General features: G+C 38.5%; 1 protein-coding gene across 3 annotated transcripts; it reads right to left on the minus strand.

Moving 5' to 3' along the window:
• Positions 1-8636: 8636 nt before the first annotated feature.
• Positions 8637-49524, minus strand: EMC2 (ER membrane protein complex subunit 2). Of its 3 annotated transcripts, none has more exons than XM_055799151.1 (11): positions 49391-49524; positions 43356-43469; positions 39974-40038; positions 35591-35676; positions 32724-32781; positions 21693-21778; positions 21460-21519; positions 18958-19039; positions 17756-17866; positions 15234-15338; positions 8637-9233 (listed from the first exon to the last, which is right to left on the minus strand). In XM_055799151.1, the coding sequence occupies exons 1-11, from the start codon at positions 49428-49430 to the stop codon at positions 9147-9149; spliced, it is 894 nt and encodes a 297-aa protein (XP_055655126.1). In that variant the 5' UTR covers positions 49431-49524; the 3' UTR covers positions 8637-9146. The 3 variants fall into 3 exon arrangements, with proteins under 3 accessions (XP_055655126.1, XP_027633405.1, XP_055655127.1); XM_027777604.2 differs by lacking the exon at positions 49391-49524 and adding an exon at positions 48765-48816; XM_055799152.1 differs by lacking the exon at positions 15234-15338.
• Between the last annotated feature and the right edge of the window lie 22565 nt (positions 49525-72089).

Genomic DNA, 72089 nt, shown 5'->3' on the forward strand with positions numbered 1-72089 from the left:
TCATGAATTTCTTGGGCAACCATCAGTGGATAAAGCTGGGAATCGGGCTCTGCAGAGACAGCAATGATTTCAGAAGTTTCTTCACCTGGTTTATCTGCACTTGAGAAGCCTGGGCTGAATTTGGTCCCTGTAAGTAGCTGAGTCCTTACTGCCCTCTCTCCAGTTTTCACTAGGGGCTCTCTCCTTCACTTGCTCTTTGAGACAACCAGCTGTGCATGAGCATCCACTCACCAGCCACACTCCCTCCTGCCTCCGCCTGACTCTACTCTGCATAAAGCAGTGATGCTTCCCCTCATACCTCCTCCCAAGAACAGCCACAACTCTAGAGGTGTCTCTTCCTTCAGAGAGAAAAAGAAGATGGCCAGGATGAGCAGCTCAATGCTGCTTTTACAGCGAGTTAGAAAGGAGAATGGGGAAAGCTATACGGAACAGAGCTGCTCAAACCCACACGTGAGCACTGATCTTTCCCTTGCTAGATTCTGTTGGAACAGCGAGCAGTGCACAGAGAAGGCAGGCATGCTGCTCAGACAGCCCACCTTCGCCTTCTCAGACACAGGCAACGCTCCGTAAAACCTCCTGTTCTGTCCTGCTGCCTGCATTGCCTGCTGTCCTGAGCTGCCTCAAAGCACAGAGAAACCATCCACATCTGTACAGGACAAAGTGCATTAGCAAGCAAAGAAAGGGAGCAAGCACCAAAAGCAGATTTGTGTTTTCCTTTCCCTGTAAAGTTCCAGATTTGTTAGCTGAAAAAGATCCAACTTGATTATTTTTAATGCCTCTGAGCCACTGTATATTAAATAAATTGTGAAGTCCATGTCCTGGTTGTGAAAGATTGAAATTAACGGTGCAGTCATTAGGACCCATAAAAGCCAGATGCTTTCCGCAGAAATGCATTTGTTTCACTGCAGCTTTCTCAGGGCTGAGTTTATTTTAGAGAATTTTAGTGAGACAGGACCCAACCTATCAAAGCTAATTGTCCGGTCCCTTCTATTGAGTTCTCCCATTTTCCCAGCTGTCTGTGAGCCAGAGACTGACTCAGCAACACGATGGTTAGGTCACTTGCTAGGAAGACGAGAAACTCCAGTTCAAAGTCTCTCTCTTAATCAGGTAGACAGCATAAACCTCCATCTCCTACAACCCCGGGAAATGACTCAGACATTAGGTTACTAGTAATTCAGTGTGGAGTCAACCTTGTGGGTATGGCTTTTTCAGCAGTGAAAAGGTTCCTGTTTTTTTCTAATATGGAACAAAACCAGAAGTTAAACCTCAATTTTATTGTAAATATTGTAAAATAAAGTTCTTGCCTTCTGGCCAGTCCTCAGTAATACCACTTCCCATTTGAATAGTCTTCTTCATCCAGGGTGTTTGTGCTCCCCTCCCTCCCATCCCCATGATGGCACTGAAGCATTGGTTCCACAGCTTTCCTCCGGTCACTGGGGACCTGACAGCAGATGGACATCCTCCTGACACCTTCAATTCCTCCGTTTCCTCTACCTGAAGTGATGAGAAATAAGTGAACACAGGCAGTATCTGGCAGCCTTCTGGTATTTTTTGTTAACTGCAAAGAACACACCCTCGGTTCTCAACCACCACTGAAAAGGAGACAGGACAAAACAACAGAAAAACCACCACCCTGGTGTGACCAGATGTCATCCCTCAGTTCCCATGCGTGTCATGGTAGGCCACAGCACACGGCCAGAAACTCTGCCATAAAGAACCCACAAAAGATGTAACTGGTGGGAGGCAACAGGCATGAGACTGCAGGGATGGACAGAGCACGAATTAAAAGGAACACACTGCTCCAGAGCCCAGCAGCGCAGAGGATTTGTTTCACCTTCTCTATTTCAAGCAGATGTTTTACTTCGCAGATTTCTACCCTTTCAGTCACTGCAGCCTTTCTTGCATTAATGTTGTTTAAAATGTTCTTGCTGCATTAGTCAGCGGTCACTTTTGTTGCTTTCTTCCTATGATTTTACACATAGGTGGCCATGTATGAGAAGGCCCTTTTCGTTGCTTGCAAACACACAGCCAGGGTGATTTAGTAAACTACCTATCCTGCTTCCACTTAGGAGTCTGGCAAATGAACGACACAAAGAAAAGAAATAAAATTTGGTACCTAAATTTCAGAATCGAATCCATGTCTAAGCACTTAAGCACTTAAATATGTGGTCTGATTTAAAAAAAAGCACAACTGGAATAACAAAAGTGCCAGCAAGGCCAAATGGGAGCCGATGACTTGTAGAATTCCATCCCTTATTTTGTTGCCTGAATAGCATTCCAGGAATATGGCCCAGGAGCCCATTTTAAACAAAATATTTGTACGTATGCTAGCTAGAGCCGGAGGGAATAAATTGGATCGCTGATCTGCTCCGAACTGGCAAATCAGTGGGATTTTTAAAAAAGCACTGCTAATATACAGAAATTCAGAAGACTGAATACGACAGTTGGGCATTGGGAGGACACGAGACAGACTGCTCTTGCCCTAGAGAGGGACGTTAGCGCAGGGTGACATGCCGCACCGCCTCGGCACGGAATGCCCAGGTGCTCCTGCCCGGACCGCACGCGGGGCATGGCTCCCACCCACACCCGCCCGCCCACACCCACTCTGGAACGTGGTTAAGGCAGCTGAAACCCAGGTATCAGCCAGCCTAAAGGAACTTTCTTTGCAAAGGGCTTTTTCTTCAGCAAACGTTGCATTAAAAAAAAAGGCTCAAGAAAATTAGACATGGATCTCTTGCTAGGCTTCATCCAATCCCCTCCCAAAGGGATGGTGTCATGTATCGATTTGTTCTCAAACTGCTCCCAAATGACCACATCTACTTCTCTGCTTTGCTGAGAAGACGGTTTGTAAGTGGAAAGGCCTTGATGTTCCTTGAAACTACTCTGATAACAGGCGTAGCTGCTTCTTTCAGCTAATCAGGCTCAAATTTACCTGAGTACGGGAGCTTCCAAAGAGGAGCAAATTATCTGTTTCTTTCTCAGTCTGGGTGGTGCCTACACTTTACTAAATCAAAGTTTACTTAAAAGCTTATTAAAGCTTTTGGCTCCATACAGACATCACATTTCTGGGAAGTTTTGATCAAAAAGCCTGGCATGGCTACAATTACAATATTGTTACAAGTCACTAAATGTTATTGATATGTTTAAAACAGAAATTTTGTGTTCATTTTACATATAATTTATCTCAACTGCAGTCAGCAAGACCAAGGTATTTACAGGTTTTCCAGAATTTTCCTCCTCCCTTTGAATCTTTCAAACGTATTTCCAGCTTATAAAAAAGCCTGCTAGTAACACCCAAGCAGTCCATACAATAATTGTTCAACTAAAAAAAGTGAAGGAATAACAACGCTGATTACACAATTAAAAGGACACAGCAGCTATTGACTTCCAATAGACCTATTAATAATTTCTCATGGTTGTCATTCTTGATTCTACCTTAAACAGAATAAACTGCAGCAGCTGTCCAGGGAAAGTTAGATACTCTTCTACTGGGTAGTTTTCTTACACTGCTGCTCACATCTTGATCTATCCAGATCTACGCAATTTCCAAAGTCTAAACTGAAACAAACATTCTCAGACAGCCAGTGACAGCTTTGAGTGTCGCATCTGTACTTAATGGAATAAAAAACACAAACCAACTTGTCAGACACACCACTGTGTCAAGCTCCATTACCTAAACAAACAGAGGTAATGGTTAATTTTACTTGCTGCTCACTTTTTTGAAACTGCCTCAGCGTTGATTTTTGCAGCCTTTTCCCAGGAGGATTACATCTGCCTGGTTTAAAGTTTCACTTCCAAACATCATGTCCAAAACCTAAAAGCTTGGTACGGAAAACCTGTATAAATTTGGGGAAAGATCCTTCATTCTTTGGGGAAAATTGGCTTTGATCCTAAGAGGACTCTTAATTAAGCAAGCCCGGTCTGTGGGACAAGCAGTGCTCCTACTGCTGACGCAAACAGGTCATGACCTGCCATGATGGGATCCCTTCAGGAGCTTTTCCCAAGTGAGCAGTCACTCTAAATGTGTCTTTCTCCACTGGTAGCCCTGAGGCAGATGCCTACGTGCTAGCCAAATGGCATGAGGAACCCTAACATCAACAAGGTCACACAGAAAGCAGTTAAAATGCATAGGGATGAAGAGAAAAACATTTTTTCACTGTAACTCCAATCTTTTTTCCAAAATAACCTTACAGCTCTTACTATTTATGCAATGCAAACGCGCAGCATATATTGTAATCTACTGCAGGGAAGAGAACTACTGGACCTATGCTTACTTAAGCAAGCTGAAAAGGTGGCTCTTCCTCCCTCCAGCCATCCCTTTGACCTTGGATAACGGGCCTCCCATCTGGAAGCGTTTTCCCTAAGTTATTCACTCCATGCTCTTTCATATATACACACACACACACAAAAAAAAGGCCCAGTGACTGTGAGAACTAAACTGCAGTCACCATGACATGAGGAACAGATCTTTCTATGCATTTGCACGTCGTTCAGCATGGATAACATCCACCCTCTTACATTCTCTGTCAAGCACCCACAAAGGAGCAAAGCAGACTGCAGATCTTTAACAGGGCAGGTCTGATGTCTGGTGTCTTTTCAGTCCAAGGCAAAGGCTTACACGCTGACCTTCAGGTGTGCACTGGTGATTGAGCGCACTGAAGCTAAGAATGTGTAAAACCTCCACAGATCCAGGATCAACCCTGCAAACTGATCCATCTCTACCCTCCTCTCCGCACCTAGCCCCAGTGAAACTGGCAGGGTACCACATCAGGAGAATCTTCTGCAAGATTCTTGCTGTGCAGAGGCCAAGAGGACAAAAGTAAAATACAGGGGCAAAAACCTGCAGGCAGATTCATGCCAACATGCAGCCCTGCCGAGGCCAGAGAGGACACTCACGTGCTGTGCTGGGTGTCAAAGCACTTGTATCGGAGCTCCTATTCCGTAGGCTCTGGGCTATGCTGGTCCAGCCTGATTTAGCCCTCTTCAGTTGCAACCGTGCCTGCTCACCACTGGGATCTGAAGTGCAAAAGAACAGCGTTTTCTTTGCAACTTGCCACAGGATGTCCTACAATGGCATACGGGTGGGGCAGGCCTTTGTGCCGCTCTCCATCCTTTCTTCTAGACAAGCATCAGAAGGATTGCACTGCTTTATAAAGGGGATCTCATCATCACAGGACAACATAAATTCACCTATGAAGTGCACCGATAAAGGTTTTCCATTTTGCATCCAGCAGCTGAAAAACAACTTTCTCTACCACAGGTGGTTTTTGGGGGTTGATTGCTTTTGTTGCTGTTGCTTTTTTGGTTTGGTTTTTTTGGTTTTGTTTTTTTTTTTTTGAGGGCGGTGCTTGGGGCTTTTCAGGCTGGGTTTTTTGGGGGGGTTGGGTTTTTTTGTTTCTTTGTGGGTATGTTGTTTGGTTTTGCTTGGCTGTTAGGAGGCAGAGATATTGATGATCATTTATTTCTGAAAACTAGTCTCTGGGTTGAATCCAAGTTCCAGCTGATACCTATCAAGAGGACTGAAATCTAAAAGGGTGCCGAGTCATTCCAGAAAAGACTAACAACTAATTTCAAGTACTCTATTCTCCATGTAGACTTAAGTATCTGTAATTAAGCAATAGCTAGTCCTAAAATTCTATTCATGCACTCAGCAATGCAAGTAATAACCAATATTTTAAGACATATTAAGGACTATTTATTTGTCTTTTAGATAAGACCATATCCACAAAGTGTTCTAACACACCGAGCTGAGGGAGGTGGGAGAGCCATCCTTCCCCTGCATACCAGTGTACGTGCACACTGTATAGCATTGCTTCACTGGAATCTGGATGGTTTAGATTTTAACGGTGTTGGTTTTAGAGCTGAATCTGTGGAAGCTTTTGAGTTACAAGAAGAATTATTATTGCAAACCTGACTACAGCTAAAGTTGGTGTTCTTGGAAGATGAGGCTGCAAGTAACAAGAAGCTAACACACTCATGCCAGTAAGTCAAGTTTAATTTGCTTTCCTTTTCCCCTCCCTTCTAAAGCTGGCTGAAATACAAGTTCCACTGTAAACGCAGTGACTAGCAAACATGGATGCCATCACAAATACAGCGCTGCCAAGAGGAAGTCCTCCGTTGACTAATAACAGAGTTTCCAATAGCAACTGCAACATATTCTGGGCACCGGACTGAAGAGATTTAAAGATGTATTCTAAACAAGACGTGCTTTTTGCAGCTACAGAATATGAATTGTATAACATTTGGAGAAAAGGCTTTTAAGAAATTACAAGGGCAGAATCAGAGGTTTTGCTAGCTCTTCAACGACCTTTACTTCAACAGGTAACACTAACCGCTCCCTACCAAGCCTATTATCAAGGCTATTAGACAAAAAATAAAGACACAAGCCGCTGCTGCACAGTGTGGCATTGCAAAGGTCTCAAGGGTTTTGCTGTTGATTGAAACAATATGAAAACATAGCCTTTTATTCTGGAAAGAGGAGACTGCATGCTTAATAATAGTATTTTTGTGTAGCATTAGTCACTGTCAGAGGACAATACAGAACATAATCAAGTTCATTTGTTAACTAAGTAACCCATTCTTTGAAAACCTATTATTTAACGCAAGACAGCGTCAGTGACACGTTACAAAATCATTTACTAGAATTGAAAAATTCCTTTCATAAAGATCACATTATATCACAGCTTCTCTTCTGTACCCTTTGCTTGCCGAGAGTGCAGGGCATTTCACACAGTTACTTCTCCTGCAGTCACAGGATCTTTTTTAATATATTTTTTTTTCATTTGAGTAAAGAAAAACCCCTGAATTTCCATTGCTGCAATGCAATAGTTCTACCAAAGACTGCCCATGCCTTTTCATAGGAGTAATTTATTTTATCTTTGAAGTAAATACAAATTTGTCAGAAATATTTGCTAGGTCAATTTGTAAGCTCAAACTTACTTGTGGGAACTATGCCAAAACACAAGCACAAATCAGAGTGCTAAGAATTAATTTCAAAAAGGTGCCAAGCAGTAGTGAAAACTAGAAGGTTCTAAGCAGCCAACTGAGATGAAATTTGCCATCAAATCACTGAAAACAAGAAACAGAACGAATTTCCTGACAGAGAAACTAATATACTATATGCCCAAGTCTGGCAATTCTCATGTTAAATGTTGCCTCTGAATAAAACATTATACAAGACACTTTCCAGCAGCATAGATGGTTGCTGCACAAGACGACTGCACTGGTGTTCTTTAATACCTTGGAGGTAAAATGTTAGCATCCCCAAGTAATTTTAGTCTACAGTACAGCTTCCCACCATTTTTAATTATAGAATGCAACCAAGTTATTCGAGATGTAGGCAAAACAAAGGAGGACTAATGAGGGTTTAAAACTCTAGATGGCACACTCATACAGTAAAATACTATAAATCTGAACATCTGAACAGAAATACATAGGTTCACCGATGGTCTTTTCTTGGTTTTCCACCTGAAACAATCTATCTGCAAATACTATTCTGAGGCCAGTTTGTGAAATATTATTATAAAAGGGTCTGCATTACTACTTCCCCAAGTTAGAATTGAGCAATTTAATGTAATACTATGCAGTATTTGCAGTTTTATACTTCAACAGTATGGTTTTTTCACATTAATTAAAGATTCCACATACAATTAATTCTCATGGCATAGCATCCTGTCACGTTATCATACTCCAACCTACTTCACGGATAATGGGAATGAGATCTTAAGATGTTTCTAAAAAGCCCAGTCTCATTCAACAACCAGTTCAGTTATACACATTTTAAATCTCTGAACTCACAATGGAAGTTTTTGTTGCTGCTTTGTTTTTAAGCAGGAGCTCAGCTTTGTTTTATTACATCAGGTCCAGGGTCATAAAATGGACACTTTAATACACAGCCTTTGACCTACCCATCTATGTAGAGGAGGCAGCATAAAATCGTAAACTCAAATCAGCTTGGATGGTGTAACAGTCACGAAAATGACATTGCAATATTTTTATTAGAATTTGTCAAGGCTTTGTTCCTGCTGTTATGCAATCTCACTGAAGCTGTAATAAATGAAATGATAGCTGTGCAACTGAACTGCCACAGTACACATCTGAACAACATTCAGAATGATCAGAACTGTGAAATGCATGCGTTAGGGTGTTTGACTAATTATGTGAGTAAAGAAGCACCTAAATTAAATACAATATAGATTTACAGGGTGCTAGGTGCTTCATGCTAATGGTGTAAAAACACTTTTATCCTCTAGTAAGTACAAGGAGCTGAAGAAGCTCTCATCTCTACAGTGCAGGAACACTTGGCTACTGTGGAGAAACCTATATACCATAGCTTACACCACCCATACCGTAGGTACAAAATTAGTAGAGGAGCATGCAGACCTGCATTCAGATGGGTTTGAAATTTATGATGTAGAACATATATACAACAAAGGACACACAGAAGGAATAAAAGAAGTGCATATGCATATACCGATTGAAGAGCTACATGGGACATGGAAGCATTTGCTCACAAAGTCAGAGATGACTTTGGCCTTAAGCCAGTACAAGAGCACCTCTGAAGCAAAGTACACAGTCTTCTCCATTTCTACAGTACCGGATATTAATTCATTAATAAAACCATTAACACCAACTGCTTTCTCTAATAAAGTGTATTTGATAAACACTCCTTGCTGTACGGTAAACATTTACCAGCAAGTATACATCTCATGCCTTCACTATTAAATATGCAAATAAGATAAAAATGCCTAACATACATTATTCATCTACACACATAAATTTGTAACTTCTATTTGCAAGTCCAAATGAATCACTGTAATTTCTTTTTAATCATTTAACAAGTTTATTTCTACAAATTATGGCTTAAAAGCAGATACTGTAGATACAAAAATCTGAAGAGACTAACGTGCAGCATACATAATTTCTTTATGTTGTCTGTGTGGATAAGTTATTCATTTCAGTGAGTATTCATCACATTTCTTTTAGCAGCAATAAATAGGCATTTTACTTTCCATAAAACATTATTTTAGATAGCACATTAATCAATACAAAATTAACCTTTTAACAGCACTAGAGTAACATAACTCATAGGTCATTACAGGTTGATCACGGAAATGGAAAATGTAATATTGGATCTCTGTGCCAACCTAAGACTGAGTGATTTGCAGGGTCTCCAACATGTCTTCCACTGCCTTCAAAGAGTATTTAGTTTCCTTCTTACTGCGACCTGCAAACTAAACAATAAAAAAGGATTGTTATTTGTCTTGTATCAGAAAACCTGTATATAGATCCTGTGCAAATAACAGTTCTAAACTTTAAGTACCAAAACTTAACTCTTATTTACTACAAACTTAAAAGCACAGCTTCTTTATTGTTTCACTGAAACTCAGCATTTTTACTAGCATACAAGCTGTGTCAGCCTTCCTCTAGTAATGAAAAATACAAACTCCTCAATTTCACTCATTTGCTCTGAATTTGAATAATCAGCACAAAATACTTTGAAATTTAACATTTATCTGAACAGAGATCTTTCTGCTGTTTTGTTTGCTCTGTAAACTTTAACATAATTTTTATTTCTGACTTGATTTTTTTATGTTATCCAAATTAGATTATATTCATAATTAAATAGCAACAAAACTTGGACCTATTATTGAAGCTATTCCATTTTCTATTTTTGTTATGGTGAGACAAAGTTCCACTTATCATAATCTACTTATAAAATAATCCAGTCATCATATAATGATATTTTATGGTTCAAAGTAACTGTGAGTAATGACCCTCTATTTGATTGTAACCTACTATTACAACAGCAATTTCAGAGAGCATCTGAAATAGCATGGCTTGGTAACAAAGAAAGATACAGCTTAAAAAATACTACTTATGGCTTAGCTGCACGTCTTGGGGAATCTGAGATTGGGAAAGGAAGGGGTAGAAGGGCAGGAGATGCTGATCACCCCACATTGACCTCAGAAGGGTTCTTCTAACAGTATGACGGTTCCCATCACTCACCAGCCTTATCTAACACAGTGGATTTATTGACTACGTTGGTCTTCAGTTAAATGAAATTCTCAACCATTTTTAATACACCTGCATTAAAAAGTTTTGCATTTGGGGTTGCGAGGGGTGGTAAAGAAATTACAGAAGCAGTAACTATAGCTAGTTGCTGCTAGTAAAATAGCATATCCTCTACCTAAATGTTAACATCTAAACACTCAATAAATTTTCAATTTAATGTTTTTTATTTCAAATACCACTGGTGTCTTGCATAGTTAGTCCTTGATTTATAATGTGTCCCTTCTCTCTTGTAATTAACTTAATTTAGCAAACTCTTCATGACCTGTTAAGAAAGATTAAGTCATCAAACCCAGGTAATATCACACCAGCAACAAGCTGCAGGACCTGTTAACCTGCTTTTGACCCCCAAGCTACAATCTAACGCTGGGATTCCCAGTCAGTACAGAGTTCTTAAAAAAACAGGTTTGAAACAGTAAATGAAAAGCTATTTCAAATTAAATAGTTAGGAGAATGAAATGTTGTTATAACGACAACACTTTATAGTTAAGAGACATACTGAAAACACCATATTTTCCTATTTCATATTTCCAAATGATGAACTGATGTGCCATGTTTTGACTCTAGTAGTATGTATGAACTCCTTCTTTACGTTGTGCAGGTTCCATAGTGACCTGCAACAGTCAACTTCAGAGGAAAATCAGAGACTTCTTAACACTCTGCCAGGTAAGAGAAGTAACTTCTGCTTCAATCTGACTTAATACAGTATCCTCTTTTTGCTGACACTAAACAAGAACAGTCCCAAGCAGATACCTGGGGGGTCCAAATCCTTTCATAAAAACAAGCAAATGAAAAAATAGAACTTTAAATCCTCGACTGAAAAACTGTTTCAAATTCAAAGCACTCAGATTTCAATAAAAAGCACAGAAGCCTGAATATACTGCGGTCAAAAAGCATGCTTGGCAAGACACAGAAAGTACAGAAAGGAAAGCTTCAGAATAAGAATTTTACTTATTTTACTTCTCTTCAGGGACCCTGAAAGCAAAACCAACATAAGACATTAGTTTAAAAAATGTTACTTGCTAATTTCAAGAGTGGTTGACTTCATGATACTGACATGTACTTTAAGCTGAACAAATAAAACCAAACTCTGCGTCATAACAAACAGAAGTATACTTGGAAATGTAATCACTTCAAATTTGCCCTGACGAACAATTATTTTGTCTATTCTGCCATTACACAGCAATTTGACTGATTGAGCCGGAATCTATTTCTTAAAATCATGATTTAATTTTCTGTTTCCCAAATGGTTTGTAACAAAATCACCTCCCTCCAACCATAAATAACATGTGGATTGCTAACACAGAAGAATTTAGCAATGTACCCAAGAAGCATGTATCTGGAAAATTACTACAAGTAGGATCACATTAAAGATTTTTGTGAGCATTAATCAAACTTCCCTGCCTCTGCTGAAACACTTCTACCGAGGACATGCTAAACCAATTACCTAATTGAAGAGCACTAGGCAGCCATGCTTTGTTTCGATGTTAAAGTAACTGTGACTCATGTCCTCAGTCAGAATAGATAAACTTTCTTCACAGAGTCTGCACAGAAGGAACAATCCAGTTTCCCAGTGATAAGGTAAAACTAAGCTTATAATAATAAACTGAAAATAATTCTTTGAATAATGAGTAATTCTCTAACACCTGAAATAAAAGATTAAAATTAGATTTGATTTTTTTTTTTAACCTGGTCAATTATATTTAAGTGGCCTAGAGAATAAGGGCTTTTTTTTTCCAGAGCATGTGTTGGCAGCCAGGAATTTCAGCTCCATACAGCAGCCCTAGCTACAAAACCTTTCTGTCATCCTGCAAAAGTTTACATTTCTCCTAGATTAGGCACAGATGAGAATTAATAATCAGCCCAGAGGGTTACATATACAGCATCAAATATCTTGTGCTTTTCAGAAAATTATTTAATTCAGTTATTCTTTATCACTATGTTTTCCTGTAAAGAAACTGCTTCACAGTCCAACCAACTCTGGTGAAAGTTAAGGTTTTCTTTTTACACCCAAAGATTGTTTTCTTTAAATGACAATAAACTAAAAGTTCCTCTGATTTCATACAGGAATGCACAGGAAAAGCAAAAACCAATTGCCAAAGCAAAGTGCCTGAATGAGAGAATAAATTGAAAGAAGGGGACCATTAAAAATATTGCAAGTAAATTGCATATAAAATTAAAACCAAGCAACTACAGCCAGTGCTGAATTTCAAAAACTAAAGGTAGTTTTCCAAAATTACTGAGCAAACTGCTGGTAATTCAAGTTCAAATCCAGACTGGAAATGGGGAAAGATCTCACTGCAAGACAACTGCTTTAAAGTAACTTTTTGAATTAGTAACTTCAGATTTTAAACTCACAACTTCATATAATTTTTGTAGGCACCCAAATCAGAATTCTAAGTGCATCCTATTCTCTAGAACATGACTACCAGAAAAATTGCATTTAACAGTGTAAGAAGGTCCAACTAATAAAAAGAAGTTAATGCCAAAGTCAACAAGCTCTTAAGGCTCTTATTACACTTTACAAGGTGTTTTGGATAACGCAAGGAAAGTAGGGAGGATTTATAGAGATAATGTAAGTATCTAGCTTAAAACCTGGCTAGAAAACCCTCCACTAATGGAGGAATGCTGTAAGGGCTTCCACTGGCACAAGCCACCAAAGTTTCATCTTTAGGTCCAAAAGACGCCAATTTCCAACCACTCAACACACTAAGGGAGCAACAAACCGATACTGACTCATAGGGGAAACTGCCACCTACTACATCACCAAACACCATTTGCTGTAGCAGTTGGATGTTGTAAGTCTCTGACATACACACTGGAGCAGCCAAAAATTTCTGCAGTCGTGTAACAAGCTCAGTAGGGTTGGGCTGGGGCAGTCCTGTCCAGCTGTAGTCACTAGAGCTTCTTCTGGTACTTCTGTGAAGAGGAAGGGGGTGTTCACACCATTTGCTCACCAAATCCTAGCTTGAGAACTTACATTTTCTGTATAGCTAAATTCCCCCTATGACTCCAGTCAGATATGGTGTTTGTGACTTTATGGCCCAAACAGCTAAAACCAGCAGCTGAAGTATGCAACTTATCACAAAATTATGAAGTCACAAAGAAGTTATGACGTGTTTTAAATAAGTGTTAGTTGTGTTAATGCGATCTGTTTTGGTAAGCATCAACCAAAAACACTTAACATAAGATACAAAAGAGCTTCACAGAAACAGTGGAATTGAACTCACCAGTAAAAAAAACCTCAAACCACCTCCACACACCCAGAAACTCCATGACTATCACCTCCTAGTACAAGTCATATTTTGTTAGAGATATTGTGATGTTAATAGACAGCCACATGGGGAGACAGATAAAAAAAAAAAAAAAAAAAAAAAAGAAAAGAAAAAGCCCAGGCATGCTTACCTGCTGTGAGTCAAGTTACTACAAACTGTCATAATTAAACTTTCATTATATTTAGAACCAGGAGATGCCTATTTCTAGGTCTTAGTCTTGGTATGCCACCATTCCACAGCCAACTCTGGTTTTACATTTCCATCCTGATGCACCCTGAAAAGGGCTGTACCCCAGAAGTGCTTCCAGGTTGGAAATCTCAAGTCTTAATGTTCACTTAAAACATGTTCAGAAACAATCTAATCTAAGCAGTTAATTTTATTAAGATGTAAAGCATGTAATACAGCTTTCACTCAAAATTCACACACCTTTTAAAACCTGTTTTGTTCTATCAATGGTGAATCCACTGTGTATTCTGTCCTTCAAGGGACTTTTTTTTTTGGGGGGTGGGGTGGTGTTTTGTTTTTTTTTAAATCCTGCAATACTTGAGTTTTCCATCAGTATTGCACTTACAGGAATGTCAGACATGATGAAGCCAAAAGAAATCTGACTTATTTATGGGACAAATTTCGTAATTCATACACACCTTACTGTCAAGAGCAGGTAAATGATTTATTTATGAAAAGCATTTAAAGAGCAAAACAAAGAAATAAACTTTTAGGTACACAAGTATAAAAAGCTTAATTATGTCCTCAGGGATACAATATTCTTCACTGTAAAATACACACAGAAGCTACAGGGTCAATCAGGGGAAATGAAAAATACTTCTCAGCTGTAATACATCAAAAACGTGTTAGCCACAAGAAGCTGCACTCTTGACAATGAACTGACATACAGTGTATTAAGAAAACTGCATTGTCTTAAAAAAAAATACATGTAGTTCCATAACAGAGGTGGTCAAAAGGCCACTTGGTTGTATTAACTGTGTAAGAGTATCAGCAAGAGAAAAACTAGATATTGGGTTCTGATACCAAAATACTACAAGAAGAAAGGAGCGTTACATGTATATAAAGTCTCTGCATCAGCAAATTTTTTGCTCAGAAAATGCTCTGAGGAAAACTGGACAGTATGATCATGATGTTCAGGATTACTTGTACATAAACTTTGGCCTATCCTTAAGAATAGCTGTAAGGGAGTCAAATATACATACTATGTTTGGGATTCACAGACAGCAAAACCTATGAACTAAAACTCGGTTTAATTCATAGAGAAAAAATACAGAGGCTTATAACACCAAAAGCAAATATAGATGTTTATGCATAACTTTTCAAATAGCTGAAAAGACTTCTAATGACTTCAATAAGCTCTGATCGTTGCCTAAAAAGCGTATACTTTCACAATTCAATGGAAATTTTTCTATGTAACTATGCAAAACCAATTTCAGTCACAATTACTAAGGTAACTATTAGAAACACCACTGAATATGATTTCGAAAGCTCAGAATAAACTGAAGAAAAATAAAATTTTATGGTTTTCATTTGTTTTCTAGTAAAGTAGCTGACCATGTCACTCTAAGAAATCTTTATTAAAATACTTAGCTGTAGAACTGCCTTGGAGGTCAACACTACTCTAACGTACATTCAGTTAATGTTAGTAGAAAAAAATATCTGTTTAAAGCTAGTAAGTAAACACTAATCAAGAACTGTAAAATATCAACTTTGTATTAATCAAGGCTTCCAGGAAATCAAACAGAAGGAGAATACAAAAAAATCCAAGCAAATTATGCTGATTTATACATCGTATCTAACTTCTTGGAACAGCAGTTGATATAAGTGCAGAAAAGAACTACAGAGCATGTTGAGAGTATCAGGAAACAATGATGTACTAACCTGGTATGCTCTATTTATTTGGTTAGCTGCCCAGCTGGCATATTTCATATTATCTTTTTTCATTTTTGCACTTGCTTTTGGATTAGAAGCAATATGGCTGGCGGACTAGGAATACAAAAATAAAAACAGTGTAACTACAAAATATATGTGCATGAATTAAACTGAAAGCATTCAGCACCTCTGATCCAGGGCCCCACACACAATGATAGCAGAAAAAGAGACAAAATAAAACGAGTTACTGGTAAACAGTACCCAAATAAGAAATATCTGAACTTTTTAAACAAGCATTTGTTTCAATTAAAGCTAAACTAGACTTCAGTTGTGTAGTGAGTTATGAACCAAACCTGGACATGATCAGCTAATCCAATTTGCTTTCTGTAAAGTGAGAGTTATGAATTAGTTTTCTCCATTCAATCTGTTACCGGAGACAATATAAAATACTCCATTTGTGGGTCCAAACTGCCATTAAAAACATGACATTTTTTCCCTGTGGCGTCAGAAAACGTATTTTAAAAGCAGGTAAGACTCTCTATATAAACTATGCCCATCTTCACCTGAAAAAATAAAGGAAGATTACTTAAGAACTGAACTCATCTCAGACACTTTTCCACCTATATAAATAAATCTACTTTGCAAGGAATCATTGCTACTCCTTCCCTGAATATCTTTGAGTGCAAAAGCCCTTGAATGCAAAGAGCCACAGAACTTTCACCAAAGAAAAACCTCCAGATGTTTTAGAAAGGACTATGGGAAGCAAATGCCTACATGAATACTATGTTTCAGACTTGAAGAACAACTGTTTCCCCAAAACTACCTCCAGAAATGGGAGAGGAGTGGGACTGTCAAAAGCAGCAGCCTCCACACACTCCAAACACATTCTGTGAAGCCATGCCCACATGAACTGAATACGTGATCTAGTACAAGGTCAGGGTCCTAAAACGAGGCATAATTCTCCCTGTTTCCTGAATTCGATGAAGTACTGACCAGTTTCCTCAGCAGATATAGCTGAACACCTTTGTGGTGAATTTATTAGAGTTACAAATATTCTTTGGGGGACTACAAACAGCGGGCACATCTGTCAAGTACAAAAGCAGCAGCTACAACAAAATCAGATCCTAAAACTTGGAAACAGCATTACAAAGAAACCAGGACCCAAAGGATATACACAGAAGCAGTGATGGCAAGTTGTGCTTGCAAAAAATACCTAGTGAAATGTTGACAGCAGCCAGCTGAGCAAAACTAAAGAACTGAAACAGAGCACACATGCACTTTTAGCAGTAATAAACTTGCATTATGGAAATTGGGGTTTGCATGTATGACTTTCAGGGTCTGCCAAAACAAAACGTTTCTCAAATGCTTGGGTCATATATTAGCTCAAGGTTGCCAGCCAGATCGGTCACCATAGGTAACAGGCTCTAAACCTGCTTTGCAAGCTGAAAGTAACAGGCAGGGTCTAAGATCTGACAGAGGACAAGCCAAGATTGGCCATAACAAACACCCAGGCCTGTTCTAGAATCAATGCAGAAGTCTCTATGTAAACACACCTTAAATATCAGTTTAGGCCAATAAACAGATTTGCTACAAAACTTACTCCTAAAAAGCTAAATGACCTAAGGAACAGCAAGGAGTCAGTCTCTTCTCCTTCTTGAGCATACTATCACCAAACCAAGAGTCTCTGCAGATGGGCTGAGAAGATTAGGTTCAAGTCTCTTTGAGTCTTAAAGGTGATGCCTAACAAGTCCTTGAAAGGAAGTTCCTCTATTGCCTGGTATTTACTAGGAAGCCTCGAAGTTACCTGCCTGATGTATCTCTGTAAACTGCCCCCCTTCCCAGAAGATAAAAGGGTGGCATAGAATTAAAAATTAAAAAAAGAAAAAAAAAAAAAGAAAAAGAAAAAGGAACTTTTCTGGTTTTGTCCCTAAAATGACTTTTTTAGAACATCTAAGATCTAAAGGAAGTTCCTCAATAGAGGCCTCCGTATCTTTGAAGAAACTGAAGAACTGCTGTGCTGTAGTTAATGTGGTCGTGGCCACACTCAAGCCAACGACGCCATGCAAGCTAAAGACTCATTTTGAAATTGGAAGTAGAAAGTTGTATTTAGAAACTGGAGTGAGAAAAAACAAACCCCAGGCTCATTTAAAAAAAAAAAAAAAAAAAAAAAAAAAAAAAAAGAGAGAGAGAAAAAAGAAAAAAGCAGCCATCATACTGTGCTGGTACTCTTCATCAGTTCACCATCCTGTAAAGAGGAGTACGACTTTAAATCCTTTTTCAAGAAGCTACCTTCATGTGTCAGTAATTATAATTCTTTGGAAAACATGGGCAAGACTTAAAGCTTAAGATTAAAAAGTACTTACTGGCATAACATCGTCCATACTCAGTATTTAAAAAGTGTCAATAAATCTGAGCTATTAGGTTAAAACAACAGGAAAAAACCCCAACCAATCAGCAAATGGTAAAATACAATATACATGCATAAAAATGTATTCAAAATTGTAACACAGAAAATATATAATAGTGCTTACCATGTAAAGTCCAAACAAAGCTCTCATATTTCTGTTGTTAAGCTTCAGTGCTTGTGCAAAATATTTTCTTGATAGCTCAAGGTTTTCAAGTCCCCCTTGAGTGTATTTAACCTGGAAAAATTATAAGCTCCTGAAACTTGCACATCATCCATACCTCAGGCATTCACTCTTAAAGCAAAGGTTTGTTCACTTCAGGTTTGTTTCACATACTTCAAATCAGGTGAGTCCTACCAACTGGCTTGGGAGCAATCTGAGCTCTTTTCAATATACAAATTCTAAAACACGTAACTCCAAGACAAAAAAAGCCAGCATTAATTTAATTAAATTTATTGCTACAAGGATACAAACTTATTATTTTGCACATATACACACTTACAACCTTGGGATAGTCTTTTATGAAAAGTAACGCAAACCTTAAGTCTAAAGCTAAATTCTGACTACTACAAATCCATACTAACTCCATATTCCTTCAGCATGTGTTATACCAGTACACAAAATAAAACATCTTTCATTACCTATTCAACTGCAAAAAAGTGCACAAAGTTAAAAAAGACTAGTCCATTGTTTTTCTATTCATTTTGCCTATTATTAGATCAACAAAAAGGATAAAATAGTAGAAGACATGCTTCATAGTTTTTCTATCAGAAAGCTATTTAGACTTTCAAGTTTTAATGTTAACCCAATTTTATCCACATTAACAAAACAAGTTAAATCCATTCTAAGCAGTTAACAGTATAACTTAGAAAAAAAAATAATATAAATCTGAAAAACCAGAGTGCAAATGGCTGAAAACCTTCCGCTATAAACTTCTAAGGGCTTGCTCTCCCCGTAGATTTCAGCCAAAATCTGTGTGGATTCCAAGATCTGGCTCCAACCTCCCAGGCAGCATTGTTGTGAAAAAGTTTAAATTCTCATGCACTGAATTTGAAAAGTACATACACACTTCAACAGGAATAGCTCATTTAAAACAAATTTTTATCTTCAATTATTCCTGTCCTTACTCTTATACGTAGCTTAGTCACACTGAGTAAGAAAGTTTTCTTTACATATTAAGTTCTATGAGATGTTAACATCCTCTGTGTACTCGCTTAAATCTCCTAGGGAAAAATTAAATAAACCATTTTTATTCCATTTTCACCACTTCAGTAACACAGAAAAAGGAAATGTATTCAAACTTAATTGATTTTTCTGAAGATACCTACTTCAGCATACTGCTGACAATATAAGTGGTTGTGTGGATTAGTCATCATAAGCTCCTCTAAGCAGAAAGCTGCCTTTGCATAGCTGAGGAATATAAAACACAGTGACAAAATGAAACAGAGTATACAGTTCTTTGCTTCAGTTTCTTTACAGCACAATAAAAGAAGTGTTACTTCCCCCCCCCCCCCCCAACTTCATGTGATTCACAATTAGGAAACTATGTTTGAAACCTCAATTTACTATTTTTACATCATAGGTAGTGAAAAATATATATAGGTATATATGAACAGCTCATGGAAAGCATTTAATATACTCGTATCATTAATAAGTGCCATCTCTAATCAACAAATGATGAGCAGAAACAGGCATTAAGTACTATAAGATAGCAAACTCAGACTACAAAATAGTTAATTTTTTTCCTGCAAGAAAATTCAGCTACCCAAAGATCTACAAACCAAGCTACAGACCTGAGCACTTACACTGTCAGTTAACTTTACCTGCTCACAGTTAACCACAGAAGAGAGATAAAAAAAACTATACTAAGAACGGTTCTAAAAATAAATTCAAACCTATACGTGAAAATAATAGCATCATACCAGTCCAAATGGGCAACAACTTATCATTTGAATAGAAAAGCCTAAAGCTTTCAGGTAGAATTAAGAAGTCAAGCTCAAAATTTAGGTTTATTTAATTATAAAAATGTTAGCTTCATAATCTTTCAACAAATAAGGTTCCTGAAGAATGCGCATGTTCTACAGGTATGCGATAGCACTGTTATACAGAGTTCACATGACAGTTCCAAAATTCAGAGATGCAATGTTTATAACGACAGTGTGGATAGATATTTCGTGTCAGAGTAAAAGCAATCTAGCAATTATGAGACAGTGTAACACCATATATTCTGTAAAATCTTATTTCTTAAAATAAATATATTGTGGTTTTCTCCTGTGCATATTATGACAGTCGCACTTGTATTTTAAATATTCATTTTGACATAAAAGGACAGCCACCTCGTTCTCCAAAAATGGAAACCACAGTCCTCATAACCGAATTTAGAATTGAGGACTACATAAACCTCGTATATCTCAGTGTGTATATGAACAATGGTGATTTCACAAGCGAGACTAAATTTGTGATACTGATGTTAAAACAAGTAACGTGATGAACTGTGTCCTTTTTTAAAAATTGACTTTTATTTGCTTTTTAGGCAAGATCCCGAATTTTTAACCCACTTAATCATCAAAATAATAATAAAGCTCATAAAAGTACAGTGAGAATTGTCAAATCTTTCAATGAACTGGAGAAAGTTCTAAATATTTTTTTTTATTGGAATTACAGACCAAGACAAATACAAGAAAAAGTAATTTCTTTCTCAGGATTTATTACACAATTTTGTAAAAAAGATTGTAGAAAAAAAGCCCCAACCCAAACCCAGTAACAAAATATGTATGTTTGCACCACTCTATCATTCACTTTTGCACCTACAGATTTGACAGGCTTAAATATCTTTCTAACTTTTTTTTTTTTTAATAGCTATTTTCTTGGAAAAGCGGCTAGTGAATTTCCCAAAACAAATGGAAATCTGGATATCAAAATTCTAGATTATTCCTTAAGTCAGCATTTGAAAGAGTTTAATAATTATTTTCTTTGAGAATGGGGTGGAATAAGAGGTGATAGGGGAACAATTTTTCCATCACACTGAGAACAGCTATTTCTTCCTTGAGAATTAGATCCTTTTACTACTCTCTGGAAAGGAAGGAAGGAAACAATGTGATATAATTCAGGCTGGGCTGAAGAACTAAATAAAGGGGGGAAAAAGATACGCCTTTGGGTGGAGGTTAGAATTAATGCGGTGATATTAGAAAACTTGCACCAAGGCTTTGAGCTAATCCTCTCACACTGGGATTTCCTCCTGTCACTACAGCAATAAAAAAAAAGCTAACAAAACATTAAATATCCAATAAGCAAGTTACTACAACATTCAGCATTCTTGATTGCATTGGGTTTTGTACCCAGGCGACCAGATGCCTCTAGTTCTGGATCTGTGTTTTGGTTTGGGCTTTTTTTAAAGGTTACTAAAAGTTCTTGCAGAGGTAGGCTAAAAGAAAATCAGACTATCAGCTGCCATGATCAATTGATTTTAGAAGTAAAGAACTTAAAGTCCAGAACTAGTAAAAAACATCACTTGAATGAAAAATTATGGGAAATCAGTGGTGTTCCCTGCTACATTCAAACCACTTGTTTTAAAATATTGGTTTTAAAAAAATTACTGAAACACAGGTAATTAAGTAAACCCTTTCTGTTTTAAAATCAAATGCCTTTTTAAAGCATTTGTTAGTCAAATAAGGCTGGTAATTATTCCTGTTGATGCTTGTTACATTGGAAATGAATGAGACAGAATACTTTCTAACACAAGTTCTTGAAAATAAATTGCTGAGGTCTTTGACTTACACAGAGTAGGTTTCAATTTAACAGTTTTTATGCAGACTTAGGAAACAACTTACTCATGTTCATTGATGTAAAGTTCTGCAAGTTCATGCCAAGCTTCTTGGTCTCCAACAAATCTGTATAGAGCAGACAAGAAGGGGGAAAAAAAGGAAAGCGAGAAAGAATATGCAAGGGATTCTGTAAATGACCAGCATGGAAGCAAGAGTGTAAATCAAATGCAAATTCCATTTTAATTAAAAAGATTTATCAGAATAGCAAAACACAATCCGTATTCTTGTAAGACACTCACTGTTCCAGATACTCATTCAGCTCTCGGATGGCCTCAAGATTTTTCCCCTGGGCTTTTCGAATGGCAATCTTACGCTTTCTTGCTGCCTATGGGTTGACATTAATAAAGGATTAGGGTCTCACAATTCCCTGGGTTTTTGTAAAGAAAGCAATTTGACTGTGCAAATTATTATCTCAATACCAGTGGAATTCCACTGCAGAGCAACTGCTAGGTTGAAGTTTATAAACATACCCTATGACATCCCACTGAGAGACTGAAAACCTCTTCTTACAATCACATTATGTATGCTTTTCTTTGGAAGCACAAACTGTATGCATTATTTCATTCAAATAAATGACTGTCCAGATTCTGATAATTACAAAACAGCAGGGGATGCTAATCTTCAGTCATTCCAAAGACCCCCACCTTGTCATTCACAAGATCCATGACTACAGAAGAGAGATGGTGACTCTTAGAGAATCCCAGAGGCATCTTGGGTGCCACTGTATATAGATTTTAGCCATTTTTAAAGATTGTTGTTGGAGTGCCAAATGCCATCTTTAATTAATGTTAAATACACACCAATTTCATAATATAAGTCTCATCATTCCTGGAGCACAAAGTAGGCTCTTCAATGTAAAGGGAATACAAACCAGCCATTTCAATGGCAAAACTGAGCAGTACTTCCGTATGTGGGTGGAAAATGTATTTCAACATACACAATATAAAAACAAGTTTTAAGAATTATAACATATTTAAATTTTGATCTCCCTAAAAGTTGTTACAAACCACCACAAGAAAAAATACACAGAATTTTAAGTTGATTGTTCTGTACTTCAATATTCCGATTTCTGAAGTATGTTTGTTACAGTTCTCTAAAAGCAGTTTTCCGACCTTTAGCAGTTGTGAGTCAAGATACATTTGAGGTGTAATTCAAAACAGACATCTTCCCAGCAGCCTGACAGAGTTTGGAGCATACAGCTCTCCATCTCAGCCAGCCTGAAAGCCACCAGATCAGGAATCTGATAGAATGAAAGTAGAACCAAATTCCAGCATAACATGCCTCAAAGAATGAACGCCATCAGCCTCCTGCCTTGTCTATAACCCCTGTTTTCCTGGGTGACCACAACCACTGTAGTCAGACACAACAAGACAGACTGTCCGGTGTGCGTGATGTATCTGCGTACACACACACTTACAGGCCATTTCTCCATGAGATAGTATTAATGAAAAGAGAGGAAAAAAAAAGCAAGCACAATTTTCTAGTAATGAAGTCCCACTGCTTATTCCCCTCATAGCTCTCATCCCATCTCATATCTTATGAAAAGGTTATATAGTTGGGTATTACCTTACGGAATTCTTGACAGCACGGGAATGGACAACTCTTCACCTAAACCTTAAACAACTTTGATCTTTGAATTTAAGATAGCTCTGAAATTAGTTTCTTCATGATGTATCTTCCTAAAATCAGTCACATATATCCCAAAAGAGTTCTTGTATTTCTACAGTATTTTAAACTTAACCATCTTCTCTTAAATTGTTTCTTATCCTTTGATCATCATTTGAACAAATTAATTACTTCCAGAAGAAAAGTGTAACATTTAAGTAAACTAGCTCAAGCTACCAAAACAGCACAGCTAAAAATGCTTTTTAACACTAGCTGTAAGTTAATTCTTTCCTTTGAGTTCATCCCCTTCACCTTCCCCACAAACATCTATTCAACGAAAATTCAGCGAAAATGACTCAAGTGAGGAAAAAATATTTCACTCTTCTGCTTAAATGTAAGGCACATGCAGACAGAAAATTCATCAGAACAACCAGGAGACAAATCAGGACACAGGCAGTGTGGTAGGTTTACTCAGTGATTTTTTCCACTGCTGCTTTATCAAACTGCAACCTGTGAATTCATCGTTCTACTTTTACTGGGAGACACCCAGCTAAAATCCCTAACTGACTTGGGACATTTTAACTGCTGACCACATTTATCACTACAACAACATACACTCTTTATTTTTGAGTTTTTAAAATAAAGCTAGCAGTGCAATTAAACTTACTTTTTAATATAAAAATAATCCCACATGTTTATCATATCACTACTATTACTAAACAAAAAAAACCCCCAACAAAACCATTGTTCTCTACCACATTTTATGAAGAGGTCTCAAAGCATTTCACAAAGCAGGTCAGCATCCTTGCTATGGTGGGAACACCAGGGCTGAGTTAAACTCACTACCCAAGGCTGACATTATACACAGCCCAGTGACCTGCCCACTGAGCCTGAAACACGAAAGAATGGGAAGAGAGGATAACAGCGTGCACAGCCAAAGGAGTGTATCACGCAGTTACGGCTTACAAATACAGAATATTCTGTTTTTTGCAGGTAACAGACTACCTAGTTTAAAATGTAGCTTTTGGATTAAAAATTCCGTTGTTATTTTTCAAAACGTAAAGAAAAAAAAAAATCAAGAGACTGATCAAAACTAAACTACTTGAGAACTGAAATCATCTGCTTAATATATAAAATCAATCATTGCATCCACCAACTTAATTTGCAAGGGCAAACAGGAACAGTCTACATAAGCCACTCTTTTGTTTCTAATGCAACTCCTTCAATCGCATGCAAGTCAGTCCTCCAAAAGAATCTGGAAACAGATTTTCTCCATGGCTGCTTTATTCCTTAACCACAGCACTCCTAAGTAACATAAATCACTGGAACCTCAAGACATTAATTTATGAAAAGCTACAACTATTCCTAGTCACAAATATAAACTGATGTCTACTTGTAACAAGCACATCATCTAATGCAATCAAATAACGAGGATAAGAGGATTAAACATAATTAACATGTTCTGATGGTAGCATTGAGGAGTTAAATGAATTACATATACATTAGACAGAATGTATCTGCTTCTAAACTGCACCAAATCCCATGTCTTCAAAATTACACTTGTTTCTTAGTTGAGGAAAAAGAGTATTTAAAACTTCCTTTTTTATCCACCTTCTTTATCACCAAAAGTAAAGCAGCATCTGGGCTTGAAATCTGCACTCTCTTCACCCTCAAATAAACCTTAAAAAATGCTAGGATAAGTTTATTTACAAAGAACTCTTAGTACAAAAAGGAGGCTCAGCCACTCAAAGCAGTGCTGGCATTCAGAGGACAAACAAAACGTATAGTAGCACAGAATTTTTTTAAGTTTCTTTAAGCTGCGAAGAAGTCGGTGAGGGTGTAGGGTTTTTTAAAGCTATTATTATTTTTCCATCATATAAATAAAATTATAACACAAATATTCTGACCACATTGCCAAGAGGCGTACACATAGGTGTTCACTAGAACTGAAGTATTCAGACCTATGATTCCAAGGAGTGATAAAGACAGGCTAAAAAATAGACAGAAAAGCAAACTGCTATTGCTTTTATCTGTATTCACAGGCTACTCTCCCATTTCATTTCCTAGGGTGTTGGTTTTTTTTTAATCATAAAGACTATCAGTATTTTTTAAAAATAGAATCTGACTCTAAGAACAACATATATGAAAAGGCCTGCACTGAAAACAAGGCATGGGCCATTTTGTCTGCTGTAAACTTCTAGTTCTTATTTTGATTTGTATTGTCCCTGAGCCCCCATCTAGCTCCCTGTGTACCAGCTTCCTCCTCAGTGAGCTGGGGCTCACACTCAGCATACTTACTGAGTGTCCTGAGGAAAGCAGTATAACTAATGACAATTTACATGCATAGCATCACATTTTACTTATTTCCATCAAATTAAACTAAATGCTTTACTGTGCAGAACACTGCCAACACTAGTAACCACTTCATGAGTCAAAAAAAGTAGGTTTTTGATAAGGAAAGCCAGACTCTCACCAACTCTACAGAAACTTTACCTAGCATTTATTTCATATATCTGATTTATTACCTGCTTTAGTATCAGCTGATACAAGAAAAGCAGGCAATTTTATCTGTTTTATTATGTTTCAGGCCTTTTTTGGATGAAAATCTCACATTTCAAAATATAAGCTAACTTTTAGGGACCTACTGCAAGACACTGAAAAACTGCAAAATGCAGAGTGCAAATCTGTTCAATCATTAATTTCAAGTCCACTAAGAATATTAACGAAAAACTTCTTTTAACTACAAGATCTGAGATAATTTTTAAATCTACAAAGCATACTAAAATAGTTATAGCAATTATGTTCATAAAGGTAAAAAAAATAATGTTTAAACTTCTCAGTTCTTTTCATCACAACAGTAAGATTTTTAAGAGCAAGATGAACTCAACCTCATTTCTCCTTCCACCTTAAATCAAAAGCAAAAGACAAAACTCTCAGCGCTGCAATAAGATCTGCAGTGTTTGACCATGCAGAACTTATGACATGGAGTTCCTCCTATCAATTTTCCAGCATTTAATACAAAACGCTAGAATGGTTATTGGCTGATTCTGTAAAACCAGCATTCTTAATTGAAAGATATATGCTATGTTAAAGAAACATTTATACCATAATCAGTATCATATGGACTAAGGTACTTCAGTATGTCACATACTTATTAAACAGTGAACCTTCCTAATCTATTTCTTTATAAAGACTAATAATCCCCAATCTGGCACAAGAACTAATCCTCCATTTGTCATGATTCTTTTTAATTAGCATTAAGCAGACTCAAAGTGAAGTGAGGAGTTGAACATTTATCAACTTCTGCATTTTATTAGTAAAACATATCAAGACAGAGTCTTCAGATTGTTGTAAATTTAATGGTTGCAAAGAACGCATTAGTAGGAAAAATTTCAGGGACTGACACCTCTAAGATTAAAGGAACGATTTCCTATCTGTATAACTGTTGCAGTGTTAAATCACATTTTGCATCTTAAAATTCCTCCAATTTTTAAAATTTGTCTTTATCAAGGATTTAACACTTCAGAAAATATGAATTTGGTCTAAGTTTGATACATTAGAATAATTTCCTTCGAATCGCAATATGCAAATCAAAACAAGTGTAAACATCTACAACAACAACAAAGGGAAGATATTATAGACATCAAAAAATAGCACATAATCTGAATACAACCACAGTAATGAATGTATTCTTACCAGATGTAAGTTTTTTTCAGAGTTAGGCATGGAAGACAGTTAAATCGGGCCAAATCTTGCGAATTAATCTATGCAGGCACAGAGCTGCTGAGTTGAACATGTCAAAACATAAGTAGCAATGGTGAATGTAACTTTACAGGATTCTAGGGGGAATCCAATAAACAACAGCCCATAAAGTCGAACACCAGCACACAGCAAATTGGTAGAAGCTATAAAAGCTAAAGCCTGGCATTGGAAAACATGAAAAATGTTATACACCAAAGAAGAGTAAGAACAGCTCACGCAGAGGAAAGTTAGGCTTCTGTTCCACTGGAGTTCTCCAAAGGAGTTACTAAGAGTGTGGGTTAATAAAGATCCATGTAAAGTCAACTGTGACTTCAAAAATAACTTCAACAAGATCTTTCACTCTGAAGCCGAAATCTCTGAAGGAAACTAAGCCACCACAGCACAAGAGGGGAAGGTCATCACATGGATAAACAGATTTGTCAAAAGTTATGAAATAGAGGAGAAAAGAATTCTTGTCCACCAGTGACTTCTCTGCACTGAGAATCCCAGTTGCCTGTGCTAAAAAGTACTGCACAGCATCTTCACAAATAATCTAACAAGGGAATGAACAGCGATGTGCTAAAGTTAACTGATGATGAGTTACACAAGTATAAAGAATAAAAGCCAACGGCAAAGAACAGCATTCACAACAGTGTATGTCAGCACAATAAAACAGCCCCTGAAATTTAAATTAGAAAAAGGGTTGCATGTAGGGTAAAACAATACTACTTGAAAGTACACATATAAGCTGTCCGAATTTGCCCAGTTAGGAAGGAGGCGCTAGAGTTGCAATACACAGTTCTACAGAACGTCAGTTCAATGTTCAGAAGAGGTCTTTAAAAATAAAAAACAACTGTGATCATTCCAGTATCAGAAAAGAATACAGAAGCAAACACATCAGTGGTATCACTTTGCCATTGTGTAACTCCATAATGCTCCTTCATTTTTAATACTGACTGCAGTTCTGTCCTCTCCTTCCTCACCCAAATACAGAAAAAACCCCAAACAAACAGAAAGGACACTTTCACCAGGGTTTCAGGGCACAGTATGGCAACAAGAATTTCTGAACAGATGGGGACTTCTCAGCTTAGAAGGAAGAAAAATGTAAAAGATCCCTAAAATCATGAGCATGAATAAAGTGAACAGAAAAAGAACCATCGACCGTAACAAGACGCATTAAGAGTGTCAAATACAATTGTCAGATTGAAGGTGTGTGTGTGTGTAGATTTGTGCCCAATCCATTTAGAAATTATGAAATTCCATAATGATTTTTTCATAATTTCTGAATGATGTAGACACATGCACACCAAACTTACAGAAATTCAAAAAACAGTTAAAAAATAAATCAACACAGACATTTCATGAGAACTATTAGAAACAGTTACCACTTCTGACACAGCAAAACTGTAACATTAAGATGAAGAGAAACTGGCAGAACAGACCAGAGCAACCTGTGATTGCCCTGTTCTTACACACCTCTCCTGGCATCTGCTATTGGTCGCTGTCAGAAACAGGACTTGGGGCACAACTTCAGAACAGCTGTTCTTATGTTCTCAAATACTTAATTTCAAGGGACAAAATCTCCAGCAACATTTAAAAGTGCTACGCTTACAGAAGTAAAACAGGAAAAGTACTGGAATGCACTCTGTTCTCTCTCCACCAATCATGACTGAACAAGAAACAAGAAAACCCTTGCAAAGGTAAAATATGCTCTGTCAAAAGAAGAAGATTCCTTTAGGATCCATGTAGCGCATTTCCAGTTGAACCATCAGTCCCCCTGGGGACTATCTGCAGCAACAGCTGCAGCTCTTCACACATTTCACCAACTCCATCCTGCAACGGATACAATGCCAAACTACCTTTTTTGATTCCCTTTAAAACTACCACTATACATATTTAAATTGAGGACTAGCTGTATCTTTCCTGGCAGTGCTAGCAATATATCTAGTGAAACATACACGCCACCTCAGAAAGTTACCTCTATTAGTAGATACTTCATTTGATGAGCAATTTTCCTTTCTGCAACTTAAAGCAGCCTGTAGGTAAATGTAAAAAGCTGTAAGAACTTCACAGGAGGTCTCTGTTCAAAATGAATTCACAGCTACTGCGGGAGTTTCAAAGAATTATCACTGTTCATACGACAAATAAATGCTCAGTCCTGGTGCTCATTATTCTCATCTTATTTAGCAGAGACAAGAAACTGGGCGAAAAAATTACCTATACAGTCAAGATGGTAGTAATGCACAATGGCAGAACGAGATACTAGGAAGAATGAACTCAGATATTCGTAATATAGAATTGCTGCCTGTTTACATGACACTAAGTACTAAGATTTTGCTCTGAACCTTTCTAGTATCTGCATCTCAACAACCTCCTGTGCCTGTCTGAAACATGTCCACCTTGGCTAGAAAGAGTATCAAAATAGTACAGAAAAGTGTAACCTCATGCTACCATATGAAGAAACTTGTTCCTGCCCACCCCCATAAACAAGAGTTAGTGAAGTATTTTATGAAAGCCTGAAAGACAACAGCTTCACCAAGCACATTATCTTGTTCTGAAAATTCTAATTTTTAATACTTTGTTCACACAATCATATTACTAGACCCATGAAGTTAATAAGATTATCCACATCGCCTAAGCTAAGTAAGCACATACGGTGTCTTGTTGTATTAAAAGCTTAGTTGAAAAAGCAGCAAGAAAAACAGCAGAATTATCCCTATAAAGACATCATATTTTCTGTGGATTAGAATTAAGGCAGAACTTTGTGCTTTATCTCACTTTCTCCTGACGTTGGCCAAGTGCTCTGCAATCTTCTTGATGGCCGAGCTGAAGAATCAGGAGAAACTGGAGATGCACTAGGGTGACAGTGGAGTGGGTTAGACACCAATCTCAGTCTTGTACACATGAACTCTATATCCTTTCTCATCATCAATTTCTTTGCACTCCGGAACAGGCCACCTTGAGAAGGGTCTCACTGACAAAAATATTTAGCTCTAATTAAAAGGCTTTCCTCCAAAGCAGGTCAGGATTTCTCAATGAAATACATTAACAACAGCAAAGAAACCCCAAAAAAGTCCTTTCTACCAACCCTGCTAAAAAAACAATGCCCCTCTTACTCTGTCCTGAGAAACCAACTAAGCACTTTATCTAAAGATCTATAAACAATGCAGCCACTGCTCAGCATCAGTATAAAGATTTTCAAATGAATACATTAAATTTTAATTAATAAAAAAGACTCTAAAATGGAAAATGTTCTACAGCCTTAATAAGCCTTCATTTCAACCAAAATGGATGAGAAAGGAAAAGGTTCCCATTCTTACCCTATATAAAATGCACACAAGTTGTACTTTTCACAGGAGTCACATCTCATTCATTACTGTTAAAATCTTTAGAGAAGGAACAGGCTCTTACTCAATGCCTACATGCTCTGAAAAATGAAACACATTCTCTCAAGTGACAGTATTAACATTGTTCCATTGTCAAATGAGTCGCCTTTTTCAGCAAGCAAGCTCAGACTAAGATAAAACACTGAGAAATGGTCATTTTTTTTTTAAAAAAAACAAAGACTACTTTGAATTCTCTCCTAAGAAAGGAAATAAAATAATTACTGTTATCTTAATTTCAGCATTTTGTATGTAACAAAACCTCATCTGAAAGTGTAAGTGTCCATTACATAATCTGAGTTCAAAGTTCACTTTTCAGGATGGAAAAGTCTGCTAGGTGTCTAAAATAAATGTTTTTTTGAAAAAACTTTTTCCATGCTTCTATTTGAAACTGTCAGTTGATGCAAAGTATGATTTTTACATGATTCGTGTGAAAAAATGTCCATGTATCACTTACAGCACTTGCCAAAATGTTTAATGTATAAAAACAACTCCATGTCAGCAGACCAGAAGAAATTGCTACAAGGTAAGGAGTGCCAGGACAAACTCAGCAACAGTTTCTTTTTTAAAATCTTAAAATATTTATTCTCCTACAGGAGCCACATGTGTGCATGGCATAATCAACAGGTAAAAGACACAAAGAAATCTGTACACAACAATTTAACAAAACTTTCAATTTAACTTTCACTCTTCACATGCAAGGCTTAACCAACCTATTCTACCGTAACAGAGCAAGGAACCTTTGCTTTGCATTTTACACACACCACTTCTATTCTCAGATCTTAAGAAATCAAATGGATCATGCAGCTGTTCTAATATTTACATCTTATGCTTCTAAACTTTATCATGTCATAGATCTTTATGATTTTCTTAAGGCGGTGATCCAAATTAGGTAACAGTCATGCATATTATTTAAATATATAATTTTGTTTTATAAAACCATCCACAAACCACTCAGATGACGTTAGCCATGTTGAGACAGCTGAACAGTCAAATTGCCAAAAATGCACACTCCAAAGATCTGTGGTCTACAGAAGTCATTGTAATACAGTGCTTTGTTTTCCACTGGCTTCAGCAAAGCATCGTAAAATGTGCACCTAGGTGACCTGTTCTTGGGGATTCACAGCAAATGGGTTCCATCTTGTCTTAACATGACTCTGAAGAGATAGTGTCTCTGAAACTCTTTGGGCCATACACTGATAAAATCCACCATTTATCGCAGGCAGCTATGCACCTTGTACTCAAACTTCTACTCAAAAACACTATGGACTTTCAAAGAACAACTTCAGATGACCTACACTTGTCTCACAAAACATAGTTTAAGTATTACTGCTCTAGGGAGGGCAAAAAATAAAAGACTGAAGAATTGAAATAGTTCTTTTTATCCTTGCACAAAAAATATGAGTTCTACCACTGCTAAAAGACACAGAGTTTAATCTACCACTGTTGTCCCAAGTGCTTAACTTGGTATTAACATTTTCAGATGTGTTGCTTTGAAAATAATTTTCTGATTTGGTGTGTTTGGGTGGGGTTTAGTTGTTGCTTTTTAAGTTTTTTTTTTTTAATGTGTTTTGTGGGGTTTTTTTTAAATGGTTTACCTAGTTTAAGTGATGGCACTTCTTCTATATCCATCTCTGGCATAACCTAGTGAAGCCCATTTATATGTGTTTCTGTGGGTTTTCCCCTCCTGAATAACAGACCACATCAAATAAGCTGACTGAAGAAAGGCAGAGGTTCAAAACACACCAAGGAAGGTTTACACAAGACTGCTAGAACATCCCCAATAGAAGTTTGCCCAACAAAGAGAACCAGTTCCTCGAAATCAAGTAATACAGACAAACATATACGCTCAGACAATGATTAATAATGACTTTGCAACATGCAACAGAAAAATTTGACTTCGTATTTCTAGTTTTATCCTTGTGGAAAATAATGCATGAAAATATATTGCTACAAGTTTCCCTAGACACTGATTTTGGCATCTAATATCTCAAGGCAGCTTATACAACCAGTATTCAAAAAAAGCTTAAATGAAAAGTACAGTCTGTCTCAGATTTTGTTTTATACAATTGGCAAGTTTTATAGCATTTTGATTCGAAAGCTAGTAAAGTCACCCAGACAATACATAAAAATAACTGCTATTCAAGCACCACCTGACTGTTTTCATACTTAATCTTTAAGATTAAGCATTAGAAGAGAGAAGACACATGGCAGGCTGTACTGGTCCTTTAAATAGCGAATATTCAGGGAAAAATGTAAAAGCTGAAAGGCTCAAACTAAACTCTACCAAGACTGCTGGAAAGGTTTCTAGTTATAATCCTGTCTTCTAAATTCAATGTTTAAGCAGGTATTATATATATTACACCTTCTCATCATGAAATTAATCTCATTTGTTCTAATTAAGGTAACACAGGTTATTATACTAGGAAACTAAAGGAAATACAGTAATACAGACATATTTTTCCACACTGAAACCCACAAAACATAATCACAACTTCAAACAACAAACCACTGCAGTTCAGAAAAATATTTTAAACTTACTGTGTTAGTTGAATCTTCTTGTAAAATTCTATCATATAACTGGATAGCATCATCATACCTGTTCAAAGAAATCATTTGCATTTATTTCTGCTAAGACAGAACTCCTGACATTTTGACTGTCCTTGCAAGAGTTAATAAATCCCCTGTACTATCTATACTGAATATATTTAAGCAAACTATATTCATACGTAACACTCGAGAATTTTGTATGAACTGCAGTATTTTATGTCACTAGTTATAAAAATACATAACTGCTTCATGGAATACTGTTTCAGCAACAACTTAGGTATTTTACACCCAGTTTCATATTCTCCTGTCTGTTCTTTCTTTTTCTATACCAAATAGGTAAAATCATCACATCCTAACTCTCCCTTTCACCCCTCCCAAGAAAAAGAAACCTTAAAATTTGAAAGGCCATCCAAAATAATGTCTTTTTGCTTCACTGCTGTAATTTAAAACTTTATGTAAGTTTCTTCTGTTATGATTTTATAAAGTATAAGCAGCCCCATACAGTAAAATGCAGTAAAATGGGAGGATTCACACAAAAGCCCACCCCTAGACTATACCACAAATCTTGAAAGAAAATGTTTTCCACCATCACTGTATAGGTTTTATTAATTCAGCTATTTAAAGCATGCTCATAACTGTTTACTCTGTCCACTATAAACGCTTTAAATCTTCTGGGAAACAGATCTGTGTGTTCAACCAGCTGTGTACATGACCCAAACTGGACATACGAAATAATTCAATCCAAAACACATCTGACTGACTACACAGCTGTTGTGCTAGCACCACATAACTAGGGCACACTTTGTGTCTTCATGTATATTTCAACAATTAGTTTTTCAGAGGTACTGATGATTGATTTTGATGCTACACATCCCCTTCTTACCTTGGACACCTATTTATGTACTCTCACTGCTCCCTAAGCACTGCTGACAACTGCTCAGCTGTCCAGTTCAGTTACCATAAGGTAAGAGAACAAACGTGAAAGGAAGCACAAAAGCAGGAGTAGGTGACTGCTACAGACTTGAGCAGACGTGCTGTAAAATGCTGGTTTCATGTTCCCTATTAGTTGCTACTACATCAAATGTATTTTTTAATACTGAACATGATGGCCATAATCCCAGCTTTACAGTGTGAAGTTCCAGAATACTGTTCTTATGATTAGCAAACGTCTACTGGGATGTTCTTCGCTGTTTCCTCTTCCTGCTGGAGATGACAGGATCCTTCCTAGATCCTAGAAGTCACTTAAATTTAAAAGAAGCTCACTTCTGAAGTTGAAAATCCAGCCTAAGTCTCCGCAGGCTTCATTTACTATCAGTGGAGAGAGACAGGGTTCTTCAGGGCATGGCTTACAGCATCTGCAAACAGGTTCAAGAGCACCCAGAGCTGAAGCCTCTTTCTTCTCTGACTTCTGAAGAAAATCTATGAAGATGAAACCTTAGCTTTCATTAATGCTTCTGCTCCCCTGATATTCCAATCTCAAGGATCTCAACTGGGACATTTTGTCAAGAATTTTTATGAGCATCTTCAGAAAACTATGGTGCAATAGCACTGCATAGCTGGAACAACACATGTTATTGCATGGGAACAGATCTTTGTGGAAGATGACTACTGCACAAACATCTTCCATGTACTCACAAAAGCCTGAACAGACTTATCATCTGATCAGGAAACTGCCTGTCTGAACAGGTTTTGGGATGGTGGAAAATCTGCTGCCATTCTCTCACTGTCTTCCTACCCTATATCCAATGAAGACACAAAGAGAGCTAAGTTCAATGGAAATTCCTCATGAATGTTTATTTGATACAAAGTGAGTGTGAAATATGGATAGTATGACTACTCCTGTGGTTGTGGAGTCCAGTTATCCACTCTTTTTGATCCAAGCTCATCAGTGGCTCATAACAAATCACATCTTTACAGTTAATTTTGCAAGAATGTAGTGCATGAAGAACATCTCCTAAATAAATATATTAAAAAAACCCCAAACATATAGAGTTTACTTCTAAATTCTAATTCCTTCTTATCAAGATGGCCCAGAGGCGCCAAATCCCACTAATACTGCATGCAAAATGTAGCAAGGAACAGACTTCCTAGCATTCAAAGGCACTGGAAGTCCTTCTCAACACCCAAGAAAAGTGCTTTAGAACAGAATGTTGATATCAAAGATGTACGCAAGGAGAAAGGCAGGCAATAAAGGCCAGTGTCAAGCCCTGAGGTCATCAATCTTGTAAAGCTGTAAAGTTTTAAGCTGTTCATTACTTTAATAATTCCTGTTAAACTTAGTATGTTGTAATGCTTCTACAGGATATTTCAAAAAGATCAGTCTGAGTTTTAAATTCTGCCATTCTATTCTATACATTTTTTGAGCTGTTTCTATAACAAACGCTATAGATTTAATCCTTCTTAAGTTCTACTGGATTTATCCACACTCAGAAAACAAGGAAAAAGAGCTACATCCTGCAGTAATTAGGAGCATAGGAGAACAATGAAGGCAAAAAAATGCTGGCACTGATTTTCACATGCTGCTTTAGCTCTGTAAGATGAAACTTGTATCTCTCAGACTTTGCCAGAAAAGTGCCTGGTGCTTTTACTGTACAGTGACTTATACTGTCAAGTAAGAGATATTTCTAATCTACAAAGTCCGATGGGAAGACTGCAAAAAATGTAACGCTGCAAAATACATGCAAAAATGCAATAAAAAGGTGTCTAAACATTGTAATATGATCATGCACACCATTATTTTCTATAAAGAAACCAGCCAGCATTGCTTTGCCACGTTTTTGTAGTGCCTGAATGCCTTTTTAAGAAATAGAAAACACCTTTCCTGACAGAAACTAATTTTTTTTTAATTCAGGTTTTACCTTTCCATAGCTTCAAATCGCATTCCAGTCAATCGTTTAACTCTGTGGCTCCCAGGAAACTGCCGCCTTAGTTCCTGAAGACAAAACTATACAAATAAAACCAAAAATAGTATTTTGAATATAATTATCTACACAGAAGATGTAACAAAAAAAAACACCTCCTTGGCTGATAATTCAACAACCTAAAATGGCACTTCTGAGTGAAAGCGAATACCAATTTTTGAAATATGCAATGAAATGTATTGACAAAGACAAGCTCAGAAACTGAAACTTTATCTGTTACAAGACTAATTCTAAGCAATAACTTCCATGCAGGTCATTAGATTGTCAGGCCTTATGGGAAATATTTATCTAGAAAATTGAACCTCCTAAAACAGTTCTGAAACTATAAAAACTTGAAGTCTATTCAGTTGCCTCATAATAACACAAGACAGTAAAAAACCAAAATAAAGACGGTAAGGGCTTACATGATACTTCTTTCATAAATGGATATCTAACAATGGACCAAACTATGCTAATACTATGCTCTGTGTTTATTTTTAAAATAAAACTTTGAAATCCAAAGAAAATGTTTGTCACTGGTTTGGGCTGAGTCTGCTGGCAGAAGAGGCATGGCTTTTAACTTTTGAAATCAATGAGACACCTGGGCTGGATAAAAGGAATTCATCACAGGCAGATTTCTCTGGATTAGTGAAAAAGGATGTTTGTTAGAGGGACTGAGTCACAACTTCCCCAGAGCAAACTAACTCTAACCATATCATGAATGCGGCTAGATAGCATTGTAAAGTTTGTAGCTGACTCATTACAGTGAGATGCAGGACAGTCCCCAGGCTCTCAAAAAGACCAGTGGTTTAAATCACATTAAAAGCCTGGAAAAAGAGGGTTCTGTCTGAAGTTTTTATTTATACAACTCAGCTTATAAACTACTTATTCAGATCTAAGGTTCAAGCAGAGGCCTATTGTTCCATCTCATCATACCCACTGGTCAAAGGAAAAGTACAGAAGAGAATCAGTAAAAATTAGTAGGTTCTGTCTCTGTTGCTGTGGATAAACATGTTGCTAGAGCACAGTACAGAGAAATATTCTCAGATGCAAAAAAAATAGAGAAGGAAGACAGAAAGGAAACAGTAATCAAAGAACTCACACTTAGCCTCAAGTAAGCACAGACTACCTTCAACATGATCATCTCGGCTTCCAATGAACCAAAATCTTAACAATGCAATTTCACACAGAAAGGCTCAGGATTAGTACAGAAAGAGTTTACTGGCACTTTGAGTGACATCTAGGTTAGAACTGCTGCTGCTCTGGACAACAAATTTGTCATAAAAAACCTACATGTACTTAGCAGCACATTATATGACATCTGAACTAATCTGTGAACATTCTTAAGAGACAGGAAAACTTGCATCAAACTCCAGAAGAGTAGTTTCACTGCAGCTTTTAAAATCCCACCAACCTTCTACATTTTAACAAGAAGTTTTGCAGACAATAAATCCACCCGGTGGCCCAATGATCTGGGAATCCTGAAGGACAGTGATTTTCAGTATAAAAATGTGCACTGCTTTTCTCCCATTTTGAAATGTCACAAATTATAACATATGCAATACTACTAAACTCCACAATCTGCAGATGGACTTTTACATCTAGAAGAATGCCATCAACAATATGTAAAATGCTGATGAAGTACTATTCACATGCAGGAGTACTACGAGAACACAATTGTTCACATTAAATCTGACTACACAATCATTATTCACCCAAACACAGCAGCCTCAAGGCCAAAGTAAACTCCTGTAAATCAAGACATCAGACACAAAGTAACTAGAAAAGCTGCGAGACAGTCACGAACAACTCACTGTAACACTTTCAAACACAAAAGTGCATGATAAACTACACTAGCTATATCTTCAGAATATTCTGGACTCAGCAGCACTGAATGTCCCGTTCTTAAATTGAACCTGCAATCCCCATAATCATTTATGTTACTGAGGACTGGTTCTGCACTGTGTCAATAATCTACTTTGGAGATTTTCTCAGTAACTCGGCAGTTAAAATGGCAAATCTCATTTGTGAAACTTTAATTTGCAGTTAATTTGCTTTCTGATTTATTTAATCACATCAGTTTTCAACTGCAAAGGTCTGACATAAGGCAAAGAAATATAAACCTGGGCTTCAGAATGTGAAACTCCGGTAGTGCAAGTGCCTGCCAACAGCAGGTGATTGCACTGAAACATGCACATGAAAGAACTGGCTGATTGCAGTAGGGGCACGCATCATGTGTAGTCATTTTGTGCAGGACTGAGATGACAACAGTAATAAAAAGAGGAAAGAAAAAGAAAAAACAAAAGTCATATAAATTACTCTGAAAACCATCTCAGCCTCCTCATTTGGAGCAGATGAGACCTATCCCCCTAAGCAAAATGCATCACAGCTGTCAAAAGCTCACTGCTAAAAAACAGAAGTTCCAAAGCTGTTTGTCTGCTTTGGGACTACAGCTGTAGCAAAAAGCCACATACAATGTTGGCTTGTTAGAATTAACTACTTCTTTATTATAAATCAATCAAACTTAAAAAAATAAAAATACAACTAAGTTTCCCCCGAAGTTTTTAACTTCCTTTCTGAGCTGCATATAAAATGTTGCACTCCCTCATTTCAAGCAATATTCCTTAGAGGGCACAGAAACTGAAATTTAAAATCCCTGCCAGGGTTAGTAAAAACAAATTGTTTCACAACTGATCTTTCAACACTGGCTCCCTCACCAATTTTGTGAAAGTCCTCCTAAAAAGACCCTGAAAATAAAGACCAAAACTGTTTTTGATATAAATCAGAACAGAGAAATATATTTATTTAAACAGTAAGTCTATTTGTTTTCATTTAAACAGACAGCTATATTACAACAGTATCTTCTTCTGAGGAACAAAAGAAAGGGAAGTTCAGTGGGTTCACAACAAGTTCAGAGTGTTGTGCTGTAGTTTCCAGTGTACTCTATTTTACCATATACATATGGGATGTGAGATAAACTTGTCTAGTTCTGCCTACTTTCAAATTGCCCTTCTCCCAACTACATCCTCTGGTCTGACCCCTTGTATATCACAGACCATTAAGTTTCACCCAAATGACATCACATGAAGCTCAAAGACTTTATGAGGTATTTTGCCATCTGACAGAGAACAAGGCACTGGAAGAGTAATCCCCACGAAAAGACCTGGACTCCTGAAAATAACTTTCTTTTTACTAAGAATAATCTCAAGCTTGCTGGCTTTCAGGGCACAAGATGAGCTCATGATCCCATGGGGTTTTTTTCAGCATTCTGTGAAGGAGAGATGAAAAGATTCAAGCAATACACATTTTTGCCTTTTTCAGTTGCTGCCTTTAAAGATTAGCTAAGCTTAGCTAGGTTTTTTGCTTTGTTTCAGTAGTTTTCTATTTTTAAACTAGTAAACAGGTGTTCCAGTTCCAAATAATCTTACTTATCTAAATTATTTAATTCAAATAAATCTGCATACAAGTTGACTAAACCCAAATACCCATTAACAATATTTTTATCAAGAATCACTGTATAATATGGATTGCAAGGGACCTTAGGAGGTCACCTGCTCCAAATCCCCACTCAAAACAGAGCCAGCTTCCAAGTGAATGCTGGGCCATATCCTAATCCACTTGTGAGCACCTCCAAAGCAGATTTCACAACCCCTCTGTGCCATTTGTCCTGAAGTGTTCATCAACCCCACCATTAAAAACTTTTCCCTAATACCTGATTAGAATTTCCTTTGTTGCAACTTGTCTCTTGCACTTTTGCTGGACATCCACAAAAATTCATGTCCAGATTCTTTACATCTTCCCATTTTTACATATTCAAAGACAGCAATAAAATCCCTTCTTAGCTTTCTCAAGACTTAAACTCACATCTCTCAGCCTTTCCTCATACATTATGCAGTCCAGCTCCTTATTCATCTTGAAGCCTTGCTCAAATATGTCAATGACTTTCTTTGATGATAGCCAACATGACATATGAGATGCATGACAGGACTTTTTAACCTCAAAACATTCGAAAAACCAATATAATTTGATAGGTTTTCAATAAACAAACACTGTCTGTACAATATGGCAACCTCAATATTATTCTTGACATTTAGCCCATACCAGAGTAGCTGTAAATATTTTCATGGCTGTTGGAAGAGACACAATCTGTCTAAACAAAAGTTACACATTACAGAAGGTAGATGGTGGTGGTTTATTCCCAGCAGTGTACTTCTTGATAGATATTCTACAAGTCCAAGCTATGGAGTTCAGAATATCCTGTAACTGACTGAAGAACTATCTGGAAGAGATACTCAGAAAGAAAGCTTAAGGTTTGAGGGAAAAGTCAACTTGAAAACTTACCAATGCCAAATCATCTCGACTGCAGTCCAGGGCAGCAATCATCACTTGTTCATATATTATCCAAACTAGACACAAAAGAGGCATTAAATGCAGATAACAGATTTTTTTAAAGATAATGTGAAACACCTAAATGTAAAGAAGATTCGTTAATTCTGTCTGCATATTCTTCCCCTCCTACTCCTGTGGATCACTACTGAAATGGGGACATTTTAAGAAACTGCTGGAATTAATTAAAAACGTATTTAAGTGATTTTATTGCTTTTAGTAACAAAGTACCTTTTGACATCTTGAAAGGCAAAAAAGCTCTAATTCTCTACTTTTCCTAACGTTATAGCTGCAGTCTTCTAAACAGATCCCCATTAGGGCTTCCTCTCTGATCAGACCTGGAGATCAGCCATTTCGGCTAGAAAGAAACACATCTCTCTTAACTGTTTCACTGCTGAAAGTCCTACAAACATAGTCTTCTTCCTGGAGTTGAACAACTCCAAATCATTGCCAGATTACATTATTTCTGTTCTAGGCTATCTACTGAGTTCTTGTCTGTAAAAAAACTTAACAGTGCAGCTACGCTAGTTGCAGAAGAGAGCGGTTATGTTAGAGGGAAACATGTAATGCAAGTACTGGAAGTACTAAGTGTTTTGAACTCATGTAAATCCAATCAGGTGTGTCAGTGAACTAAAACAGAACCAAATGTCTTAAAAAATAAAGATATATAATAAAAATAACAAAGGTTCTCCGATTTTTTAAAATAATTTCTATGATACGAATTTCCACTATTTTTTTAAGAAAATACTACTTCTTGCTAACTATACAAAGGAAGAAAAAACAGGCATAAATTTGCCTGTAACCCCTCTTCCTCACTGGAAATAGTTGTAAGACATATATTCTATCTTTATTATATAATGTATACAAGTTTTCCATAATTGTAAAAGTACATACATAGATACAGACAAAATACAGATAACATATATCCATGATATAAATTATATATTATGTCTTTTTAAGTAATTCTAAACAGAATAATAATATACTTTCATAGTCTATGAAGTGGCTCTTCCCATTTGATCAAACCTCTACTTTGATACTGTAACCCTAACACAGGTTAATGTCAGATATTAAGCAAAAGAACACTTGTAAGAGAATCAAGTAACCAGTCCAGGGAGACGTGTTGTTCTAAGCTGTACTAGAGATTTCTTCTTCAAGCTTAAAAACAACAAGCCACAGGTCTTACTCCTCGACTTTGAAGTCCAAACCTATAGCTTTGGACTACTGATTATCCATTAGAAAATCCCAACTTTTCATTAAATTATGATGTGTATAATAGTATCCCTCTTAGGCAGAATTGTCAATGAGTTATTTTTATTTTAAAAACTCTTAGTAATGATTCCCCCCCCCCAGGCAATTACATTGGATGTCTTCTACCCAAGTAGGTAAATTACAGATACACCCAAATAATCTACTCCATTGCATTCATTATTTTCCCTTCTACATGCATTCTGAAATAAGCCACTGTAATATCCAGGTATTTTCTGAAACTACACAAAGCAACAAGACTAACATCCATGATATACAACTCCTTCACCTTCTGTGGCTACCTTCTAAAGCCTACTATAGCTGTTCTGGGTTTTTTTTTAGTTGTTTTAAAACTGTATACAGTTGCCATTCTGATGCTACTTTTTTTAAAAAATATTAAACAAAATGCAAAGATGTAAATAAATTCCAGATAATTTTACGCATTTGCTAAGAACGGCATGAACACTGCGGCTAATTTATCTAATGAATCATCAATGTCAAGTTTATAAAAGAATAAAATACATATGTCTTAAAAAGGACAAACTCAACCCTGACAAGAAAGGAATGACTCAGCCTGTATTACAGAGAACAGTGTTTCAGAAAAGCATTGGTAAAATCTGAAAGTAATATCAAGCTCCTCAACAACTTCTTACTAAAATATAGTTCTCAAATTACTAGCAACATGGTGAGAAGAAAGTAAAATCAAGGTTAGTTCTCAAAGGTCTCCTAAAGCAGAAAGCACTTATGACAACTCTCTTGCAATTGGGTGTATTAAGCCTACCCATGCAGTCTAAAAACAAGCATGTTCCTCACTGCTCCAGTGCAAGACCCCCTCACAGTGCAGTACCTTCTTCAGGCACTCAATCTACACACACACTCCACAACTCACTGCTACGCACAGAGGTGTCTTCAATACATGACACTTTGAGTAGATTATCCATCTATCTATATACAAAAAAATACAACATTTGTAGTGGCCAAGCTCCTTAACAATGGAAAGGGCTCTAGAACAGAATTACAGCTTGGAGGGTGCAAGACAGAACCAGAGCAAAGCATCAATATAAAACAAATCCTATCTGCAGAACCCCAAACCCAATACTGAAAGATTCCTCACCTGACAAAAAAAAAAAAAAAAATAAAAAAAAGAGCCAAAGTGTCTCTGAAATTACTAAGTAAATTTTAATTCCTGGAACATTGTAAGACGTTAGGCATTTGAAATTAAAGTTAACTCACTAAACTAAGTGAACAAGTTAACTAACTGAGCCAAGTTAATCATATGGAATACTGTAACTTTTATTAGTAAATACAATGTACTACTGTGGCTGCTAAAATCCACTACACAACAGCAGCTAATAAAATGAAAGAACTACAAGAGAAATGTATTAAAGAATATCTACATTAAATTACCCAAATTATAAAAAAAGGAAAAAGAAGAAGCAGCATTAAAATAAAAGCCTGTGAGGCTAATATAGAAATCTATACAATCTTTATAGCACTTTGTTTTAATTTATGGTTATAATAAGAGTGCTGCTGTACCGTGACATGTTCCTAAGCAATTCTTTTTCATACATTCAAGCCTCTGTCTACTTAAATTAGTATAAGGTAGTTAAAAAACCCTGAAAAGAGTAATTTCATGAATAGTGGAAACTTAAGACTTACCCTCAACAATAATATTACAAATGTAACATTGTAATAAAAACTGCCTTAATATTAATTCTTGCAGTATCTATGACTTGATTAAGGAATAACTTTCTCCGTTATAAAAAGATACTTCGATTTTTGCCACCATGTTGAAAACAGAAAATCAAATGCCAGCTAGATAACAGTTTTGTGCTAAGTTTTAATATAATGACCTAACTTTTTTTATATAGCTAACCAACAGTTCTAGTTTTTCCATCTGTTTTCACTGCAGCTCACACTTGGGAAAGAAAATATAGGAATTCTGGCAGCCTACTGGACTAAGAAAGTAATATATATTTCATCAACATCAGCAGACACAGAAAGGCAACACAGAAGTACAAAACAGAGGCTGAAAAGAGAAAACATAATCAGACAATTGGAGTTTTTAAAATAATGGTTGTTCACTTACTGTCATCTCCAAGTTTAGATGCATATTCATTAATTAACTCTTCTCCAACATCCACTATCTGTTCACTGTTTCGGTAGTTTTCTTCCCTCCATTTCCTCATTTTATCACGCATATCTGGGGGCAAAGGGGAGAAAAAATAAAATGAAAATATTGAGATTTCCATATAGTAATGTAATCTGAATGTTATTTCTGGAAAATATACATATGAAGAATGGGTTTAGAGAGCAATAGATCTAAAAAAGTGACTTCTTCTAATACCAGAAAACTACTAGAGAACAGATGGGGGTACCAGACCTCTGAATCCACGTCACACAAACCATGCTCATGCTCTAATATAAGTAATTCAACTTCTAAGGTCGTAGTCTCAGGTTAGTAACATATGCAGTACAAAACCCCTTATACCTGCTTGGCAAATAATTAATAACATTTAACAGACATTAACCACGGTTAGGAAAAATAGGCTACAAGAGACTTCTCCCAGACTGGTTCATCCTTAAATTTACAAACAATGTTAAAATTGCACTTCTGCTCCAGGTGAATAATTTTTCACTTGAAGTATTAGAAAAACTAACAACTCAATCACTGCTTACATTTATCAGTGTAAGCAAAATGCTGTGAACGTCCACTCCAAAAATAATCTACAGGCTCCTGTAACAAGGAGCCTCAAGAAAGGCAGACATGGAAGTGAAGGCTTTCTACATTAGGGAAGTGCCCAAAGATATAAAAATCATCGCTGTTTGTCTAGGTGGGATAGAAAAGACATCTTAGCATTAGGATTTTTGTTTCAAGAGTACATTTACTATGGATCTGATCTCCAAGAGAGCGAGCACGCTCATGAAGTCAGCTAGAGAGCACTACCTAGCCTAGACTTTATCCATCCTCTGGACCAGGAAATTGCTAAGAATGTGATTTTATATACATACATACACTTATATACACGTAGATGTTCCATACACAAGAAAAATTCTGAGGAAACTTAAGGAAAATACTCTTCATTACTAGATAATGGCTTTATTAATATGAAGGTACCAGGATAACTGTTGGCAATATTGTTTTTAAACTGTACAACAGCTGGGAAAACAAACACCACAATAGATCTAAACACTGTCAGTTTTTCCTGCACTTCAAAACACATAGTTAACATAACTGACAGTTTAAAACTAAGTACTGAACTTTCTCCCATCTACCTGAAGTGATCTCGAATAGCTCATAAGACTGTTATTGTGCTATGTTTTGTATTTTGAAATTCAACCAAAACCACCACAGGGTTACATTTCATATGCATGGGTAAAGTTAAATGGTTCTAGACACATGATGGTCCCTGGAAATTCAAAGTCAGACAGCAAGAATGTGAAAGAACACAAACATTCTCAAAAGCTGACAAGCTAAAGGCATGAAAATAAATAAGCTGTCTGATTTCTACCCACTCATTTACTTGGAAATTATCAATGCCTCCATGCCAGTGTGATTCCAAATGGAATCACATCTAAATTATGTTTTAACAGAACACACATCTACCATTCATCACCCAAGTACAGCATTTACAGCAATGGAAAAAAAATGCAGGACAGAGAATAGTATATCAGCTGATGACCAAAAAACAAGGTTAAAAAAAAAAAATGTTCTCATTAACATGACTCTATTGAGAGGCTCGTTAGTTTTAGAAGTACTGAATTTTAAGCAAAAGGTAAAGGAAAGAGAATGCTAAAAACTGCCGCAAACATCACACTAGGCTTTTTACAATGTTATTAAACTTAATTAATTTTTTACTAAGAAAGCCATCAAGAGTCAGCCAAAAATAAATTAAGTCTTGGAGAAAAATCTACATAAAGCACATAATACAAGGTTCGGCAGTAGCAATCAGGGATTTTAGAAAAAAGAATTGTTAAAGAAATGTCTAGTTTGAATTACAATTACTCCTGTCACATATATAGGCTGGTCCAAAGCCACTGATACATTTTTTTTTAGTCGTAGTTTCTCTTAAATTAGCAAGCTTTGCACATATAAATCAAAACATTACAAGTTCAAAGGATCAGACGCACTTGTCACAGTGTTTGCTGTTTCCGAAAAACACGCAAGCAGTCTACAGCAAGCCAAAGGAAATAACCTGTGTTTTATTCTTGTGTCTGTTAAGGCATCAATTAATTTGGCCTGAGCAACCAGATATGAAGTAATCCTCTTATAATTACTTATACTGCGATTGTTTAGTTGGATAGTAGTTTTCAGGTCCTTGATATCTAACGCATCTGATGAAACAAAGGTAGTTGTCTTATAAAGCATTTTATGGTACCTTCCAAAATTACAAAGAATTCCTTGAAAAAAAGTCTCACATGAACATGTTAACAAAAACTCTTTAACATGCCACTACTTAAGCAGCACAATTTTTAATACAGAAAATATTAACACTAATCTAATGATACAGAAAACATAAGTAACTTAAGCAACAGTTACCATGAGCTATTAAAAATCTTCCAACACATCCTTTTCACTTCTTTTCAATTTATATTAAAAGAAACCTAGTTTAGAGACTACACCATTCCTTTCTTTTTTTGGTTTTGATAGACAGTGAAGAAAAATTACTGACTGAAACAAGAGTTGCCATGACAGCATTCAAAGATCTCCAGAAAGCCCATCTTAACACTAGCCATTTTAGCTGGATTTGAGATGTTAACACTACTATGCTTCTGTGCAAGGTAAAGAAAAGAAAACCTGGTTTATTTTGTCCAATTCTGACAATATGTCAGATTAATTTTCTGTGGAAGCCAATTATTATTTTATTAGTTCCTGACTATCATGACTGCTTCTGGTTTGCAAACCACACTAATTCTGGACACACAAGTAATTTGTGTGCTCCAAAACCTGCTCTTAAAATAAAGTTATACAGGTGTAATTTTTTTTCTATATATATTTCCACTGATGGGCCAAAGTCTCCTTTAATGTATCACTAAAACCATATTAAATTTTTCCAAGTGGTCTCTATAAAGTTCTATACAGCTTAAGAGACTCCTATAAGAGGCTTCACATCACCAGTTACAACTGACATGCTAACCTACCACATCAAGCTTCCCTGCCAAACCTGAAATTCTTGGCTCCCTGTCACTCCACTTGTAAATATGAAGGAAGCAGGAAATGTAATACCATTTGCTACAGGATAATGAGCAACAGTGACAAAAAAAAAAAAAAAAAAAGAGCAATATACCATCTTCATCTCAAATAAATAAGCTGTAAAATATATGATGCATATCCACATGTAATCACTTCTTTTAATACCACAGCACCCCAAAGTCATGTTTGATCCTCTAAGACCCTGAAGTTTAATGAGAGGTTTTCCTGCTCCACTGATTCCAAAATATACTTCAAAGCTCAAGACACAGCAGCACAGAAAAGAAAGAGAAATAATGACAACAGCTCCAACAGTGGAAAACACAGTTATTTTCTGTAGTCTTTCCTAACCGCCTGTGCAATCCATTCACCTAACATAAAATTTAATCATGGTTAAACTCCCACCTTTGTCACAAAGAACCCAAGTGAAAAGCAAAGCAAAGCACCAACTGTATTTCTTTTGCATCTTGTTATTCTTTTTTCCTAACCTCCAATCACAGCTTCCATCTTTGAGCAATATGTAAATAAAAACTGTCTTGTTTTGAAAGGACTAAGTATATAAAGGCCATTTTCCAGAAAAACACCAACCATACACCTGCTTTCACAGAAATTAAGCATTTTAGACAAACTCAACCTGAGCTACATTAAATTCCTGTAACTGTGTTCAAGGTCTTTGGTAGGGACTAGGTCACAATGCTGCTGGGACCACCTCACCCATGAAAAGTCTCATTGCACCACGGATCTGTTAAAAGTACGTATGGAGAAGAGAGCAAAAAGCCTTCTTCTCCAAGAAAAGTCACGGCACGGTCTGTCGCAGGACTCCATTCATTTTCACTTGACTTCGCATCCCTTAAAATAAAGGAAAAAATATAAGGTTTTTTAAAATGTATGCTTCTACAGCAGACAGCTCCTGTATCAATCGAGATCTTTCCATACACTCCAATTCTTTCAAATGGACATAGACTGTAAGATACCAACAGAGAATCTGATATGATAAAACTCCCCAGCTGGTCCACAAGAATTTCTTGTTCAACATACCCACATGCAAAACTGTGCACCAAGCACAATGCCACAAATTGTTGATCAAAACTCTTGGAAAATGAATATGGAGGTTATTTCTCCAAGTAGGACACTCAGAATGAATTAGCGAAGTCTAAAAATAGTGAGCTTGAGCATCCTGTACCTGGCTTTTACATTAGAGGATAAAGACACCAACTCTGCAATACTCTCAGCCAAAACAATTTCATGCTATATGTCCAGAGACCCCATACACAGTGCACACCACCTATCCTGTGAAAAATCTCATTTCTCTTTCCAACAAAAGAACAATGGGAGGGGGGGGAAAAAATCTCAAGATCTCTGGGTTTTGTAACAATGTAAGTTCAAGCGAAATAAAAACTGGAAAAGTTCTTTACACAAGCTGTTTTCCAGCAAATTCTGGGAAAGCCTAACAATAACACCAGTAATGCCCCATACTTCTGTACAGTGGCCAGCCTGCTTGCTACCCAAGCCAAGCTTTACAACTGCTATACCTTCTCACAAGAGATATAAAGGAACACACAACCAAGCTTTACCCAAAATGCTAAATTAGTATAATGACATCATGATGATACAACCAAGTATCAGAGCAGAATTACCTACAAACCAACCACCAGACACGATAGCACAAAAGCCCTCTTCTTCATCATTAATCACTCAGTTACAGCACCATTTTCTTCAATAACAGATAAAATACTTCCTAAGATTAATGCAAGTTGAGCTGAAAACTCAGTATCTCGAATTCCCTTGTTTCGCTTCACAGTCCTACAGAAAATGGTGCAGGAGAGACAGCACAGGCATTATTTATGACGGGCAAGTTACTGGCATCTGCTACAATCCATCACATGCAATGTCCTCCCCTTATCACCATACCACAAAACTCAATAATTAACGCTTGGGGAATTATTCTATTCCTTAGTTATTTCTTCACAAATAAGCTGTACCTAAACAAAAAAACCAAAGATCACACAGCTTCTCTCTGCGTTACCTTCTCTAATGTGTAATGTTTGTAACGTATGGGACCACCAATCTAAAGGTTTCCCCTTTATGGCCACAATTATGCAGAAGCGTTAATTTATTGCTGATAATGAGACTGTAATGGGGTCGAGTGCTGCATGAACTCGCATTTAAACACGTACTGCTCACGAGAGAACCACTGAAGACGTCTGGTAAACCTCAGAAAACATTGCTATACGAAAATAATCATTATGATCAAACAGACGTGAACACTACGAACATCTGGACAGCAGGATTTCCAAAAACTTTTACATTGCTTCAGAGCTTCCAGGAGTTCCTGCGCACACATTTATCATCGGGTTTTAGCCAAGTATCAGGCAGTTTTCAGGCGCTCCGAAGGTGAGCTGGGGCACGAACTGCTGACCCAACCGAGAGCCATGTTTTCCCGTGAGCGCCGTACTAGTGCTGGGCGGCGGGGGGTGTCGAGGAGCAGGGCTGTGAGGGCGCCCCGCCGCCGTCCTCTGGGGCACGGGGCCCCAGCCCCGTCAAGCGGAGGCCGCGGCTGAAGCGCCTGGGCCCGCACCGGGGCCCGCACAGGCGCCCTCCGCGCACCCCCGCACCCGGACGGTCGTCAGGGCCCACTCTGCTCCCCGCGCGGCGGCGCGCCGCAAGCAGGCGGTCCCCGGGCACCGAGCGGCTGAGCACAGCCCGCCGAGCCCGTTCCTCCGGCGCGGCCGCCCCCGCACGACCCGGCAGCTGCCAGAACCGCCGCCCCCCGGCCCCGGCTGGATACCGCCACTGCCCGGCACCGGCGGCCGGGACACAGGCGCCCGCCCACCCTCGGGCCCGGCGCGCAGCGGGGCTCCGGCCGGGGGGGATGGGGGGCGCCGCCCCCTCCCTGCTCCCGGGGGTCGGTGGGCCGGCGGCCGCGCCGTTACCTTCCCAAGTTACGTCGTACATCTCCGACACCTTCGCCATCTTGGCGGCCGCCCGCGTGACGCGGCGCCGTGACGGCCGCGGCCCTCATTGGCGGGGCGGGCGGGGGGCGTCCCGCGGCGGGGCCGGCCCGGGGCGGCGGGGCCCGCCCGAGGCACCGCCCGCCAGCACCGCCCCGCCCGGGCTGCGGCCGGCCCCCCTGCCCCTCGCAGGCCGGGGCGGCGGGAGGGGGACGGAGCGCGCTGGGTGCCGGTCCTCGGAGAGCCGGAGCTGGCGGGGACGGAGAATTGAAAAGGCTCCGCGGCTCTGGGGCCACGTGTAGCCTGTGTGCTCGCAAAGCGCGGTGAGCGGGGCAGACGCGTGGTCGCCTTTCCCGTGGCACCCGGAGATGCCTGGTTTAGCTGAATTAAAATGCGCGGAGCCTAAACTGGCTCTGGAGGTGGCACTCAGGGCTGCAGATTAGTTTCTCCTCTTTTATAATCCATGCAAACACACACACAACCCCCCTCCAGTTCACGTGGCGCAAAGTTTCACAGCTCAAATACGCGGAGCATGAGGAGGCGCCAGCTTTGTTCCCAGCGTGTGGACTGTCAGGGTGTCTCATGTCCCCAGGCTCCTGGAGGCTGGGATGAACCATGGAGGGTGAGCCATCTGCTTACCCGCATTCACTCCAGCCACCCCACAAGCCGTGCCGCCAGCCACCCCAGCCACGAACTGCTGGCATAGACTTGAGAGGAGGCCAGAGGGGGCCGACAGCCCGGAGTGGGGCCAGAGGCCCTCACCAGCCATGCCCACCTCAGTCTTCACTATTTATTTTCCACCGCTGAGGCTCCTGCTGACCACCAGTCACAGAGATGAAGCGTTTCTTACTAAAGGCGGCTCCTGATTTCAATACTGCATAGCTGTTGAAAAATCAATATCTTTCTGCTAAAGATCTTGAAGAAATGGTTGTGGATTTTTAACTTAATGTATTCTGAAGGAACTGGTTTTTAGAAAACTATCACCAGAAGCTTACTTGTCTGGCATTCAACTCTTACAAGTTCTGTTCTGGTAAATGCCTCTGACTCCAAAATTAATCCCCTAGCTCCATTAACAAAGGTACCCTAGTATCAAGAAAACAGTTTCTGTATTTTTTGTATTGCTTCCTCTGAACTAGAATAAACTACTAATTCTTGATACAATCTGCAGTGTAATTACATGTATTGACTTCAACAGCTAAAAGGCCTTGACTGGAATTCAAATGGTGGTCTAGAAAGACTGTGTATGCCTAATTTTTCTTCCCTTAAAAGTGGTTTGATCCTCAAAGTCACTACTGAACTGTTGGGACCTTGTATAGCACAGCTATGCTTCCAGCTAATTTTTACAATGCCAGTGTCTGTATTACCTGAACACTTCCAAAACCATGTACGTATTTATTTTTATAGTGTGACTATGAGTAGGGAACTATTACTCCTGTTTCACAGGTAAAGGAACAAATGCAGAACAGTTATGTGCCAGATTCATAAAGGGTTTAGCACATACCTGCTCTACATGTTACACGGTAACATTGCAATAGCTGAGTTAAAATGGTAGGTTCGCTTGCAGAGTTCAGAGCTGCTGGATTGCTGAGCTAGCTGTAATGCTTAATGTAGGACACAGGCAGAACTTTTAAGCATATAAATCCAAAATTTTGATCCTTTCAAAAGCCCCGTCAGCTGCCACCTAATGCTAGAGGAACTGAAATTTGAGAAATGTGTATTTTAAGTGTTTGGGAGGGGTTCAGACTTTCAGGTCCCTGGACATCTACTTCTGTACCTGCCCAGAACTTTCTGTCTGGGCAGGAGACGGTACCTCACAGGTGTTCCATCCAGTTACTGCTCTCAGGAATAACTCTGGTCTCTCTCCTGGCTAGATTTAGACAGCTCCCCAGTTGTGCAGGATTGCTTCCTAAGACACGCAGCCCTCCACCTGCACTGTAAGAGGAGACTGGATCCTGAAGTTACATGCTGTAAGTGTTGCCTGTCACCTCTTTTGGATGTAACCTTGAACAACTTGCCTAAAATCACATACACTGTGTTCTGCCGAGCTCAAAACTGACCCTTGCACTGCATTCCTCTGCTCTTACTGTGGAAGAGAAAACCATCCACGCTTACCGAGAGACGGGAATTATTGTTACAATATCCCATTATGCTAGATACTGTTATAGTTGGAAATAGAAATGTTTTTGGTATTAAGCTTTTTCTTCTTGGAAACTAAAACAGTGGTTTTGAAAGCTGATGTCTAATGCCAAGGACCTCCATTACTTAATTCAAAGTTTAAACTGTTTTGCTAATAAAGCTTAAAATGCTCTGAAAAGGGAGTAGTCATGTGAATTTTCTTTTCTGGATCTGTCTTGTGCCAATTCTTCAGGAACCCATCAGAAAAGTAGCGACCCAAATCTTGCATAATAATGGTAAATGCAGGATGTTTTTGAGAGGGCTAATTAAAAGTGCAGAAAACTCACCATGAGCTTTTTGTGGGCAGCACTGCTAGTTCTACGTGTTACCAAATGACAATGAAAAAAAAATAACAAATACCCTTTTTTTGCTCAGTTTCCTGTTAAAAAAAACTTTCTCTTTTATTATGAAACCCATCAGTCAGTTCAATAATAATTCAGTCAGAATTACCGTTCAGAGGAGTGATACCTACCAAGGAAGAACATGGCAATTTAATTTATACCTTACCAATATAGCAAAGCATGGAAGCCTGCATCCTGTGCATGAGCTACACGGCATATAAAGATGCTTGGGTTCATCACCTAATAGGATCTAGAACCTATTTTAGTTCAGTAATGGGAGGTTAGCAGTGTAACAACAGTGCCATCTGGAACAGTTGTGGCACAAAGAACGTACACGTGTAGGACTTGTGTATGCTGTGAACAAATAAAGTGGTAATTTGTTTTCTCTGTGAACCAAATGATTTATTTGCTTGTTGACATGCACATTCCCACTGTGCAAGAGTATGGAAAAATTTTTATGTATGGAGCATTTACAGATACTATTAATTTGTGTAGTGATGGTAAAGATGAGTCCCAGAAGATAAATTTGTGGATGAAAAGTACAGGAGATGCAAGAAATTGGAATCATGCAACTGAAGTACTCTGTGCTTTAATGTATCTGCCTTTGAGCCTGTTCCTGCTCAACATTGGTTTATTAATGTTGAAACTTCAGAGGTTTTTCGTACACCAAGTTTAAAATTTCCCAACATGAAAGAAAAATAAGTAAGAAAATAAATGAATAGATTTGCTCTAAGTGGATTACTGTAATGGTTAGTATATAGAGGAGAACATTTTAACATCCTTTTAAGTTTTATCATAGCATCACCACAAATAAGAAATGCCAAGTAAGATTTTTGTAAGTCATCCTGAAAGATTTTGAGGTTTTTTTCCTTATCATTTTGACTAGTACAAACTATTAGATGTTGGAACATACTTAGCAAAGCAGTAATGTGTTGAATTTCTAATTCAGAATTAGTATTTACAGTCAATTTAAAATTAATTCCCTCTTTCTGACTTCTAAACTAAAAGACAAGAGGAGACCATAGCCGGAGGAATATTTTTTTTCCCCCTTAAGCTATAAATCTTCCTGTCTATTGACACTCGCAAATGAAGAACACACCAGAATTACATCATTCAGCGTGCCGTGAAAAAAGGCAGAGAGGAGACACTTTTGGAAATCTGGGGAAAACAAGAAATATAAATCAACTTGATGAATTGACAACGTTAGCAATCCTTAAGCAAGTCAAACAGCACTTCCTCTACAGCTTGATACTCTAAACTGTATCCTGAGAGCCTCCTGAGACAGAATTTAAAATGGCAGTGAAGTGAGCAAACACCGCCGATCCAACTTTCTGAGTTCATATGGTAAGGTAGTATGTGCCTCAGTTTCAGCATTTACTAGCTGAGTATACACAAGTTTGAAACTGCTGCCCCAAAGACAACTCTCTGCATGCTTAACTAAGAATTTTTGTAGAGTCTTAACTAGATCCTGTGGGCATTAATTAAATGTAAGAATACATTAACAATAATATGTTGCAGAAGCTTAAATTTGGTGCTGGAAGCTGTTGCTTCCTATAGCTAAAGTGAACATATTTGCGATAAGGAGCGGCCCTTGCCGGGGGCAGGTGGGGAGCTGAAGAGGGGGCATCCGGGCCAGCAAAAGCCCCCATGTGCCCGTTGCCCTCCTTTTCCCCCTGGTGGAGCCCAAGAAGGGGGCCAGCCCTACTGGGAGGTGGGCAGAATCTGGTCCTGCCGTCCCAGTACCAGGCAGGGCAGGGAGCAATGTGTGCAGATCACCAGCTGACCTCATGGCAGTTTTCACCCCATTTCCCTCCCGCTCCCCAGGCGGTGTGAGTGCACCATGCTCCTCAAGCAGGCCTGCAGTACTCAGCGGTCTCGTGCTTGCTTGTATTCAGCAGCAACACCTCTCTAAGGGCAGAGCAGAAGAAATAAATGCCTTGCTCACATGCCTGCTGGGCTGAGTTGAATGCTTCACGCTTGCACAAGAAACGAGGACAAGAAGCGGCAGGACCGGAGAGATCCCCTCTCCCAGGGCAGCACACATGCATGCGCTCCCGAGCCATCAGCTGTAGGGGAATGGATGGGGAAGAGACCCAAAGGGAGGGCGTGGGACCGGGGGGCTGCAGGTGGGCAGGTCCCGTGGGCTTCCTTGGAGGGCGGTGGGGGACACTGCAGGCAGCTGTATGCCTGCTGTATGCCTGCAGGCCTGTGGCCAAGGGGCATTGGACATTCCCTTCCACACTCACCTCTCCAGCTCCCAGCCCAGTTACGCATCTCCTCATAGCTGCAGCAGTGTGTCATATACATTTGGGGTCTTTTTTGACTGACTTGAAATAAATTGTACTGAAGTTAAGGGAATTACAGTTCTCTCCCCAGGCTGAAGTCTGCTCTCAGAATGTCTTTTTAATGCCCTCCTGACATCCTGACCATTTAAAAATCTTCTCATTTCTGAACCACATCTCTGTCTCACAAAGAAGTCTCCTGTGCTTTCTCCCAATCCTTATTTATTAACTTTGTTCCTTTTTCCAAGTTCTCCCCTTGTGTTCAACTACATCTCATTATTTTTGCAGCGTTTCTGAGATGGTTCTGTCAGGACAATCACCGGACTCACAAGGTGAAATGATCTCTTTGTAAGGCAGCATGTTTTATTCATGGCTACAGTGGTTTGTGTTCCATGCTTAAAAAGAAAGGTAAAGCCTAGTGGAAACAAGGACTGGTTATCACACCTGCCAAAGCAAAATGGTGGTAACAGTTTGCCAGTGGTAGCCAATCCCTTCTTGCTTTGGTTGAGGCAGGAATGACTTCCATGCAGTTCCTTGAGCAAGGTGTCTCCTCATACTGAGGAAAAGAAGTCTCTGTGTGTATGTGTTTCTCATCTCAGTATTAGAGATGAGAAAAATCAAAATACAAGGAGCTGATACAAGTAACTTACCTGAACTCCTAAAGCAAAACAAATGCACAATCTAATTGTCCAATTTGAAAGTCTTTATTCCTAGTTTTAACAATATCACTATTTGGTATTCACATACATCTGTTTTACATGCTGCTCACAACGTACACTGCCAGGTCCTGCTGCAGTTTGAGTAGGTTTGTGAGGTGTCGAACTTCAATATAAATTTTTGTAGGTATTCCAGCCCTTCTCCTGCCTTGACTTCTTAGAAGCTTAGTGGCAAGGTATACCCTGTTATTTGTCATTTAACTTTTCATTTTCCTTACAAGCTGTTCCAGGCTTCTTGGCCAACTTTTATGAGTTTCCACACCACCAGCTAGCTGCTGTTTTACCACTTCAACCAATTGCTCTCACACCCCAAGTCCCTGGTTAGAAAAGTAAAGTCTGTATCCAAAGGATGGGTCACGTCTGGAGGAGCTACAGTGAACACCACCGTTGCAGTAGTAACACACATCAGTATTGGCAGCAGCCTCCTCAGCTGTGTTTTTATACTACCAGAGACGTGAGCACAACAAATATGAAACAGCTCAATTTAGAATCAAAAGAAATTCATTAGAAGGTCAAGAATGCCTTTACATACCCTACTACAACAACCTGAATTAGATACTTGCTGGTTCTCTGAATGCTAATCTACCGATCGCTTCATCCAGTTCTTACTCAGCCTGGGACTTATGTTTGGAGGCAAAAGCAGACTAAAGGAGCAGTGGTAGAACATGGACACTGCAATATCAGGTATCCCTGCGTAAGCGCAGAACTGTACGCTCTGAACCTGCTCAATGAAATGGTGTGAGGAGTTTCTCTGCAGATGCTTTTAGTAGTGCAGCCTCAGCTGCACCCAAAGCTACTGGGAAGTCTCAATTTTTGCCATCTTTCTTTGATTCTGGAAGAAAACTTTCAAAGAAGGGAGGAAGTTTTGTGAACAAAAACAGAGTTAAAGGAGGATTCTGACTTTCCTGGGGTGTCAACTAGATTTGATTTGATTTGGGGTAGAAAATTTAGTGGATGATTTACACATCTCCCCTGCCTTGCCACATCTTTGGCAGTGTGGCTGCCAAAGGAGAGAAACAGCATTTTAAAAGCACAAGCCAAGCAAAAAATGCCTCATAATAATCTAAACTGTGATTCTAATTACCATGATGTTGTTACACACTAGAGCTGTTACATAAGATTTTAAAAGAATATACATCCTTACAATCTGCATGAGTGAGTGTTAATGGACTGCAGCTTCAGAAAAAAAAAGTTAATCAAAACAAGGCTGTGATTTTCCTGCAAATAATATGACTCCTTCCATGGAAACTGTTAATGTTAAAAGTCAGCAGCAGAAGGGTTCATCTCACTTCACTATAAATCCATAGAGTCTAGATGTCTATATACAAGCTATTTGTCTCAGGTTCAATTTATAGTCAGTGGAGCAAATTATGTGTTTGTGGGGTTCATCTCCTCCTAAAGTAGGTGTCCAAGGCATAAGCTAAATCATAACCCAAAAGCAACTCTTTTGATCAACTGTAAAGGGAATCAAGAAGACTAGCCCAGCTGCAGATGGCTTCGTTGACAATGTCTACATAGTCAGATGAATTCTCCCTAGATAAGTGCCTCGTGTCCTTGCTCGAGCCTTGCTACAGCCACTGAAAATGGGAAAGAGGAAACAATGCTTTTAGCGAATCTCTCTCTGTTAGGGAACTAATCATTAAAGTTCTCAACACAAAACTCCTGAGTGTCTTCTTTCTTCACCCCAGTGATATTCTTGCTTTCTCTCACCACTGTAAAGAAATGACATTTGCAAGTTTTTATACATCTAATAATCAGCAAGTTAAGGAAATAAACATGCCCACTTTGTTCATGTGTATATTTTGCAGTCACCAGACTTGTGAAAGAGTGTCTTTGAAGAAGACTTCTCTGGTGTGAAGTACCACCACACTTTTCCAGCCACGAACCTGTGAAATAGTTACGTTCCTAACAAGGTGATTCGTTTGCAAAAGAGCAATGGAGCCCTAACTAGTGAAAGAGAACTTTTTTATCAGCCATAACTGTGTCCCAGTTACAGAAAAATTGCTATCCACCAAGACAGGACACCAATGAAAAAAAAAAAAAGTGAAGTTAATTAAACACTGTAAGAGACTGCTTGAGCAAGTTACAGAGTCTTTGTTACTGAAGGGTGTTAAGAACAGACAAGATAGCAATGATTGCGTTAGGGGATGGATTTCATGTTTCTATGACTTCCTATATGATTTGTATCAAAAAGAAGGAAACACCTTCTGATATGACTACAGTTGCTTTGTCTTCCAATATTCACCTCCAAATTACCCATCTTAGATATATGTAGGCATGATAAAACCATAAAATGCAAACTGTAGCTTTGTAATACTCAAGACAGGATACAAGAGGAAAGGAGGAGAAACTATATGTACTTAATTTAAAACAGTGAATGAACTACTTTTGTTTCACACTGAAAGCACATGGGGTTTTGTGGGGTGAGCTGCCTGCTGATCAACAAGAGTATGGCACTGCTGCTTCAAGAGGCCAGAAGATGAATCCTGACAGTCATTCCATAGGTGCTGAAGCAGCCCAGCTACTGCGAGGCCAAGGCTGTCCCCTCTTCTTTCACACTCGTTCACTGGAGAAAGGATGGGAAAGGAAAGTAAAAAGCAAAGGGAAAACATGGTAGAGGGCATCACGTCTAGGGGGACCATACTTACGCCACATATAAGATTAGGCAGCAAGGCTGGTGTAAAGGGTTGCCTGTCTTGTCCAGACCTATTTTCTCACCCCTGACAAACACGGTGTGCCCTCAGTTGCGCTGGTACAACTGTTTTCTGGTTCTCAACCAGTACATACAGGCAGGTGAAAATTAACCCAACAGGTTTTAAAAAAGGAGGATCATTTGCTCCAGCTCAGGGCCAGAGATCTAGTCTCTCTAAGTTAACTGAACTGGGAGCAATACGCTGTTGCCAAGGACAGGAAAAAATGGTTAAAGATTTCCTTACATGTGGAATGATAAATCCCTTCTGTAGTGGCACTGCAGTCGAATGGTGTGACTATTCTTCTCTTGAACTTTCATTTTATACACACTTCAGTTTTTGAATTATTATGCGTGTTAGATTTGCTGAGCCTCATCTACACATTATTTTGGCATTTAAAAGAAAACACTTGTTTGCTTTTGGCACAGCTGACTGTGGGCTTGTTTAGCTTTCTTTATCACATATTTTGCCAGTTTAATAAAATTCAGTGTTTGTTGAACAACTTATTGCTGTAAATGCGATTGCAATGAAACAGAAAGCCTCAAGACATTACAGAAATATTAGAAACCACCAAGCAATGTGTACAAGCCCCAGAAATAGCATTCCATGATCTCAAAATTGCAGGCAGAAAAGGCTCCAATTAAATCAATACCTAATTCGGCAAAAAAAAAAATCAATGTTTTATACACTACCACACTTAGAATTTATCAGAAGTAACATCTGCCCTACAGATCACCATCTTCTTCAGTGCAGCATTGCAACAGTAGGAGCACTTCTAGTCTGCAGAATAGCATGAGTTAGCAGGTGACTTCTTGAAAGGATAACTATGTGTGGCATGAATGTGAACACATACATACTTGGAGCGCCATATGGGCTATATTTGTTTGGTGAATATATGCAGAGGAGAAAGAAGTATATGTGTTACATTTCATATAATAAAACAGGTGTTGTTGCTTTTTGTAAAACGCTTTTTGTCCTTCTCATGCTTTTCTGTGAAGGCAGAAAAAGTAAGCAGGAGAAAAATGTGAAGAATTTCAATAACAAAAGGTGCTATAAAAATGCTATTGACCATAAAGTGATCCTGAAAAATTTGTAATCGTTACACACTAAAGTTCCAATGTGACTTTCCTAATTTCCCTAGTCTCTTGAACTAGGGCCTGCATTGCCTTTGGGAGCTCTTTCCAGATTTTCAGTTCAGCTAATGAGTTCATCAGTATCCAGATATTATTCCAATAATAAAAACCCCCTACCTCCAGTTTCCCATATGTTGCAGAAAGGTAAAGCAGGTCATCATCATATGTGCAGTATTTATAATATTGGCATTCAAGTGACTCTGGAAACCATGCCTTCTTGCCTCCAGCTTTCCCAGTGAATAATCCACCACCATTCTGCAACCATTACAGGCTGTAATAATATGCACTGGGTGGATGCACTTGTGTATATTTGGCTGCTTAAGTTCTGGCAGGAGAAGCTAGATGGAATTCCTCAAAATAACAGGAGGCACCTGCACCCTATTGAGAATATTATTAGTGGGAGAGACTAAGGATCTCAGCTTGTCCAGGGGTTTGTGTGTCTTATCTGCCTCAAACACAGATGTTGTAGATCTTGCCAATGCCTCCCAGGCTGGTGCTCATAAGCTTGCTCCATGGTTCTCAGGGCTCTTATAGTTCACTTACTCACTGGCTTCTTTGGTGAAAGGAAAATAATGAGTATATTTGTACCACCGACGATCTTACTGCAGTTTGAAAGCCCTGTTCTCCGAAAGACAGACTCCAGTGTTTATTGCTCAGAGGTTAACAACTTTTAGAACAGCATTACAGATCTGTACTAATACACACAAGCGTTTTTCAAGAACAGATGCTAGTCTTGATTGGCTTTCAGATCATGATCTGCTTGCATAAGCCCTTTAATTGGTGTGCTTCTATACTAGAGTGATTGGTAGACTTTGTAGGTTGACTGAGGGATAGGAGATCATTTGGGCCAATGAATTTTGCAAATCTCTGACATTTTGTCACAGTCCTCAAGATCTTCTGGCCTTGAACATCTTGGAAGATTCCTGAAGTCATTCAGCTTCTCTCTGACCATCTGCCTGCCTCACAAATATTTGGTCCACATTCTAAGAAATTCTTCTGTTGGATCTGTGGTTGTTGCTTTGTACCACACAACCGGTTTTTGTCCTTTGATTCACAGAACTTCTGTGAATATTTTTTTAAGATGATACAATCATTCCACATCTATTGTAACAGGAACCTTGCCATGGCACTCCCAAAGTGAAGAATGGGTTGTGGCCTTTTTCTGGTTCCACAAGGATCATTTTGCCTGCTGGCCTACTCTTCCAAGGCTTGAAACTAACACTGCACTCACCTTTCAGTTCTACCCTTCTGCTATCCAACATTGCACATCTATTAATCTTTAACAAGGGCTCTTCTGTAAGACAGACCTGCCTTTTCTTAGTGTGGGTCTTTAAGTTCTTTCTATTCTCTCAGCTTTCTGAATATCACTCCGCCTTTTGTCCTTTCTGATGCTCTACTAAATACCACCATGATTTCCACTTAATCTGTGACCATTGACCATCTCCAGCTTATTTCTTCTCTACTTAATACAGAATCTCCTTTCTCTTCAATCTTTTGTTTCTCCTTTTCATTCTTCCATGAAGGAAATACACCAGTAATTCTCCTTTTTATTCTGTGTTGTCTTCCTGGTCATATGATGGGTTACTGTTACCACTCACAGATCAGTTTTTCAAGTTTTCTCATCAACACCTTTCTGAAAATCTTGGTTCTTCCTCTCCTTTTCTCCATTATGTGCCTCTCTCAACTGCAGTGTGGACTCCAGACACATTTCTGGATCTTCTTTTCCTTGGGGCCTATCAGATGACCTGATATGGCACAAACTCCTGTTGAATGCTCAGTGGTAACATTCAACCCACAACCGTTGTGTGCAGGTGATCTTCATTATCTCTGCAATCTTCCAGATCTCTTCCACTTCTTTAGCAGCTACCATCTTCTCTGTCAGTAAAAAACCCAGCACAACAACCACAAAAACCAGACCCCCCCACACCTTCTCCTTCTATTGTCTGCCTGCTGTTAAAGGACTCGGGTACTGGCAAATTAAGTTTTAAGTTTCCTCGATCCAAAAAAAAATATTTTTCACTTTGGAAATAAAACATTTGAGAATGGCAAATCTAAAAGTTGCAGAGCTTTTCCTTCCACAAAACATTAACAGTGATAACCGTACCAGCTGAGGATGAAAATGGATCACTGCTAATCCAGACTTCCTGCCCGTTCTATGATGAAGCCCTGTTGTTACAAGGAAGGGACTTCCATCTATCAAGGTCCACTCAAGTGTCCAGCAGAGAGTCTGCCTGCACTAAATCCTGAGGGCAGTTTATGAATCCCCCATGCACCTATGGACGAGATCCTATATGCTTCCCAAATGTGGCTTGATTAGCTTCTGCATTGCTTACCATGTATGCACAGCCAGAAATCAGAGGGGTATCTGCCCTCTTTACATTTCACACCACACTTAAGTAGACCCAGCCTTGTAACAGCTCAGTTGCAATAATAAATTGTATGAAGTGCTGATATAATGCACTTTAGTATATACTTCTTTGCAAGCTACTGTACAAATGGATATATATTATTTCATATTCTGTGTAGAGGCTGATAAACATAAGTAAGTACTTCCTAAATTCCCTAACAAGCTACTTTTTATGCTGAAATATATCTGCAGGCAATTCTTTGGTCTTTTGTCACAACTCACTTGTTTTTGGTAAAGGCCAGCAGCACAGAGTCGAAGTGAATGTTATGCCTATCCAAAACTGTATAAGCATACATCCAACTTCCTTGGAAATTCGAGGACATAGTTTCTGACCTGATATTTTCACGCACCTGCTAATTTTGTTTTGTGTCCTAAGCAATAAAAACTTAGTTACGTTAATACCATTTTGAGAGGATCAAGCAAATATGCACCAAGACCTGCCTAGGTTTTAATGAGATTCTGATGGGAGTATGAGTTTAAAATGCATTATTTTTCCTTTAATTCCAATGATTTATTCTATTCTTTTTTTAAAAAAAAGATAAATATTTCCTCTGCATTTCTTTTTTATTACTTGTTTGCTGTTCCATGGAACTGCAATTTTTGGAAAATGCAGCAATTAATGATGTGTCCATAGAGATGGGTAAGTAGAATGCTCATGTAGGATCTGTAAAAATTAATTTTGAAGGACATCAAAATGAATTGCATATGGTCATTTTTTAAATTTCTGCTTCACTTATCTCTAGGTCTTAGACCTTAGTATCTCCAGATGATTGTGAGTGGCTATGCATCCAGACTTACCAGGGAACTCAAACATTTCTATAGCCACATAAAATATTCAACTGCCTTTTGTCTAACTACAACTTGTCTCAAAAGGACCAAAATATAAGGGAAGTTAAAATCTCAAGCTGCACTCCAGACCTGCCTCAAATACAGCTTTGACGTCAACAGCTCTTCCTTGCAAAACAACTGCTTGTCTTCCAGCTTCTGAAAGTAAGCTGCAGATGGAAACTTCGAGCAGGCAGGAACACAGCTTACATGCTGAAATTGCTTATTGTGGAAACCCAAAGAAATTGTGCATATGTCTTTAGTTTAGCTCCACAGGCAAGAGGAAAATAATGGTGAATATATACGTATTAACAGCCCCTCTGAAGTGTAAGAAACCATACCATGTTGTCATTTACACTAATAACCTCTCTTGAAGAACTGGCATCATAGAAACAGAAGTGAGAGCTGATGGCTAGATCACCCCTAACTATAACAACAACCATATGGATGTTAGGAGAGAAAAATCTCCATGATACTCCTACAATGGATTTGCCTCTAGTGAGTGAATCACAGGACCTGAACTCAAACCCAGATGCCAGGGTGTGAGAGCTTTCTGGTGAAAGACCCCTTGTAGTGAGAATTAACAGGGTTACTGAAACTTCATGTACTTCTCTGGTAATACAGAAAAGGTCATGCTTGTGAGTGATGCTATTTGGACTGTCATATTCTGTATCCTGAAATTCTTGGTGAAAGGACTGCATTTACCATGGGTGAGGTCTCAGAGGCTGTGCTCTGATGTGGTCCTCACTGGCTGTGCCCATGTAGGTGAATCCATGTGTGCAGGACCATTCTTTGGTACTGAAGCAAATTGGCATTGAATGGTCTGCATCTCTACTGCTGACCTCTCTTGTCCTCCAAAACATGGTGGCTGCATCCAAACTGCAATGGTCTTTGGCCTATGCCTCTTCCTGAATTGCACCCGGGAATTACTTGGGAGATTGCCAGCTGCCCTGGGACACAGCCATCCCAGGGACTATTCGGGCAATTTAATAGTGGAGGCAGTTGATTTTCTGCTCCTGGAAATGCTGTTTGATTTACTAACCTAGATGTAGTCATTGGATACCATTTAGAAGAGTAAATGAGACCACTGGCACATGTAAATTGAGAGATAAAGGCAGAGATTAAAGGAATGGCAAACAGTTACTGAGCTTAGACACTCAGCAGTGAATAGTAGTGGATTTGTGACATCCTGGCTTTTAGATGATAATACACATTGTCGCTGTATTATTTTGAGATTTTTTTTTAGTATTCATAGTTTTAGTATTTTTTCTGCCTGTACAAGCGTGTTACAAATCTAAGGGAAAATTTTTCACTTTCAGTGAATGTTTTTTCACTCTGTGACTGATCCTACAAATATTATTTCCAGGGTATGTTCATACTCAATGGGTAGAAAAGTAGAAAAACATATCCTTCAATGTTTAGGGGAATGAATTGGCTATGCTTGCAATCTCAGTTCTCCTAGACGCATCAAGGAGAGCTTTGATTGCAAAAGACAAGCAGAATCTGGACCAGTACATATGTAACAAATTATTTAGTCATCAGCACTTTGCTTGGCAAATAGATGGCTGCTAAAAATAATAGTTTTTACTGTCTTGCCCTCAATTGCACAGTAGTTCTACAATAAGTACCAGAGATGCATTAGTACAGCAATTGAAAGTTTCAACCACAACATTCTTTTCAAAGGTATCACTGCTAGAAACCCCAGGGTTATTAAGTGGAAAGGAATAAGAACTTATTCCACTACATGAACCACAAACTATTTCTGAACTAAAAATGTGCAAAAGTTGTCAAAAAAGTAGCTACTGTGAACCTCACCATACATAAAATATTGTCACTGCATCAATTCTCAGCTGGGTAGTTCAGGCTGTTGCTCAAAAACTATTTTACTTTTGAAAACCAGCATGAAAGAAGTCTCTACTGATGAAGGGAATTTATCATTAGCTTCAGTATCATCTTTCATTTTATTCAGTATTTATTTTGGTTTACATGTACTGACAGTTTAGGTAAAATATTTTACAAACTGGTAAGTATGATCGTATGAAATAGTCCATGTTCACCAATGCATTGAAAAGATCCATAGATAATATGTGGCACTTATTTGGTCCTGAATTTTCTGGACTTGATCCTACTCCATAAATGTAATTTCTATTTCTGTAAAGGGCAAGACTTTGCAATGTATTGCGGTATATATTTCCAGTAAATTAGAAGCAAAAGGCAATATGTTAATACTGCCCAAAGTGTTAATATGAAGTCACCTAGAGCTGTACAGTGTGCTCTTTTTACCTCTTAGACAATTCCTATTCTGTATTTTTGTTATGAAAAGAGAACATGGGTACTACCAGCACAAATAGTTTCCTAGGTCATCCTATGGGTCACAGTTTGTTCTGCTGTGATCCTGATGCATCAAGCACAGTTGATGTACTAATAAAATGATGGAATGGTATATTCAGGCATTTGCAGGGACTTCATGTGAAGTGGTCCAACCCACATTAAAGTGGGCATCTTTTAGATAGAATGTGTTTTACTGTATCTATATGTCCTGCTAGTAAACAAGAAAATTAACAATTTTCATAACTGTAAAAATCAAGGAATGCCTGAATTCCTTAGAAATTACAGCTTAGGGTGCTAGAGATGGTATGAGAGCTGTTTGTAACTCTTAGTTTGTAATTTGTGTGGATTTACTGCTTGTATGTTTACATACAGTTAATGATATGAGCTCTTAGCAAACAACTGAAACTTTTACAATCTAGGTCAAACTCAGTATGCATCGATACTTTACCAGTGCCTTTTTACTGTTCTCATTTTGTATCTTTATTCAATAACACAAATGCCTTTTGTTTCTGTGGGAGAGGATCTGCCCAAAATTCTTTGGAGATCCCATGGATGCCAGAAGAAGTTGTACCTAAATGTCTTTAATAATTCTAAGCAAAGACCTTAGGATTTGTGCCATACTTACTTTCATTTTACATTCCTCTCTTCAGACTATCAAAACGTTGTTGATTTTTTTCCTTCCCTGTTATTTTTCTGAAGGTCAAAAATTGTGTTGAAGCAATTTTAAGCAGAGAAAAAGAGCTCTTTTGTCCTGTTAGGAAGTTCTAACTGAACTCCTTTAGTCACAGCTATGAGAAAACTTGGCTGAGGTTTGAAAACTGAGATGCCACTGCTAAATTGACTAGACAGCTATAACGGTTACATTTGACTGAAAAATCACTTCTGAAAATACTCGCTGGACATCTGTCAAGAAGCACCTCCTCACTCATGATCTCACATAGGAAATGGGAAGGGCATATGTTATTATTTATCTGCTGAGTTTGATAAAGCTGAGACTGAAAAAGCAATTGTATACAGAAGATTGCAAATGCCTCGTTGCTAACTTCAGAACAAATTTCTCCCCAAAATTGTTGCCTTATCCTGTGGGAGAGAGTGGAAAATCCTGCAGGAGCTAAATACAGTTAGTCAGATGCTGGACTATACAGTGAACAGTTTAAAAGGTCAGTATGCACAAGAAGCAGTATGGTTACACTGTCACCTTGGCCTCGTTCTGCCTGTGTATTCTGTGACAGCAATGCACACAGAACACAGGGGAACAAACACATACCACGAAATCCCCACTGCAGGGGGGGGGGGAGTGGTAATGCTTTCTTTCCAGTTGCAGTTGCTCCGTGTTTACCACACACTTTTGCAATATTTTGCTTGTAGGGAATGGATTTACTTCATTTTGGGGATTCTTTTTGGTGACGCTTTTAGTTTCATTTTGAACTCTACAGGCCACTAATTTACTACAGAAATTCAGTATCGAATTACTCTGTGCATTTAGTAGTTGCAGTTCCCAAAATTAACTAGCCAGCTACACAACCAGGAAGTCCCAGCCCAAGGAGCCACTGTCACAGGTACAATACAATCAAACGACTTTAACCTCAGCTTTAGCTTCCCAGGTTAAAAAATCTTGACTAGCTGTACCAATTTGTTTCATAACAAATAGCTTGTAAAAGCTTTTGGCCCATGAAAAGCAAAGGTTTCATACACAGGTTACTTTAATCGCCAGTTATGAATTTGTGACTGCCCTGTACTTGATGTGTATGTGCATGGCTGAATACCGCAGCCTACCAAAGGAAAAGAGACCTCTGTAGTCCATGACAGCTTTCACGATCTTCTAGAAGGCAAAAGCTCACTTGTGGGGAAACCAGAAAGGTAATTCTCCATGCGTTCTACAGCTGTTGTTCTGAAGGAAATGAGTACATCTTGTGGGTACTACAAATTATAAAGACAAACTTGGACAACCACAAAAAAGCATTAAAATTAAATGCAGCCTGACTCCTGTTTCATTTTCCTGTTAGAGGTACACAGCTCACTGTCTGTGTTCGTGTTACCTAACCACAAATAGCCTTCTCATCTTCTGCAAGCTGCATTGCTGTCAAGTGATAGTGATGACCTAGCCACTCTGTCTAAAGATGTCAGGGGAAGAGAAAAACCAGACAACTACAAGTGACACAGCGAATACTCCTTTCCTGTTATAAATTCCACACTAAATCTAAGTAATTACGTGGCTGCAGTGATACTTAGTCTACAGGACAATGCATTTACAGGCATTTAGGAACAGCAGTTTACAATAATGCTTGCATATGGATTTGATATCTTGTGTTGTTAAAACAAATCAGCAAGTCTAGACTGTAATTTGCTGAAGCAATTTATGGTTATTTCACGGCTTTTTTCTCTAAGTAAAGGTGAATATATTTGACTGTCCTAAGAGGAAGGATGGTAGTGCAGATTCTTTTCATTTTAACTGTAAGACTGATCTGAAACAGAAGCATTAACATCTTGATTTTCATATCACATAAAAACTGCCCTAAACTATTTCTGCTTTATTCCACTATGATGTTCAAATATTTTGTGAACTGCTGATTAATCATGAAAACAGCACCGCAAGTTGGTCAACACTGCTGCAGCTCTTTCTTCACAAATTAGTAAATCGAGACTGTCCATACAGTAAGTCAGTAGCAGAGCAGGGAGCCATCTGGAAAACCATCAGCTGCCTTATATTGTTACTGAAGTCATCGAAGTGTAACAGCTGACAGTAGCTGAGTAGTAGCTCCTCACTCCTGAGCTCCTGCTTCAGTGCAAAGCAAAACAAATACTTTTTGTATTTCTGGAAACGTCGTTTTATGACACACTTGCCAATAATTTTCTTCTAGGTAAGCAAGTACTTGCAGTAATTTTCGTATCCTATTTTCCCATCTTACTGCAAGTCTCACACGACATCAAAATCTGTATATCACAGGAAGACACCATGGTCATTCTGCTCAGATGTGATTGCATTTCTGAAGATTGTAACATGATATACAGCTAAAAAAAAGTAAATAAACATGGGCTCTCCAGAGCAAAGAAAGACTTTCCCAGTCAGAGTCTGATTTCCTTGTAGTGTTCAGCCAGGAAAGCAAGTCCCCAGTCCCACACGGCTGGTGCCTGGCTCACCACTGTGGCACACCCAGTGCCGAGTCCCCACATGGATGAAACCGTTCCCAGACCAAAGAGCCAGAGGCATGCTGAGATTTGCAGTGAACCTTCACAAAGACGTTTCCCACTTAGAAGCTGTCTATCCTCCAAAAAGGGAGCCTCCTTGAACAACATGGATTATAGCTTCAGGGCACTCACCGATGAATCAGTATACTTGGCACTGCCAGAATTGAAAATGGATTTATACAAACTAGTCATTAGCTGACTACTAATTAGAAGAATATCTAGGCTGTATCTTTTTCACAAAGATTTGTAAGAAAGGTATCAACTTAGCCAACAGATACATTTTCATTTGCCTGGACTGCAGTGCTTTCCAAAGCTGGTCAGTTATTATAAAGATGCTTATGGACTTGATGGAGCCTTGTACTGTACTATTTCCGTTTTCTCTTTATTTTTTTTAATGCTCATGTAGATGCATAGGAATTACATTCTGACAATGTACTCTTTAGATTATTTTTTTTTTGCATGCTGTAATTGTCATACTACTAACAGAAAAACTTTGAAAAAACAAATGTATTTATTTTTCCTAGAAATCATCAGATTTTGAATTTACAAGGAACTAAGTCATGTCTTTTTATTAAGAACATAGATGGCCATCATCCTGTATTGGTACAACGTGGCGTAACTCCACTCATGTTAATGATTTGCTATGCTACCTTGTTTTCATTGGAAGTGGATGTATGTTTCAAAAGACATAACTATATACTCATTGCTCATTGACCTTAACTAATACCCAAGCTTCTAGATATCCATCTTACCCTTGCCATTAGCTCATAATTTCTGTGCTTCAGACAGGCATTAATACACCATTTTTTGGTAGAAAATGAGAATTGCTGTTTCTCACAGCACTGTACAGAGCATAACTAATTGAGCCTTTGGACCTTTCTGGACTCAGGAGAAAGAAGTTGGATTCGACTTCTGTTCCAAATAGGCTGCAGTTTGTAACAAGCCACATAATTTCAAATTACTGCTCTTCTGATATTATTACACTTTGGGCTATGTTTGAGTAAGCACGCTTACTTTGTGCTGCCCATATGGACTGTGGTTCTTCTGTAACTTAATCCTTAAAACATCAGTTCCCAGAAAGGATCCTCCTTCATGTAAAAGAGATGTGCATGTTTATCAAGGTTATCAAGAATCAGGCTTGAGCTTCTACAGGCTGGCACTTAGAATTCTCCTGTTCTGATCAGATCACAAAAAAAGATCATCAAAAGCCAGTTTTGATGATCTAAAAAGCCTGTAGGAAGTCAGGCATGAAACTGTGTGATTGTATTGGGGTAATCTACAAGTAATAGCTGAGTATCTGCCCCTAATTGTTCAGAGAGGTGTGCCAGGTTATTCAATTCACAATCATAAGTGAAAAATGTCCTGGGGCTCACATTGGTGTTTGTAGGAGGCCTTGCCCACGTAAGATGTTTTTCACATTTCCACGCGCCATTCCAGGATGTGTGTCATGGCCTCTTCTGAGAAGCATGAGGTCACTTGGCCTTTGGCCTTGTGACTTCCAGCACACCCCAGGAAAGGAGTATCTCATCAGGAGCCATAGCCTGTAATGTCTTCTTCTTTAATTACCGTTCTAGCTGTGCCAAGCTGTATTAACCCTTACTAAGCGCATATGCTGCCATGCTCCCTGAGACATCTATACTGGGGTAATCTTTGAAAAGGCTTATTGCAGTATCTCTGTCTGTTGTAATTATCTAATCCCAGCAGGGGTGATTTCAGACTCTCCCAGTAAATAGTTCATGCACACAATCTGATTTATTTTCCTGCTTTTCAACATCTTTTCTATAACACAGAAAGTTTTAAAATGGGATAAACCCCAATCAAATACACAGCCCCTACAGTCAAATCAGATGCAGTCACCTCATATTCCCTTTTCTCCTATGACTTCTGTGAACAATTTGCTCTTCAGCACAGGATAATGACACTGGAATGTGACTGTGACACCACAACCACTGACAGTCTGATCAGACCAAAGCTGTTACTGTCACAGACAGGGCAGATCTGGGCTTAACAGAGATATGCATTTAACCCTTCTGGGGCTCTGTGACTGATGGGAAGGTAAAATGGGTGTTTTGGTGCCATCACCCTCGTGTCCAACCAAGCACTCACATTTCTGTGTATATGACAGTCACTGTATCTGGCAAGATGTAAATATTTCCAACTAGACCCTTGCCCCTTACTGCTATATTAGATTTGTTAATGTGTTCAGACAAATATGCTACCTGGTGGTTTTTTTTCCATACTTCTAAACATTTTGATAGCATCTTTCACAATCTCCAGTCCAAATGTTGTTCCAAACCTCCTAGCAGCTAGAAAGTGGGAGAGGTCCCAGGTGTCATCCTTTGCTGTTTTCTCTGCCAACACATGTAGAAGATCAGAGAGAATTTATTTTCTAAAAATTGAAAAACTACCTGTTAAAAAATCGGAAATACTGGTTAATGAATGTCCCTATGTAACACAGGGCTTCTCTGTTATTCCACTTCTGCTAATTAATGTGCAAAATTATCACTTTAAAACAATGGTGCTTTGTATCTAGCTTTGTGTACAGCATTACATTCTACTGATGTAAAAGCAGAGTAACTATACTGAAATTAATTTCCTCCTGATTTTCACCAATGTGAAAACTTGATTGGCCTGTCCTTTTTATCAGAGCCCTTACCTTTCATCTGGAAATTCAGCCATTGCTCCAGATGAAATGACATTTGACTAATGGCAGGAAACCAGTGTCAGAAAAACAGCCTATAATGTACCACATACAATACACATAGCAATCAATCAAGACTGAGGCATAATGGCAACCGTACTATTTATCACTGTTTAAAACCCATGTAAAGCTTCTCTCAGGGGGCAAAATGAAGAAAGAAGTCTGAATTTTTCACAGTAGGCATAACTGTGAAAACAATCCATTGCAGAAGGTGTTTTAAAGCCCTTTATCTGACTGCATGCTGGTTTCATCTGCTGCTGCTGTTCGTCCTTGTCCTGGCCATGGCTCTTGGCTGAGAATGGCCCTCTCTGTCTTCTCACAAACCACACTGAAAGTCCATCAGCTGCACCACAACTATCTCATAGACATATGTCTTGTTAAAATACTTTTTCCAAAGTAAATGCAACCAGTGATCATGAAATAACAACCCCCATTTGCAGCTGTAACAGAACAGTGTTATATTATATATTAGATCCTGAAACCAAGTATTTGGTAGGAAAGGACCAGACCTTCCAGGGCACTGCAGCCACGTTGGGCTATACTGGGCCATAAAGTATTCTGTCCAGTCCAAAGATCATATTAAGCAATACTAGAAACTGGCCAGTGGGTTATTTAGAACCTTTTGCTGCTTCAGACATGAGAATATTGCTGGAGAAAAGAACATCCAGCAGAAAAGCTGAAACTCACATCTTTGTTTCCTCGTTATGATTATGCTTTTTCAGCTGCTGCTAGACTTACCTTGAATTCTCTCATAAGTAGATGCTTGGTCCTTCTCTTGAGAATAGCATTTTCCTTGTTCCTAAGAGTTTCACTGGAAAACCGTCACTTGACCTACCTCTGCCCACTAGAGACATGGTGAACTGCCCAGAACCACAAGCAGCTCCTGCACCTCTGGTTTAGGGCCTGACTCCCCGGACGGTGATCCCAGGGCTTGCTTTGCCAAATCTCAGTTCCTGGCCTCAGTCTCTGCCTCACAGAGCATTCAGCCAAAGTAAAGTACATTAAAATGGTATTGCACAGATCTGTACAAACTTCACCCTGCATGCTGTACACAGGAAAGAGCCAGCGGGGGAAGGCAAAGGGGAGATGGCTGTGCCACGTCTTCCAGGCTTTAAAGATAAAAAGTATCAACTCTGGCATGTGAAGGGGAAGAATTTTTTGTATTTCTTTCTGTGGTTGTAAAACAAGATTTTCTTTGAATTCTTTGGCAGGGCTTTCGAGCCTGATTGGAGAAAGGCAGCCACTGGGCCTCTTGGAGGGAGTTCCGTGTTCTTCTGGTACTCGCCAAAGTAACTTTGAACTGAAGGAGGATAGACCAGCCAGCTGGCTTCTGGTTGACACTGAAAGAGCGATGAGGGGGACAGGGACAAGAGACTGAAAGCAGACTAACCACAACACATAAGAAAAATGAAGCAGAAGGACCAAACAGCGCTGTAGAAGTGGCTGCGTCTGGAGGACTTTAGTAGCGTGATCACCACCAGATTTTGGGTTCATGTTTCCATGATCTGAGGCTACCAAACAATTTTTAGTTACATAATGCAGGATTTGCAGGATATGCAGCAAGACATCCCAGGGCCCATCCTACAGTACCTGTAGAGATACAAGTGCAGATCTTCAATACAGTCTCTTGCTGGTAAGCCTGGCTAATCAGCTGTGCATTGAATGAGCTAAGCTGTACCCAGATGCTTAACAGAAATAAACCCTTCCATGAAGATAGAGTCTGCTCCTATACATAAAGAAATAATATGTAAACAGCAAAAACATTTCAAAGAAGCCTCCTGACTTTTCGTATTTGAAGCAACTCTTGTTCAGTAGCAAAACCTACATTATACCTATTTGGTTGTTTGCTTCTACTTCTGCTGGGAGGCTGTTCTGGAACTTCACGTGGCTG

This window comes from Falco peregrinus, chromosome 3 (genome assembly GCF_023634155.1).
Source record: "Falco peregrinus isolate bFalPer1 chromosome 3, bFalPer1.pri, whole genome shotgun sequence".
Taxonomy (NCBI): Eukaryota; Metazoa; Chordata; class Aves; order Falconiformes; family Falconidae; genus Falco; species Falco peregrinus.

Coding starts and splice junctions, on each gene's coding strand:
- EMC2 (XM_055799151.1), bottom strand. CDS start 49,430: ATGGCGAAGGTGTCGGAGATGTACGACGTAACTTGGGAAG. Junction 17,867..18,957: donor ATTGTCAGCAGTATGCTGAA/GTAGGTATCTTC, acceptor TAATTTTTCCAG/GTTAAATACACTCAAGGGGG. Junction 9,234..15,233: donor AAATAAATAGAGCATACCAG/GTTAGTACATCA, acceptor TTTATTGTTTAG/TTTGCAGGTCGCAGTAAGAA.